Raw genomic sequence first — 72,089 nt, forward strand, 5'->3', positions numbered from 1 at the left:
TCTAAGTCCTATTCTTGAAGATCAAGGGGTATAACATTTATTGGAATGACTGGAATTCTGATAGACTTTAGTTTTTAATGTAAAGATATAATTTAGTCGTATTATTATATGTAGTAGAAAGCGATGGGTTAGAAGAAACCTACATAACCAACCCATAAAGTAAAATGTAACACCCATATAGGGCCGGCTATGTAAACTTAACATTGATTTATCCTGCAATAGATGTCGTTCTATTGGCAACATAAATTGTTGTCTTCTTCCAATGCCTCTAAAGGGAAAAGTAATCTGAATGTAATCAGATTATAAAACTGAGTTTGGGTAATCCAAAAGATACGTTACTGATTACAATTTTGGACAGGTAACTAGAAACTGTAACGGATTACATTTAGAAAGTAACCTACCAACTCTGGTTACATTATCATCACCTTTCCTAAATAAATACTGCCGTAAAGTGGAAAGCGCACTTGAGCATGCACTGTGCGAAAAAAGCATTGCGTCAACCTCTCCTTCAATATCACTTTTAATGGATGATGCACTGGAAGCTATCAAATCATTCTGAATTGACATCCCAGAGAATTGACATCCCAGAGAATTGACATCCCAGAGAAGACAGTAGAAACATCCATATGCTCAACAAGTAAAGCATCGTAATGTGCAATTACCTCTGCAAGCTCTATGTAACTAGTTGCCCTTGTTAGCCAAATGTTCCCTCTCATTGTGCCCTTAAACCAACTCTTGCATGCCCAAAAATGTGGTAGTATTGTTATGCTGCTTGAGAACATCCATTTCCATTTACTTTTTGTTGTGTTGCGCAGTTTGAATAGTCAGACTTTTGTCCATTACATGATCTATGCAGCTTTTTCCCAGAAGCGTGACTCTGATATGGGCAATGAAAGGGGTTCTTCAACAAATAATCCACTACATCGTTGTTAGTTTTAGCCATTCTGGCAGAGAAAACGGCACTCTGGTAATTAGCTATCTACTTGCTACTGAAGTTAGCAATGCAAATTGAAATAAATTACACTAACTCTACACATAAATGTAGTTCTGTAACCAAGAAAACAATATATTATCTAACATTCCATTTCCTGTAGTTTGAAGCAACTAACTGAAATGGAAAAATATCAAAAAAATGGCCAACTATCACTATTCACTATCCAAATCTCAATCTATCCAATAATGTTACCAACTCACCAAGCTTCTAAATCACACATGTGCACTACTTGGTTCATACTCTGATCCTTTGATTGGATGGACAACATGTTAGTTCCTAATGCAAAAGCTTTGATTGGTTGGAGGATGTCCTCCAGAAGTCGTCATAATTACCATGTAGGTCTATGGAAGGGGGTAAGGAGCATGAATCTCCTAGGTTTTGTATTGAAGCCAATGTAGCCAGAGGAGGACAGAAAATAGCTCTCTTCTGGCTACACCTTGGTGTTAGAGGATGCTGTAGAGAATACTGTAGATCTTCATCGCAAAACAGTGTGTTTTAATCAGGAATTTGGGGACTTGAATATATTTAGTATGGTTTTATCAACAAAAAAAATTGTTGACGTTTCATTATTTGTAATATTTCTGAAATTCACTGAGTATGGTGGTCCTTCCCTTCCCCCTCTGACTGAGGCTACAAGAGACAGCGACAGAAGGGGACACTGGCCCTTTAACAACAACCAAAGAAGTAGGCTATCACATACATGTTTGTTTGTTTGTGATAATGTGTGATGGAGGTTTTCTTTCGGGACGATGTTAAAGCAGCCAGCCCACCAATATCAGTGCTCGCTGTCCATTCATCCGTTTGTTAATTTAGCCTATGCTGTCTATTTATTTATCAAACTAGATTATCTATTTCATTACTATCACGCGCTCTGTCGTTGTCTAGAGAGATTACGTTATTTCATTGCCTATACATTACGTAATGCAACGGTGGCTGGGGAATCCCAATACTGATTGAAATTAAATAGGCTACAGAATGTTCATACATTCAAGCATAGAGTTTTTAACTTCTTCTGTTAATAGCCTAATCTGTTCATAATATAGTTTACGTCTGTCATATTATGTGGCTTTTTAAATACAGTTTGTGGTGTTACGTTAAATGAAGAAACGATAGAGTGAGAGACATTCAGAGAAAGAACAGGACACGACAGACCGACAGCCGTTTGGTCTCGCTCTGGGGGTCGACCGCTACACGTGCACGAGAAACGGCAGAGCAGCAGCAGAGAAAGAGTGACCGGAGAACGGATTACTCTTTGTGTACTCCATAATTATTATTAGTAGGCTAGTAATCCTACAATTGTCGTTTGGTGGGTTCGTCATTAATAACAGTTTAAACTATAGGGAGAGTAGAGGAGAACTGTGACACTGTAGTCGCTATGGCCGCTCTATCAGGAGGAGAAATGTGCGTCAAATACCTGATGTTCGCTTTCAACCTCATCTTCTGGGTGAGTCACTACTTATACTATTAAAGGGACTGTGTGTGTGTGTGTGTGTGTGTGTGTGTGTGTGTGTGTGTGTGTGTGGTTTTGGCTGGCAGACAACAGCAGGTTTTGATTAATATAAATCATAGCCTCTTTGTAAGGGTTTATTCCACACATGTAGGGTAGAGGCAGTGTAGAGCCAGAGGAGGAAGATTCCCCAGTGAATCTGTCTGGTTCCTCTCCAGGTTTCTTTCATCTTCAATTAAAGTTATATGTGCATTGTAAAGGGGTTAGCGATAATTTGACAGTAGGTTACAGGCAGTTCGTGGCAAGTATAATTCTGTATTTCATATTACAGTACAACCACTGTAATTATAAATACGGTTTCAAAGCAAGTACTGAAACCATTATACTGTAAAGGTAAATGCTACCATAATCGGAATGAATTAATATATGAATGGATGAATTAATGAAATTCATTGAGGGGAGGAGTTTGTATTTCACAGTATTTTACTGTAATTACAAGGGATTGGTGCAAGCAGGTTGGCTGCTAGGTAAAGTGTTTACAAAAAGTGTTAATAAGCCAGATACAACAATAGCATGCTCCAACTCATGGGAAAAGTTTTTGGGCAGTCCAAAAAATATGATACGGTACTGTATTATGTGGGGTGTAATTACAGTACCATTTGAAATAAGGCAATTCTTTCCTCCCCCACAAAATTTTCCCACAAAGCACCATCATTTACATTATGTAAACCATTTCAGAGTATTTTACTGTTGGTAATACAAAAAATGACATATAATTTACCGTTTTCAGTTAGTGTGTGTGTGCATGTGTGTATCTGTCTGAGGGTGGTTGTCAGTATCTGCTTGGGGAAAGTGGAACAGTGATTTAGCTGGCCATGACTGGACTAAGAAGTGGCCTCTTGTTGGTGAACGGTGAAATAATCTCACACACAAACACACACTGGCCAAATAATCCCTGGTGGCCGAGTGACCCAGTGTGCACAGCATTTCAATAACTCAGCGTTTATATGGGTGTGTGTGATATTGTGTGTTTGTGTGTTGTATTTTGTGTTGTGTCTTGGTGGGGTGTGCGACGGCGTGTGACGCGTATAGCCCCAATGCAGATGAAAGAACAGAGCTCCCCTTGTTGTATGATTCAGAACATGTGTCCATTATTGTAGGTAGCTATAGTATCTATGGGTGGGTGTGTGTGTGTTAGATTCTGCAGCTGGTGAGGGTGTATTAGCAGTAGTGTAGTTGTGTAGTGCGAGCAGCATGATTAGATTAAACAAATTAACTCAATCACTTACAGAATAGACCAATTCAATCATTCACAGAGTAGAACTCTGTCTGCGCTATCCTCCCTCCCCCAGCCCACCTCCTCTACCTTTCTGATCAGGTGACTCCAGGGCATGACAGTTACTCCCTACTGCTTTCTCTTTGTATCACTCTATGCTCTCTTTATCTCTCCTCTTGCTTTATCCCTGTCACGCTCTGCGATACTGTCTAGGGAAATAGAAGAGAAGTGTTAATGAGTTAGTTATTGCTCTGTTACACACAGAGATCACGTTAGCAACATGGAAGTGTTTGGAAGGATCAGGTGTGTGAAGTACATCATGTTTATCTTCAACTTCTTCTTCTGGGTAGGTCTACTTTACTTAGCTTGTGTGCGTGTGTGAGTGCGTTTGTGTGTGTGTGTGTTGAATGTTCCCTTCCTCTTTAACTAGGCCATTTTTCCCGAACTGAGAACAAGGCATGAGTAATCTACCCCGACTCACTGAGCTTATCTGGCCTCGTTAGGTTTGGTCTGATCAGACATGTTGTCCCCACTGCAGAACACGCACACACACACACCATGGAGCAGAACACCATTCTACATCAAGGTTCTTTGCTAAAGTGAATAATTAATTAGACTGAGGAGGCGGTTTGAGGAATGTGTGTCTGTGTCTGTGGTGGCGGCTCTGGTGGTAAGTCTGTAGCAGAATTTATACTGTATGAAGGAATCAGGCCAATGACCTCCTCTTCTTCTTTCCTCTGTGTTTTAGCTTACCCCCAAGTCACACACACATGTATAACCTGACATAACCCTGTTTCTCAACATGTCCCTACCTGCTCTCTCACCTGGCTTTCCATGCCCTGGGATAGGTGTGTGTGTATGATATCTAATATTTTGTGTCTGTATGTGGTAGCTTGCAGGTACAGGAGTGCTGGCTATAGGGTTGTGGTTGAGGTTCGACCCAAAGACCAGAGGACTGTTTGAAGGAACAGAATCTCCCTATGTCTTCTTCACAGGTAATGCAAACACTCACATGCAAGCATGCTTGCACTCACACATATACTGAACACAAATATAAACGCAACATGCAACATTTTAAAAGATTTTACTGAGTTACAGTTCATATAAGGAAATCAGTCAATTGAAATAAATAAATTAGGCCCGAATCTATGGATTTCACATGACTGGGCAGGGGTGCAGCCATGGGGGACCCAGGCCCAGCCAATCAGAATTCGTTTTTTTACCCACAAAGGGGCTTTATTACAGACATAAATACTCCTCCTCTTGATATGCCACACCTGTCAGGTGGATGGATTATCATGGCAAAGGAAAAATGCTCACTAACAGGGATGTAAACAAATTTGTACAAAAACATAGAGAGAATAAGCTTTTTGTGCATATGGAAAATGTCTGGGATTTGTTTTATTTCAGCTCAGGAAACATGGGACCAACACTTTACATGTTGTGTTTATATATTTTGTTCAGTGTACATAATCAAATATCACTGCAGGGTCTCTGATGATGTTGGAGGTTGTGTGTGTGTGTGTGTAGGTGTGTATATCCTGATAATAGCAGGGTTGTTGATGATGGTGGTGGGGTTCCTGGGATGCTGTGGTGCGATTCAGGAGTCTCCCTGTATGCTGGGGCTGGTGAGTTAATCTCTATACCTCCTCTCCTCTTTTTCTTGCCCTTTGGTATTCAGTTGGTCTGTTATGGGGCTGGTAGTCAGATACTATGTAACTCTTTGTTTCAGTATAAAACTGTTTACAGAACAGATTCAAGGCCAGAACTCAGTATCTGTCTCCCTGTTTCCCTATCTCTCTGTCTGTCTGTTTAGCCTGGTCTCATAGACTAGACGTAAAATAGTACATTTAAAAACAGGACACTAAAATTAGCATGATATGTTACGGTTGGTATGGTTACATAAGACAGATGGTTACTTAAGGCAAAAACGAAAGTAGGGTTTTTGGTTGGGGTGGATGGGCGGCAGTATAAAGCAAACGTCTAGCAACCCAAAGGTTGCGAGTTTGAATCTCCTCATGGACAACTTTAGCATTTTAGCTAATGAGCAACTTTTCAACTACTTACACATTTTTAGATACTTTGCAACTACTTAGCATGTTAGCTAACCCTATCCTTAATCATTTTAGCTAACTCTTACCCTAACCTCTAACCCCTAGCCTAGCTAATGATAGCCACTAGCTAACATTAGCCACCTAGCTAGAATTTGTAACATTTGATAAGTTTAGCAAATTCGTAACATATTGTACATTTTACAATTTCGTAACATATAATACAAATTGTAATTCGTAACATATCATACGAAATGGGTGATGGACATCCACAAATTATTACATACGAAACGCAACATATCATACTAAATGGAGTGTCTCTGATTTACATACAGGATAATATGAACTGCACTGAGACCAGGTTGGTCCCTCTCTCTCTGTATCTCTCTGTCTCTCTCGATTTCTCTCTCTCGTGTGTGTGTGTCCTAAGTCCCTTCTGACCGGGGAGTGCTTTGTGTCAAAGGGCACTTGTCAAATTAAATACACAGTGGTTCATGTGCATATTGGTCTCTTGCAGTTCTTCTTCTTCCTCCTCATCATATTTGCCATTGAGGTCGCCGCTGGAATCTGGTGTTTTTCCAACCAAAGCAAGGTCCCAAAACATATTACATACCCTTTTCTGTGTTACATTAAAGCCCTTCCCCTGCTATTATCTGTGTTACATTAAATGTCTTTCCTTTCTTTGTGTCACATTGCAACCCTTCCCCTACAGGTGGTTGATGACATCACTCAATTCTACATGGAGACATATCAGAACTACCAGAACACTCGACAGGACACACTGAGAGAGACACTCCGTCTCATACAGACTGGGGTAATCATGTGTTTAATTTGTGTGCAGCCATGTTTGGGGGGTTGGGAGCAGAGACGATACATATTTCCAGATAAAAACAGATGGACACCTAAATTACCATTCAACCTTATTTGTTACAGTTGGACTGCTGTGGTACAGGTTCCGTTGTGGACTCTGCCAAAGACACCTGTCCCCCAAGAGACGGGCTGGATAGCCTCATCACCAAGGTAACCCCCTGCTCTGTGATTGTGTTTGTGTTCAGGTGTTCCTTTTTCTGTATCTCTACAGTCCCTCCTGTATCTTTACAGCCCCTCCTGATTTGGCCTCGTTTTTGAGCTTGGTCATTAATAAATGCAGCGGCTATGACTGAAGCAAAACGAGAGTTGTCTTGAGGGGGTGGTTTAATGCAGGCATCTCTTGTGTATGTGATCACACGTGGCAAGTGTTTGTACATTCACTCTGCCAAAACAGTACACAGTTACAGTCACTCACCCTTCTAGATAACTTGAAGCATTCTAAACAGTTCTTGCATCTTGAAGTCGCCTAGGCTAGCTAGTGCTAGCCAAGTTCTTTCGCCAATTAGTTTCAGCCGGTTGGTGTGTGACCGTGATAAAGTTGGTTTGACATTGGGTAGCCTATCTCTGAGGCTAGTTAGGGACCGTCAATAAATTACACAATGTAAATTGGATAGTATTTTAGTTGTCTCAATAAATGCTTTCAATATTTGTAAATGTATGTTTTACATTTATAGTTGGTTTGAGGTTTTTAAAATATAGACATTTGGAGCTATTGACATTGTCCTATGTACATTGTGTATTTGACCGATGGTCCCAAACTAGCCCCATAGGGATAATGTCAAATCAAATTGACCATGGGCATTGGGCCAGCTGTTGGCAGGATTAAAATAAACTCAACCCAAGGAAATCTGTTACAGTACCCTTCATTCTGTGACAGACATTTTTTTCCTATCATCTTTCACATTTCAGTTTTGGACAAGAATGACCCAAAATATTACTTTTAAATTTTGTAGTAAATTTTGTCACTCACATCGATGCCACATTTTTTTGACTCACATCGATGCCACATTTTCAAAATGAGAAGTTGCTTTTTAGGGGCAGTCGCTCTTTAATATGTGTGTGTGTTGCAGAGCTGTCCTGATGCTATAGATGAATTGTTTGACTCCAAGCTGCACATCATAGGAGGAGTGGGCATCGCTACTGGAGTTATCATGGTGAGACACACACACACACAGTGCAACGGAAGACCATGTTATCCCACTACGCTCCATTACAGATAGATAGGCAGACAGGTTGACAGAGAGACTTCCCTACAGTAAAGAACTCTTCATTTACTCTGCATTTCCCATTCTATTCCACAGATGTTTGGGATGATCTTCAGCATGCTGCTCTGCTGTGCCATCAGGAAGTCACGGGAGATTGTCTGAGGATGTCATCGTTACCATGATGGCGGCCGTTAATGTTGCATGATGTCATTCCTAGTCACATGAATTTTGTCAACCAATAGAGAGGCTGTGTGTTGAGAACGGTCGGCCTGAGTGCTAGCAGCTGTTCAGGTCCACTGGACAACCAACTGCCATTTAGTTAGATCCGCCAACCTCTGTAACAAGGATCTGCTACAACTGGTTCACCTGGCATTAAGTGCGCAAGCATTGCAAAATAAATATAAACATGCATGTTATTCAGTAATTTCATCCAAACTGCTTGCACGTATCAACTGGCGTCTGTGTAGCCAGGCACTAAAATAGAACTTGGTTCTATTTTAGATGCTTGACGTACTGCAAGATCCGCCTCTCCCATCTATTCATTAGTTTTTACGAGCATACTAACCCACGTGGGGATTGAAAGATGAGGTCCACACTCCAGTCCAGTTGGTGGCAGTAATGCACATTGAAGTTAGTTGCCAACCGCCATATAAAATCCACAGAAGAAGGACTATGAATGAGGAGAGATTAATCAAAGAAAACGAACTAAAAACAAACTAGGTTTTCCTTTATATGAGTGGATTAATTGTGGAAGTAGAGAACACACGACTTTGTATGATTCAAAATGGGTAAAAATTCTACAAAGATCCAGCTAATAAAAATAACATATGCATTTCAGGTAAAATAACAACCTAGTGTTTATCTCCCAGGACAAATTAGCTAGAAACAGCAATCTAGCTAAATGTCTATGAATGTTTCATGTGTGTTTCGACATGTCCCATAATTACTATAGTTGGTCGACAGTTGGTTTTGGTATTTTAACGCGTCTGGTAGGGATAGACAAAATCAATGTTGAGCCGGTTTGGTCAGCATGTAATCACAGCGCTGCACAAATCACCTTGGCTGCTTTTGCACAATTCTGATCATTTTATCACTCATTTGTTTTTTGACCAATCAGATCAGCTCTGAAAAAGATCTAATGTTATGAAGTGATCTAGATTAGATAATCTGCGCAGTGCTTTTCTCAGGCTGATCCTCTCGAACACAGTGAATCTGCCCAGTGCACAGGTTGACCCTCCTAAACCATCATGATGATAACATCAACAACATGCATGCCAGTCTTTCCTGGTTGACTACAACTCATCCTCTCCGTCTCTCTCTACCCAATGTGAAAATGCCTTGAAGTCTGACTGTTTTTGTAAAGCAGTTTTCTATTTGTGACTGAATATCTAGGTGAGTTGTAGTCAGTTTTACAGCATATCTAGGTCTCTTCTAGATAAGAAACTTTTATAACACCCTTGCCATCTTACACTGGACAGGTTGGTTGTTGCACAAAACAAATTAGCCAAATAAACTGTAACATCTGATCTTCATTCTGGTTTCACATTGATGTGTGTGTGTATGTGTGTGTAATGAGTAAGAGAGGAAAACATGTCTGTCAGCCTTCACAGCTTCCTGCCACTGTGGAAAAGAACAACCTGATCCCATCAAACTCTCCTTCAGTTTTCTTTACTCTCTCTCTCTCTCTCTCTCTCTCTCTCTCTCTCTCTCTCTCTCTCTCTCTCTCTCTCTCTCTCTCTCTCTCTCTCTCTCTCTCTCTCTCTCTCTCTCTCTCTCTCTCTCTCTCTCTCTCTCTCTCTCTCTCTCTCTCTCTCTCTCTCTCTCTCTCTCTCTCTCTCAGTTTCAAAACAATAAAGACATTACAAATGTCATATTATATATATGCAGTGTTGTAACAATGTACAAATGGTTAAAGCACACAAGTTAAAATAAATAAACATAAATATGGGTTGTATTTACAGTGGTGTTTGTTCTTCACTGGTTGCCCTTTTCTTGTGGCAACAGGTCACAAATCTTGCTGCTGTGATGGCACACTGTGGAATTTCACCCAGTAGATATGGGAGTTTATCAAAATTGGATTTGTTTTCGAATTCTTTGTGGATCTGTGTAATCTGAGGGAAATATGTCTCTCTAATATGGTCATACATTGGGCAGGAGGTTAGGAAGTGCAGCTCAGTTTCCACCTCATTTTGTGGGCAGTGTGCACATAGCCTGTCTTCTCTTGAGAGCCATGTCTGCCTACGGCGGCCTTTCTCAATAGCAAGGCTATGCTCACTGAGTCTGTACATAGTCAAAGCTTTCCTTAAGTTTGGGTCAGTCACAGTGGTCAGGTATTCTGCCACTGTGTACTCTCTGTTTAGGGCCAAATAGCATTCTAGTTTGCTCTGTTTTTTTGTTAATTCTTTCCAATGTGTCAAGTAATTATCTTTTTGTTTTCTCATGATTTGGTTGGGTCTAATTGTGCTGTTGTCCTGGGGCTCTGTGGGGTGTGTTTCTGTTTCTCTCTCTCTCTCTCTCTCTCTCTCTCTCTCTCTCTCTCTCTCTCTCTCTCTCTCTCTCTCTCTCTCTCTCTCTCTCTCTCTCTCTCTCTCTCTCTCTCTCTCTCTCTCTCTCTCTCTCTCTCTCTCTCTCTCTCTCTCTCTCTCTCTCTCTCTCTCTCTCTCTCTCTCTCTCTCTCTCGACCTCTCTCTCGACCTCTCTCTCGACCTCTCTCTCTCTCTCTCTCGACACCGGTAGGATTGTCAAATGTTTGCCTGCCGACATTGTCGCAGAATAGTGTCGGCAGTCAATCTCCTGTGTTCACACAGCAAAGACCTTGAAGTCGTCAACCACTCTGCCTTGTTATAATTCTCCAAACCAGAAGGTGGCAGTAGCGTTATTTGTTAATGCATATCCATGTGGTTTGTTTTATGGTCCAGTCAATACTAGCGACAAGGAGGTGGACCGGAAGCAGGTGGCAGGTGCAGAGGTGAGCAAATGTAAGCTTTATTTTATTTTTGGGAATATTAACCGAATGCCTGTAAGGTCCGGACCAGTAGACCTGTTATTATTAGTGTCATTCTATGAAAATGGTGGCTTTTTGAACAGCCAACTTTTACACATTTTTGTGTAAAAAATGTAATTTCAGACTTTAATTTGCGTATATAATCAAAGACAAAAGGTTCATGATAATTCTAAGAAATTGTTTGGATTAGTAATAATTTACTTTAAACATGCATGTGTAAAGTTCTATTGTCTGACATTTTTCCATTTATACTATTGTTTTTTTGTTGTTGAATGATCATATCCTTAAAATGTTTACTAATGAATGTAGTAACAGTTAGGTAGATAAAAAAGCCATATTCAATTAAATTGGTTAACTCTGATGCCAGAACACCAATATGCCATACAGTAACACCAGTGACACAATGTAACACCAGTGGCACAATGTGAAACCAATGACAAAATTAAGATTATTTAAAAAAATATATATTTTTTATGAAAAATAATTTCAGATTTCATAAAATGGGTTGATTTAATATGAACAATAAAATAAGGGTTATTGGTCAAAAATTAAGACCAAAAGATGAAGCCTATTGACTAAACTATGTGTCTTTCATAACACAACATTGTGATACAAACATATAAAACATGTCCACTAGAACATAAGAAGCACTAATATTGAACATAAACTGAAACTGTTTTCCTATCCACACTGATACCAACATTTTGTATGCAGTAAAACATGTTCATGGAATTTTTCCTGTATTGTTCTTCACTTTTACTTCAGATATGTTTGTCTTTGCCATGTTATTGTGTCGCGTCCATCTCTTATCATCTCTGAGCCAATCTCTATTGCTTTCTAGCTACTGACGGCTTCTTCACTAGTAGCCAGTTCACATCTGCCACTTTCACATAGTCGGGTGCTCCTCCAAGTACTTCCAGATACTGTGGCAAATTTGAACTGATCTTTTGCTCACTGGCAGCGGCTCTGGCATCATACAAACAATCTGGTCATCCCCATACCAGTTGATATAATTTATTGGGCTTGGCCAGTAGAACTTGTTAACACCATTCCTGTGCATGCACTTTACTTTGACATGATGTTCTTCAACCTCCAGTATAATGCCTGGGTTGTTCGTTGTAGTTCACGATACACCACTGTCCACTGTGGTGAGACTCAACGACATCTGGACAAGGTGAAGCTGAAGTATCCAGGTCGATGACATCTGGTTGATGTGGAGGTGAGAGATCATGGCCATTAGCCGGCATTGTCGAGATGGTGACTTCTTGGAGTCCATAACATGGGCATTCTTACACGCCTTCCAGGGTTTGTTAGATCGGTTTCAAGTCTGGGCTCTGGCTGGGCCACTCAAGAACAGTCAGAGACTTGTCCCGAAGCCACTTCTGTGTTTTCTTGGCTGTGTGCTTAGAGTCGTTATCCTGTATAGAGTAAAATATACATAATTTTCTTTAGGAATGTAATGAAGTAAAAGTAAAAGTTGTGGAAAAAATATAAATAATCAAATAAAGTACAGATACCCCCAAAAACTACTTTTACTTAAGTACTTTCTATCAATGCATAATATTGGGGCTCGGTTGGACCTGTAAATTGTGTTGTTGGGGGATTTGAAGGACCACAGTCAGTCAACAGGAAAATATCATTGTGCTTTTCGGGGGGCAATTTCGGCAGAGATATTGCAGATGAGAAGGTTCAAGTTCCTAGTGAGACACCATGGTAAAATGGAGGGATGTATTGCAAGAGGAAATGGTAGAATGACGATTTCGGGGCGAGTGGGGGCGAGTGCACCCACTGATCATAGCACCGACTGATGGGAGAGGCCATTTGTATTTAGCGGCCATTTGTATTGTTTTTGTATTGTATTGTTGTTATTTATAAAAATTATTTTTTTCATTACAAATTGACCAAGTGTTAACTTTGTATGTTTAATTGCTCTCTGTCCACTGTTTATCACACAGACAACTGAACAACATAAATGTACTGAATCAAACTGTCCATCAAAAATAAATAAATAATAACAAATAAAAACTATTATATATATACAAAAGTATGTGGACATCCCTTCAAATTAGTGTATTTGGCTATTTCAGCCACACCCGTTGCTGACAGGTGTATAAGATCGAGTACACAGCCATGCAATCTCCATAGACAAACATTGGCAGTATAATGGCCTTAATGAAGAGCTCAGTTCCATGGCAGAGCAGCAGTACACAAGATCATAATGCGCAATGCCAAATGTTGGCTGGAGTGGTCGTAAGCTCGCCGCCATTGGACTCTGGTGCAGTGAAATGCGGTCTCTAGAGTGATGAATCACTTTTCACCATCTGGCAGTCCAACGAACAAATCTGGGTTTGGCGGATGACAGGCGAACGCTACCTGTCCGAATAGATAGTGCCAACTGTAAAGTTTGGTGGAGGAGGAATAATGGTCTGGGGCTGTTTGTCATGGTTTGGGCTAGGCCCCCTTAGTTCCAGTGAAGGGAAATCTTAACGCTACAGCATACAAGGACATTCTAGACAATTCTGTGCTTCCAACTTTGTGAAAACAGTTTTGGGTAGGCCCTTTCATGTTTCAGCATGACAATGCCCCCGTGCACAAAGCAAGGTCCATAAATAAATGGTTTGTCGAGATCTGTGTGGAAGAACTTGACTGGCCTGCACAGAGCCCAGACCTGAACCCCATCGAACACCTTTGGGATGGATTGGAACAGGGCCAATCGCCCAACCTCACTAATGCTAACATCTAGTGGAAAGCGTTCCCAGAAGAGTTGAGGCTGTTATAGCAGCAAAGGTGGGACCAACTGCATATTAATGCCCATGATTTTGGAATGAGATGTTCAAAGAGCATGTGTCCACATACTTTTGGTCGTGTAGTATGTCCCTTGCCCTTACCCTAATCCTAGAGTGGTTATACATTGTATTTAAAGTAGTTACTCTAAAAATGGTCCTAATAACACCTAAACATGTGTGATTTCAGCTCAGGGGTGCAACTTTGGTTTTAGAAGTGTTGGGGGTCCTCCATCAATTTTTGGTGGCATCTAAAGCTAATTTCCTGCATTTCTACTAGGGCTGTTCTTGACTAAAAAATTATCTTGGTCGACCAAGAGTAGTCTTTTCTTTCGACCAACCAATTGGTCAAAATTTTTACACGTGTATTTTTTCATATACAGGTGTATACCCCATGTGTTTTATTAAAATCAACTAGGCTGTTTGATTAAATAATTAACACACACAAATGTCTCAAGAGGGAGCCAGAGATCAAGATATCTTAACTAGAAGAAACAACCTGTTCCCGACCCTCCTCCTGGCCTTAACAGATTCTGCCTTTAAGGTCCTGAAGTTGCCAGTAATTGGCTACACCAGCAGTCGACAACCTTTTCCATTTGAAGCCAATTTATCTTACCATTTCTACCAATCTGCGTGCCAGTTATAATTTATATATGCACATTTTTGTGGAAAAGTTTCATTTAATTTACAATAGTCTTGTATTTCAAAAGCATTGTCTGTGGTTAATCAACAATCTGTCTAAATCTAAATGAAAATTATACAACTCTAAAAGTAACATTGCCATTGCCAACTATGTAAGAATAACCTACATAAAGCCAACACATAAAAACATTGCAGCCTGGTAGGAAATATCCTGATAAAATTAAATATCCATTGACTACGCATGGTCTGTCTGCAAATAACTTGAAACATTGTATCAGCTATCAACTGGCTTGCCCAAAACTCATGCTAGCAAACTTGAAACATTGTATAAAATATTCTGTGCTCCCAAGAGTTGCCCGGGCCAGTGAGCTTGGGACAGACAGCTGTAGACTATTTGTCCAAGGGATAAAAAGTCATCAGGTATTTTATGACGTTTCCACTGGATCAGGGAATTACATTTTTCCATTTCATGCTGTTTGAGGTGAAGAAAAATTACTTTGAGAAGCTCCACAGCTCACTGGTGGTGGTGAGTTAAGACAATCAGAAATACTATCAGACATCCCCAAATAGGAACATTTATAGGCCTACATTTGCACGCAGGCCAGGTAGACTAGTCCTACTTCTATATGCGTAATCATGTGCGCGTCCTTACTCAACGTTGACAGGAGCATTTCAAACAAAAGACTATCAAAACTCATAAAGGTCATGAAATAAACAAAAACTTGTTTCTCACAAGTGTAGTATAGGTTGTGAGTTCTGCAAAACACACGTCCAATCTGACAACAAGAACGGTAAATAACTGTAATAATGAATGCATTAACAGAAATTACCATAATCAAACAAACATTGCAGATTAGAAATTGATAGACACAGCAAAGAGTGCACACAATAAAGTTATAAAACAAGGAAATGGCAGGAGAGAACACATTCTGGAGAGAGACGTGCCTTGTGTATCTGAGCCACAATCCCAATATTCTTGGATCGTGAAATCCCTGCGGCCTCCTCAACGGATTAGTCCACTGAGACAGGCGGAAATCAGACAGGAGTCTCGTGTGCCATGAAAAAATATATATATTTGTGACCGAGAAGTGGTGTGATCATCATAACAACACACAGGAACTCAAGTCATTCTGTTCACCTGATCTAGAACTCCTCACAATCAAATGTCGACCGCATTATCTACCAAGGGAATTCTCTTCAATCATAATCACAGCCGTATATATTCCCCCCCAAGCAGACACATCGATGGCCCTGAACGAACTTTATCTGACTCTTTGTAAACTGGAAACCACACACCCTGAGGCTGCATTCATCGTAGCTGGGGATTTTAACAAGGCTAATCTAAAAACAAAACTCCCTAAATTCTATCAGCATATCGATTGTGCTACCAGGGCTGGAAAAACCCTAGATCATTGTTATACTAATTTCCGCGACGCATATAAGGCCCTCCCCCGCCCCCCTTTCGGAAAAGCTGACCACGACTCCATTTTGTTGATTCCAGCCTACAAACAGAAACTCAAACAACAAGCTCCCGCGCTCAGGTCTGTTCAACGCTGGTCCGACCAATCTGAATCCACGCTTCAAGACTGCTTCGATCACGCGGATTGGAATATGTTCCGCATCGCGTCCAACAACAATATTGACGAATATGCTGATTCGGTGAGCGAGTTCATTAGGAAGTGCATTGACGATGTCGTACCCACAGCAACGATAAAAACATTCCCAAACCAGAAACCGTGGATTGACGGCAGCATTCGCGTGAAACTGAAAGCGCGAACCACTGCTTTTAACCAGGGCAAGGTGACCGGAAGCATGACCGAATACAAACAGTGTAGCTATTCTCTCCGCAAGGCAATCAAACAGGCTAAGTCCCAGTACAGAGACAAAATCGAGTCGCAATTCAACAGCTCAGACACAAGAGGTATGTGGCAGGGTCTACAGTCAATCACGGATTACAAAAAGAAAACCAGCCCCGTCGCGGACCAGGATGTCTTGCTCCCAGACAGGCTAAACAACTTTTTTGCCCGCTTTGAGGACAATACAGTGCCACTGACACGGCCCCCTACCAAAACCTGCGGGCTCTCCTTCACTGCAGCCGAGGTGAGTAAAACATTTAAACGTGTTAACCCTCGCAAGGCTGCAGGCCCAGACGGCATTCCCAGCCGCGTCCTCAGAGCATGCGCAGACCAGCTGGCTGGTGTGTTTACGGACATATTCAATCAATCCTTATCCCAGTCTGCTGTTCCCACATGCTTCAAGAGGGCCACCATTGTTCCTGTTCCCAAGAAAGCTAAGGTAACTGAGCTAAACGACTACCGCCCCGTAGCACTCACTTCCGTCATCATGTAGTGCTTTGAGAGACTAGTCAAGGACCATATCACCTCCACCCTACCGGACACCCTAGACCCACTCCAATTTGCTTACCGACCCAATAGGTCCACAGACGACGCAATCGCAACCACACTGCACACTGCCCTAACCCATCTGGACAAGAGGAATACCCATGTGAGAATGCTGTTCATCGATTACAGCTCAGCATTTAACACCATAGTACCCTCCAAACTCGTCATCAAGCTCGAGACCCTGGGTCTCGACCCCGCCCTGTGCAACTGGGTCCTGGACTTCCTGACGGGCCGCCCCCAGGTGGTGAGGGTAGGTAACAACATCTCCACCCCGCTGATCCTCAACACTGGGGCCCCACAAGGGTGCGTTCTGAGCCCTCTCCTGTACTCCCTGTTCACCCACGACTGCGTGGCCATGCACGCCTCCAACTCAATCATCAAGTTTGCGGATGACACTACAGTGGTAGGCTTGATTACCAACAACGACGAGACGGCCTACAGGGAGGAGGTGAGGGCCCTCGGAGTGTGGTGTCAGGAAAATAACCTCACACTCAACGTCAACAAAACAAAGGAGATGATTGTGGACTTCAGGAAACAGCAGAGGGAGCACCCCCCTATCCACATCGACGGGTCAGTAGTGGAGAAGGTGGAAAGTTTTAAGTTCCTCGGTGTACACATCACGGACAAACTGAATTGGTCCACCCACACAGACAGCGTTGTGAAGAAGGCGCAGCAGCGCCTCTTCAACCTCAGGAGGCTGAAGAAATTCGGCTTGTCACCAAAAGCACTCACAAACTTCTACAGATGCACAATCGAGAGCATCCTGTCGGGCTGTATCACCGCCTGGTACGGCAACTGCTCCGCCCACAACCGTAAGGCTCTCCAGAGGGTAGTGAGGTCTGCAGAACGCATCACCAGGGGCAAACTACCTGCCCTCCAGGACACCTACACCACCCGATGTCACAGGAAGGCCATAAAGATCATCAAGGACAACAACCACCCAAGCCACTGCCTGTTCACCCCGCTATCATCCAGAAGGCGAGGTCAGTACAGGTGCATCAAAGCAGGGACCGAGAGACTGAAAAACAGCTTCTATCTCAAGGCCATCAGACTGTTAAACAGCCACCACTAACATTTAGCGGCCGCTGCCAACATACTGACTCAACTCCAGCCACTTTAAAAATGGGAATTGATGGAAATTATGTAAAAATGTACCACTAGCCACTTTAAACAATGCCACTTAATATAATGTTTACATACCCTACATTACCCATCTCATATGTATATACTGTACTCTATATCATCTACTGCATCTTGCCATCTTTATGTAATACATGTACCACTAGCCACTTTAAACTATGCCACTTTATGTTTACATACCCTACAGTACTCATCTCATATGTATATACCGTACTCTATACCATCTACTGCATCTGCCATGCCGTTCTGTACCACCACTCATTCATATATCTTTATGTACATATTCTTTATCCCTTTACACTTGAGTGTGTGTGTAAGGTAGTAGTTGTGGAATTGTTAGGTTAGATTACTTGTTGGTTATTACTGCATTGTCGGAACTAGAAGCACAAGCATTTCGCTACACTCGCATTAACATCTGCTAACCATGTGTATGTGACTAATAAAATTTGATTTGATTTGATTTGACTGCTGGACAAAAAACCCTGAATGTTTTCAATACAGACCCCTTTTGTCATACAGTATTCCATATAAGGCACACAGACCTTATAAAAGTTGCACAGTACAAACTTAACCTTGTAATAAATAAAATCTAGTGATACATAAATTCACATTTCGGCCATCAACTGTGACATTTTAGGAGGATAACCACCCTTCCAACTAATGGCAATGCCTTTCTTGCCGCTGTAATTGCTAGGTTACACAGTTTCTTCTGATAATATTCTCCAGTATCAACATTTCCAAGCTAACAAAAACAGGTAGAAGGGAGAATCTGTAGACATTCCGAGATAAAAGAACATACTCTTTGACAGAATACTCTCAGTTACTGAGAAACAAGATTCTCTGTTCTGATGAAACCAAGATTGAACTCTCTGGCCTGAATGCCAAGTGTCAAATCTGGAGGAAACCTGGCACCATCCTTACGGTGAAGCATGGTGCTGGCAGCATCATGCTGTGGGGATGTTTTTCACCGGCAGGGACTGGGAGACTCGTCAGGATCAAGGGAAAGATGAAAGGAGCAAAGTACACAGAGGTCCTTCCGGACTTGAACCCAATCAAACATCTCTGTAAAGACCTGGAAATAGCTATGCAGCAACGCTCCCCATCCAACCTGACAGAGCTTGAGAGGATCTGCGGGAGTGGGAAAAGCTTCTCAAATACAGTTGTGCCAAGCTTGTAGCATCATACCCAAGAAGAACCAAGGCTGTAATCGCTGACAAAGGTGCTTCAACAAAGTACTGAGTAAAGAGTCTGAATACTTATGTAAATGCAATATTTCAGTTTTTTATTTTTAATATATTTGCAATAATTTGTAAAAAACAGTTTTTGCCTTGTCATTATGGGGTATTGTGTGTATATTGATGAAGAAAAAAAACTATTTAATCAATTTTAGAATAAGGCTGTAACCTAACAACATGTGGAAAATTCCAAGGGGTCAGTATCCATTCCTCATCATCAATAGTGTCTCCCAGGTCTTCCTCAAATTTTTCTTGACATGTTTTGTGTCATCAGGAAAAGCCTCTCAAGCTTGGATACAGTTTGGAAATCAATTTGAGGTTTGTCAGACTGCCTTAAAATAGTTTCAATCTTTGAAGCTTCTGGCTTGTCAAGTGTTTGCTGCACAGAGAGAATAAAGTATCTACAAAAGTTCACCTCAGCACCGTCACAGACTGGACTTCCCTGGTTACCTTACCCTGCTGAAACCCCTGTCACCATCTGATCCTGCTCAGGTGAAGCATGACAAAGAATCACCTTGGTCCCCATACATTATATTATCCAATAATAGAATCAATGGTTCAGTAATTGAAATGACCATTATTCCCAGATTCCAGACTGTAGACTACCCATCAACTCAAGATGGAACTTTGTGTCCATTCACTGATTGTTATAATATACTGCAAAATTCACCTGAGCTCTGTAAACTGGTCTTCCCTGGCTGTCTGACCCTGCTGGGACAACTGTCACCATCTAATCCTGCTAAGACATGATGAGCATAGTGTTGTGTACTGACTGTGAACCATGACAGTGAAGCCTGTAGAGCTCTTTATACCATGTCAGTGTGAAAAGTAGGGAATTAGCTAGGGAAACTGACAGATCAATAATGTTAAATTGCTATACTGACTAATAAAAACTCACATTGCGCTATAAAAAAAACCATCTGAATATCGGTCTTCAAATCGTTTGACTGCTGGTTTCATCGTTTGATTCAGGTCTAGTGTGATGGAGGCAAAACTAATAGCTAAAGTCAGTGAGCTAGCTAGCTAACGTTAGCCATCTTTTGGCTAGCTCTAATTGTACAACAGCTGACGAAAACTATCCAAGTGAATTTACTTCCATTGAAATGGGACAAAAAAGCTACAAAACATTTCATACACACAACAGCTGTTAGAAACAGCTACGTGACAGATAGCTAGAGACTAGAGCTGAACTGGCTGTGGTAGCTACTAGCTCACTAGTTCATTCTCTTCAGACAGAACTTCAGTCAAGAGGGGATGAAACATTACTGTAGCTAACGTTACATGTCAGTTACACAACTAGCTCAGCGCTGGAATTAAATACTTTTTTCTGTTAAGTCAAAAAGCAGTTACATTGCCAGCTACACAAGTCAAATAAAGATTAGCCAGTTTCTGCGCAACACACACAGAGACAGCAGCTGCAGACAGCAACACTGTGCCTTTTCAGAAGCTTTGCATTCACGCAGACTGTCTGCACACTCTGTGGTGTCCCAACGGTCCTAAATTCAGCTGGCTGAAACTGCCAAACAGCCTACCTGACCGCTCTGAGGCATCCACATGGTCCTTAAGGACACCGTCCCCAGTAAAAGTTGCGCCCCTGGATTTCAGGCTGTTTTGAAAACCCTTTTCACAACAGATACATACTGACCTCTCATGGACACTGCCTCATGCTGCATGTGGTCTCAATAAAATGTTTCCACTCATCTTTATGTATGTCTCTATTGGGATAGAATTGACCTATGCAATTGTCTTGTATTTAGGAACAGAATAGTAATGCAATTTTAATTGAAAGATGCAGTAAATAATTTTTATTGTGCTAATGTCAAGTCAACAATAGTGAAATAATATCTTCTTTAGCTTTCCGATTGTGCACATACTGTATATTGCAATATCACAATCACAGCAACACTTAAAGACATAATCAAAACGTGTCCAGATGGCTGAGAAGGATAAGGTTCATGTAGGCAAGGCGTGGAAAGGAGTACAGTATAGGTCTTATATAACAGAGATTACTATGATTTGTGAATGTCTGTTCTAATGTTATTATGACAGCTAATAAGGCTTAGAGGTCCTGGGCCGGCACACAGCAGTGTGTGTGTGTGTGTGTGTGTGTGTGAAATGGAGCTCGCCTCTCTCTGAGATGTCACCACAAAGGTAAGACACGATACAGAGAAGGGTATTGTTTTAAATTAATGTACATAAAATGAATCAGAAAGAGATTATTATTATCAGTCAATTAATTATTATTATCAGTCAATTAATTAATGGCACTTTAATGCAAGTAAAGTTGTATGGTGTTGTGCCGAAAAAAAATATATTGTTATTATCATCCAATTAGATTTATTAAATAATTGCACCTTACTTTAACCCTATTCTCAACCAGCTGGTAGAGCATGTTTGACAATTACTTATTTTTTGGGGACAAAAACATCTTCACTTGAACTTGATTGGTCAACTACCCCAGTCCTCCTGCATCAATTTCCATAATTTGTATCCTTTTTGGTTGCTGCAGTTCAGTGTTTTGGCACTCTAACTTTGCCCACTAAGATGGCTGTAAGAAAACTCTAAATCAGTCACCAAAGGTATGGGATAAACGGCAGGATTTAATTTGTTGAGAGATTTATATTGCAATATTCCTGTTAGTAGAGACCTTGAAGAGTATGAATATGAAAATAAATAGTTCAAATGTAAAAAGGCTAAAACGCAATACTTTAAAAATAAATGTGCTCAACCAGGCGACTGATATGTCAGTAGAAACGTATGGTGGATTAAGAATAGGGTGCATTTATTTTGGTGAAAAATATGATTGATTTGGCAACATAAATAGGTTAAACCACATTGTATGACCCATTGGGTCAATTAATCAATATTCAGACTTAAAGGGGCACTCCACTAAAAAACTATATTTTTGATTAAAAAAAACAGTCCACCTGTTGATGCAGTCGCAAAATATTTTGAATGTCAGCAGTCAAGTTTTCAAGATATTGGATTTTCAAGAATCATAGTGTAAAAATAAATAAAAAATATCGGAAGTTCTTATTTGTTTTTAGTAATAGGAATTTAAGGTTAAATATGTTTTAAACAAGATACAGTTAAAGGGTTTTAAGCAATCAACTGTCTTGGTACGATGCCGGTCAATCTAGTCACTAGAATGTTTATAATACTGTGATAGAGAGACATATCTGCAACATTTATTGACTATATTTTCTTTACTTTTCCAATTGTACCAGCTACTGGACTCTTCATTTACCACACAGTCCCGTAGGTGAAGTTCACCAGTTCTGTAACCCTACAGAACTCTGTCAGTAACTTTAGACCTAGCCACCTGCATACTGTATGTACAGTAGGATACTTCCAAATTAACCAACTTATTGTTCTTGAGGGCATATTGACTTTACATCTCTGCATGAGGCTGAGCTAAGTCTGTGAACTACTCCTGGTACTTGCACTGCACCTGTTTCTCCCCTCCCACTGGACCAAGAGGCTATCTTGTCCCTCTAGAAGTCAACAAATGACTTCAGGTGTCTGCATAAGGCCAGCCACCACAGTACACTACACACTATAACCCTGCACTTCATCATATAATATTGTCCACTGGACCAAGGAGCTAGCTTGTCCTCCATAGGGTTCAACAATTGACTTCAGTTCTAAGGTTTAAACTGACTCTGTGAACAACCCCCACTACGGAACATACTATCCACTATGCCCACGGTGCCGGTGCCTCGTCCAGCCTACTCCCAGGCCAGAGAGAATCTGGTGAAGGCCATCCCACCCAAGATCATTTGCCTACTGGCCTGCGGAGGATGGGACTGCCGCTATGAAGGACCAGCCTGCTGGAGGCCCAGCCAACAAGCTGTACAGGGACTCTTCTCACACTGGTGAGGAGGGGGGAGAGAGAGGGAGGGAGGGAAGGAGGGAAAGAGATACAGAAGAGAAAGAGGTGGGGAGGGAGAGATCTGCATGGGAAGGGAGTGATGATTGGAAGTTCTATATTCACTTCTGTTCTGTTCGCAGGGTGACTGATGACATTGTGGCCATGGCACGACCCTCTTCTCACCTCATCAAGAAATACAACATCATAGAGCAGTTCCAACGGTAAATAGTCATGTATATGTGCATGCCTGCATGTCTGCCGAGGTGTGTTCGCGTGTCCACCCTCTTTCTCCTCTAACTGATCCTGTTCTCTCTGACCAGGCTGAACATCAAGTCCATCATCAACATGCAGTTGCCTGGGGAGCATGCTCACTGTGGCCCTCCACTGGAGCCAGACACTGGATTCACTTACTCCCCACAAACCTTTATGGAGAATAATAGTAAGACTATACTGTATTTATACCTAGAGTATATCTACAACACACACTTTACTTTAGGATTGTCTCTGTGGCCTTTCGTAAATTAAATATGTGTTCTTGTCTTTCCTTCTGTGTGTGTGTGTGTGCTTGTGGTGCAGTCTTCTTCTTCAACTTTGGCATGCCGGACTTCGGTGTGTCGTCTCTCGTGGGGATGATGGATGGAGTAAAGGTGTTAGCCTTCGCTGTGAAAGAAGGGAAGGTGGCGGTGCACTGTCACGCAGGCTTGGGGAGGACAGGTGTGTGTATATTTTTGGAGAATACGGTTCTCAGTACATCAATTGTCTTTATTGTTCACTTAATTTAGAATATACATTGACTGAAATCAGAAACATATTGTCCATAAACGATCCTGCAAAAATGGGCACACCTCCTGTCATTGTTGACAGGTGTCCTGATAGCCTGCTACCTGGTCTACACTCTGCGTGTCAGCCCCAGTGAGGCGGTCCACTACGTGCGTATCAAACGTCCCTGTTCCATCCAGACCAGGGACCAGATCAGCCTGGTGTTTGACTTTGCTCGTCTTCTGGGCCCTCAGCTGGCCCAGTACCCTGACTTCAGCCTGCACCACGGGGCCCAGTTCACCCTGCTGCAGTACCTGCACCGTCAGGCCCTCCTCCTCCATGGCCAGGAGGCCCGCACCCTCAGGCACACTCCCAAGGTGTCTGTTTTGTATAATTATTTTGGCAACACTATCTGTCTTTTAGGTAATAAGTAATGTAGGGTAGAGTGGGGTAAGTTGTCGAATAGGGGAGAGTGGGGTAAGTAGTCAAGTAGGGGAGAGTGGGTTAAGTTGAGCCAAACCTTGCTTTTGGGAAACCATATACAAAATGAATCATTTTACAAAATTGAGCAAGAAGTCCTTATTTCATGGAGTCTGTGAAGGAAGAAACCACATGGAAAAAGTGGAAAGCAAGTTGGGTAAAAAAAAGGATTTTCATCAAGTCAAATGAATTCATTGTGTTAGAGCAGTGGTTCCCAAACGTTTTATCGTCCTGTACCCCTTCAAACATTCAACCTCCAGCTGCATACCCCCTCTAGCACCAGGGTCAGCACACTCTCAAATGTTGTTTTTTACCATCATTGTAAGCCCGTCACACACACATTATACGATACATTTATTAAACATAAGAATGAGTGTGAGTTTTTGTCACAACCCGGCTCGTGGGAAGTGACAAAGAGCACAAATAATATAATAATAATCAATAATTTTGCTCTTTATTTAGCCATCTTAAAACCTTATTTGTTCATCAAAAATTGTGAATAACTCACCACAGATTAATGAGAAGGGTGTACTTGAAAGGATGCACATAACTCTGCAATGTTGGGTTGTATTGGAGAGAGTCTCAGTCTTAAATAATCTTCCACACAGTCTGTGCCTGTATTTAGTTTTCATGCTAGTGAGGGCTGAGAATCCACTCTCACATAGGTAAGTGGTTGCTAAGGGCATCAGTGTCTTAACAGCACGATTTGCCAAGGCAGGATACTCTGAGCTCAGCCCTATCCAGATTAAATTCTGATTAAATTCTATTCTCACAGAACCGCTTGTTGCAATTTCGATGAGGCTCTCTTGTTCAGATATCGGTAAGTGGACTGGAGGCAGGGCATGAAAGGGATAATGAATCCAGTTGTTTGTGTCGTCCATTTCGAGAAAGTACCTGTGTAATTGCTCACCCAGCTCACTCAGGTGCTTCGCTATATCACATTTGACATTGTCCATAAACTTGAGTTAATTTGCACACAAAAAATCATACAATGATGGAAAGACCCGTCTGTTGTCCTTGTTAATGCAGACAGAGAAGAGCTCCAACTTCTTAATCATAGCCTCAATTTTGTCCCGCACATTGAATATAGTTGCGGAGAGTCCCTGTAATCCTAGATTCAGATAATTCAGGAGAGAAAAAAACATCACCCAGATAAGCCAGTCGTGTGAGAAACTTATGCAAGCTTTCAGACAAGTGAAAATTATGGTCAGTAAAGAAAACTTTGTTTCTCAATTTAAAAAAACATGTCAATACTTTTCCCCTTGATAACCAGCGCACTTCTGTATGTTGTAGAAGCGTTACATGGTCGCTGCCCATATCATTGCAAAATGCAGAAAATACACGAAAGTTGCTTTAAAACTTCTTACGGCTGAGATCCCGTTAACGGGATCGATATGACAACAGCCAGTGAAAGTGCAGGGCGCCAAATTCAAAACAACAGAAATCTCATAATTAAAATTCCTCAGACATACAAGTATTTTACACCATTTTAAAGATACACTTCTTGTTAATCCCACCACAGTGTCTGATTTCAAATAGACTTTTCGGCGAAAGCACCACAAACGATTATGTTAGGTCAGCACCTATTCACAGAAAAACACAGCCATTTTTCCAGCCAAAGAGAGGAGTCACAAAAATCAGAAATAGAGATAGAATTAATCACTAACCTTTGATGATCTTCATCAGATGACACTCATAGAACTTCATGTTACACAATACATGTATGTTTTGTTCGGTAGAGTTCATATTTATATAAAAAAATCTCAGTTTACATTGGCGCGTTATGTTCAGTAATGTTTTGCCTCCAAAACATCCGGTGATTTTGTAGAGAGCCACATCAATTTACAGAAATACTCATAATAAACATTGATAAAAGATACAAGTATTAAACACGGAACTTTAGATAAACTTCTCCTTAATGCAACCGCTGTGCCAGATTTCAAAAAACACTTTACGGAAAAAGCACATATATAATCGGAGTACAGTGCCTAGAGCTCAAATAAGCCATAAAGTCAACAGAAGTCAGAAATAGTATTATAAATATTCACTTACCTTTGATGATCTTCATCAGAATACACTCCCAGGAATCCCAGTTCCACAATAAATGTTTGTTTTGTTCGATATAGTCCATCATTTATGTCCAAATATCTTCATTTTGTTTGCGCGTTCAGTCCAGTAATCCACATTCATCACGCGCAGTTCAGACGAAAAGTCAAACATTTCCATTACAGTTCGTAGAAACATGTCAAACGATGTATAGAATCAATCTTCAGGATGTTTTTAACATAAATCTTCAATAATGTTTCAACCGGAGAATTCCTTTGTCTTCAGAAATGCGATGGAAAGCAGGTCGCTCTCACGTGACCGCGCATGTTCAGCTCGTGCCAGACACCTGACTCAAAGAGCTCTCCTTCCCTCATTCTTCACAGTAGAAGCATCAAACAATGTTTTAAAGACTATTGACATCAAGTGGAAGCCTTAGGAAGTGCAAAATGACCAATATCCCACTGTATATTGGATATGCAAACCTACAAACCTCAGATTTCCCACTTCCTGGTTGGATTTTTTCTCAGGTTTTTGCCTGCCATATGAGTTCTGTTATACTCACAGACATCATTCAAACAGTTTTAGAAACTTCAGAGTGTCTTCTATCCAAATCTATATCTCAGCCTCTGAGCCTGAGTAGCAGGCAGTTTACTCTGGGCACCTTTTCATCCAAGCTACTCAATACTGCCATCCAGCCATAAGAAGTTATCAAAGTTAACCATTTTCACTGTAGTGTCCAAAACATCTTTCAAGATGTCAGGCATTCCCTTGGCAGCAAGAGGCTCTCGGTGGATGCTGCAGTGTACCCAAGTGGAGTCGGGAGCAACTGCTTGCATGTGCGTTACCACTCCACTATGTCTCCCTGTCATGGTTTTGCTCTATCAGTTCAGATACCAATACATCTTGACCACCAAAGTCCATTTGATGTCACAAAGCGGTCCAGTACTTTAAAAATATCCTCTCCTGTTGTCCTGGTTTCCAGTGGTTTGCAGAAGAGGATGTCTTCCTTAATTGACCCCCCATAAATATAACGGACATGATGCTTGTATCTAAACCAAAGTATATCATTTTAAGATTGTTCTGTACAACTTTATCATCCAAAGTAAGTCTGCTGCTCTTGTGTTTTAAAATTGCATGTTTCAATTCTCTCTTCCACAGCAGGTGTTTTGATATCAAATATCCCTGCACTCACATTTAAAGTGGAACATGGTTGATTCTCTGCTTTGACATCACCTTTCTCTCCATGATTCTTACAGACACTTTCAATGCCCTTCTCATCCACATGCATTTCCTTTCTTTTTCACTTTCGATGGTCACTGTCATTAGGCACTGGCTGATGGTGGGTGGGACATTACTGTTAGGAGCACTCCCACAGTCATCCAAACTAGTGAGGTTTGACATGTGGGGACCTGCTCCACTCCTAGGGTCTGGGTTCCATGTAGAGTTAGATATGAGGTCCTAAACCTAGCATGAAAGTTTATCATTGTAGCTGTGTGGGTTTAATATAGTCAAAATGCCTGCCTTGGGGTAAGATGAGCCAATGGCAAATGTAAGTGTTTTCTTCCCAGGCATAATGCAAGGCATTATAGCTGGGATATGAGTTAACAACAGGGCTGGGCCTAAAGTAGTGTTTGTTGGGTGTTACTCCTGTGTTAAAAGATGCTTAAAATTATTAAAAGACAAAAAGCGTTTGTGATTGTGTTGAATATAAAGATATTGTTAATATCTCATTCAGTACAGAAATTTGTAAGCGGCTTAATTTACCCTGTCCCGCAGCTCAACTTTTTTGGGGGGACAAGCTATATTTTCAAAACCTGTAATGTTTACATGAATTCGGATTTTTTTCCCCCAGGGATACACAACATCCTGAAATATTAGTAGACATCATTGTTAGAAAGAATACTAGAAAGAATGCTCTCTCTCTCCATCTTCCACTCTCTCCAGTATCCCATGGGATCCTGTATCTGTTTCTAAAAGCTATCTGTTTTCATGATGATCATCATCTAGGTGGTGTACCTGCTGTGTGGCCGTCTTACTGCCCTGGCCTTGGGCCTGCCTGCCCCTCCGGAGGTGCATGCTGAGCTGGAGAGAAGGGCCGAACTGCGGGCCCTTGGCAGGGCTGTGAGGGAGACCCTGGTGGCCAAGCAGTACCTGCCCCTGCACCGTGAGGTCCATAGGGGGTCCTGGGGAGGGTCAGGGTCTGTGTCCTCCTGGGACGAACCAGAGGGGTTTCTGGAGAGAAAGAGACAGGTACTGCTGGATAAACGCAGCTACAGTGACTCAGACCTCAGCAAGATCACTGTAAAACAGGTAAGGGTTAACATCAGGGTTAGACTGGGCATACACGTCTTCTAAAATCTGAACAACTTGGACGTGTTCACATTTTCCGATTTCCTTGTCCCAAATCTCTCATTCCGTCCATCCTCGACCCCTGGACGTGGGTGCTGACATTACAGGATGATTTCCTAGTTCACAGTGCCCCACGTTTCTCGGTTGTCGTAGGAAAAAAATACAGACATGCAAACAGCAAGCTACTTTATTAATGTGCACATTATTTTGTGAAGAAACATAAAAAAAAGAGATGGATGTGCAGAATATAGACCCGCAAATGGTTGGGCAGCTGTGGGCACTTTCTATTCTACAGAGGGAATTGGAAGTAATATAAACCATTTAATATTGAGAAGGCAGCTGTGTTCTCTCCACAGCTCCACAAACCTGTCCATCATCTCAGTCACATCAAATCAAATCAAATTGTATTTGTCACACATGCCGAACACAACAGGTATACAAGCCCTTAACCAACAATGCTGTTTTGAGAAAAATAAGTGTTAAGTAAAAAATAGATAAGTAAAAAAAATACAATTATAATAATAATAAATAAAGAGCAGCAGTAAAATAACAATAGCGAGGCGATATACAGGGGGTACAGGTACAGAGTCAATGTGCGGGGGCATCGGTTAGTCGAGGTAATTGAGGTAATATGTACAAATAGGTAGAGTTAAAGTGACTATGCATAGATAATAAACAGAGAGTAGCAGCAGAATAAAAGAGGGGGGGGGGGGGGTGGACAATGCAAATAGTCTGGGTAGCCATTCGATTAGCTGTTCAGGAGTCTTATGGCTTGGGGGTAGAAGCTGTTAAGAAGCCTTTTGGACCTAGACTAGGCGCTCCGGTACCGCTTGCCATGAGGTAGAAGAAAGCACAGTCTATGACTAGGATGATTGGAGTCTTCAGCTATTTTTAGGGCCTTCCTCTGATACCGCCTGTTATAGAGGTCCAGGATGGCAGGAAGCTGACCCCAGTGTGTACTGGGCCGTACGCACTACCCTCTGTAGTGCCTTGCGGTCAGAGGCTGAGCAGTTGCCATACCAGGCAGTGATGCAACCAGTCAGGATGCTCTCCATGGTGCCGCTGTATAACTTTTTTAGGATCTGAGGACCCATGCCAAATCTTTTCAGTCTCCTGTGGGGGAATAGGCTTTGTCTGTGCCCTCTTCACGACTGTCTTGGTGTGTTTGGACCATGATAGTTTGTTGGTGATGTGGACACCAAGGAACTTGAAGCTCTCAACCTGCTCCACTACAGCCCCATTAATTAGAATGGGGGCATGCTCGGTCCTCCTTTTCCTGTAGTCCACAATCATCTCCTTTGTCTTGATCACATTGAAGGAGAGGTTGTTATCCTGGCACCACATGGCCAGGTCTCCTCCCTATAGGCTGTCTCATCGTTGTCAGGCCCACCACTGTTGTGTCATCGGCAAACTTAATGATGGTGTTAGAATCGTGCCTGGCTATGCAGTCATGAGTGAACAGGGGCGATATGTTGAGGCGGTATGCAAATTAAAGTGGGTCTAGGGTTTCTGGGATAATGGTGTTGATGTGAGCCATGACCAGCCTTTCAAAGCACTTCATGGCTACAGACGTGAGTGCTATGGCCCGGTAGTCATATAGGCAGGTTACATTAGTGTTCTTGGGCACGCAGAATATGGTGGTCTGCTTGAAACATGTTGGTACTACAGACTCAGTCAGGGACAGGTTGAAAATGTCAGTGAAGACACTTGCCAGTTGGTCAGCGCATGTTTGAAGTACACATTCTGGTAATCCGTCTGGCCCTGTGGCCTTGTGAATGTTGACCTGTTTAAAGGTCTTATTCACATCAGCTATGGAGAGCGTGATCACACAGTCGTCCGGAACAGCTGATGCTCTCATGCATGGTTCAGTGTTGCAGTAATTTAGCTTGTCTGGTAGGCTCGTGTCACCCACTCAAACTATGTGAGTCCTGACGTACTGATCATAGCCCAAGTTCAAAGGATTTCAATACAATTTGTTTCGGCAAAAGCGAATTCATGGCGAAATTGAGTAGTGTATCCCCGGCATTACTGGTTACAGGTGGTACATCCTTGAACATTAGTTTAGAAAAATCTGCATTGGTACTGGCAACATTCAGAGCCTTGAAATTAACCACATTGCTTTATTTTCTTCCAGGATCTTGAGTTGGGCTCATACTGTACTGTACTAGATAGGAGTAAGAGAGACTGGCCTGGGTTAGAGCAGATTAGACCTGACTTGAGACCTATGAGTCCAGTCCTACCCACCCCTACAGCTGGCCTCTGTTCCAGTCCTGAGGACTCACAAAGACTCAACCTCCCAGCAGGCAGTGGGGCAACCAACAGTAACTGTTCTTCGAAGAGTTTAAAGTGCACTGCCAAGAGGGCGCCAGCGTTTCACAAATTCAACTCTTACATTGAGGTGAGTATCAGACTGTGTTACTGGGGGCATACTAGTAAAAGTGTCTCTTTTTAATATAAAGCACATTTCTTAATACACTATTTCCTGTGCTTTGAAGGTACGTAAAAACCAGCGTAAGTCCGGACAGGCCTCAGTGGCTCGGGCAGTTGCCAAGGAGATGGCAGATTTAAACCCCCCTGGAGAGTCTATTCTACAGAGGACAGCACTGCTACAGGTAATAAACTGTTACAGCAGGTTATCACAAGCTGAGGTGTAGTGTAGACTGTCTGGAAGTTACTAAGCTACTAAAGCCATTGAAGCTTATTCTGCGGATCTCAAGATTTGGGCCCTCCTGAATTGACTTAAATGAAATGGAATTTACCATAACTATGATTACAACATATTGGAATGGGATACCTTAATCTGTCATGGGCTGCCTACCAGTAACCGGAATCCTGACTGCACTCTGTTCTTTCTGTGTTGACTGACAGGAGGAGCTGAACAGCAGTGAGTGTGCCTGGGCTCTACTGGTCACAGAGTCTGATCCGCACGTACTCAGCTGTCTATTGTGGACCTGGCTGGAGAAACTCAAGGTCAGAGGGCTCAGATAAAGATCTCTCTCCCTTTATACTCTCACTCTCTTACACTCTCCTGCTTTTTATACTCTCTTTTTATCTCTCTCCAGGAGCCTGTTCTGAGTGCAGATGACATAGAGAGGTTGACCTCAGTATCTCAACACGTGAACCATCTCAGTGTGTTAACGAAGGTGAGAGACCCAGTCAGACCATTGATACACATTTAACCATGTCATGGCTTACTTCGGGGTCTTCAACCTCCTCAGCAACTATTGTGTATGTGTGTGTGTGCATGTTGTCCCAGCAGCCCCAGCGCCACACCATGTCCTGTTTGCTGGGTTGTGTGGGTCAGGTGACCAGTCTGTGTCCTCAGAGAGAGGAGGCTGTGCTACGACGCCTGATACAAGCACTCACCAGGGTGAGTCTGTGGGTGTGTGCGTGAGTGTGTGTGGCAGTCATAGTTCAAATTGATGTCTAACTATTGTTCTCTGTTTTCAATAGCACCCTCAGGAGGAGATGGAGAGCTATAAAGTCCTGATGAGAATCCTCAAGTCCAGCATCAGACAAACACTCCATAACCATAACTCCCTCACACAGACCTCAGACTACACAAACACCTGCTCAAGAAGAGGAAACAATTGATTGATTGGTTGATGGGTTAATTGGTTGTACAAACTTAACTTCATAACCCTTTCTATGAAGGGTCAAATATTTGTTCAATTTCTAGTGTTTTCTTTTCTATGACTAGGTGCAGTAAGCTCCTTACTGTTTTAGTGGTGCTTGGATGGGTGTAGATTCTATGAAGCATGGCCATGATCCTGATATTGGAATATATTCTCTCTGCACATTACACAATACAAATATTTGTACCATTGACCTCATCCCGGCGTGTATTATTGTTAAAATCTTACATACACACTGAACAAAAATATAAATGCAACATGTAAAGTGTTGGTCCCATATTTCATGAGCTGAAATAAAAGATCCCAGAAATGTTCCATATGCTTGTTTTTCTCAAATTTTGTGAACAAATTTGTTTACATTCCTGTTAGTGAGCATTTCTCATTTGCCAAGATAATCCATCCACATGACAGGTGGCATATCAAGAAGCTGATTAAACATCATAATCATTACACAGGTGCACCTTGTGCTGGGGACAACAAAAGGCCACCCTAAAATGTGCAGTTTTGTTACACAACACAATGCCACAGATGTCTAAGGGTTTTGAGGGAGCGTGCAATTGGCATGCTGACTGCAAGAATGTCCACCAGAGCTGTTTCCAGAGAGATGAATGTTCATTTCTCTACAATAAGCCACCTCCAACGTCGTTTTAGAGAATTTGGCAGTACGTCCAACCAGACCTCACAACTGCAGACCATGTGTAACCACGCCAGCCCAGGACTTCCACATCCGGCCTCTTCATCTGCAGGATCGTCTGAGACCAGCCACCCAGACAGCTGATAAAACTGTGGGTTTGTACAACTGAAGAATTTCTGCACAAACTGTCAGAAATGGTCTCAGGGAAGCTCATCTGCATGCTCGTTGTCCAGGGTCTTGACCTGACTGCAGTTTGGCATCATAATTGACTTCAGTGGGCAAATGCTCAGCTTCAATGGCCACTGGCACGCTAGAGAAGTGTGCTCTTCACGGAAGAATTTGTATGGCGTCGTTTGGGCGAGCGGTTTGCTGATGTCAACATTGTGAACAGAGTGCTCCATTGTGGCGTAGGGGTTATGGTATGGGCATGCATAAGCTACGGAAAATGAAAACAATTGCATTTTCCCAATGGCAATTTGAATCCAGAGATACTTTGACGAAATCCTGAGGCCCATTGTCATTCCATTCATCCACCGCCATCCTCTCATGTTTTAGCATGATTATGCATGTCGCAAGGATCTGTACACAATTCCTGGAAGCTGAAAATGTCCCAGTTCTCCCATGTCCTGCATACTCACCAGACATGTCACCCATTGAACATGTTTAGGATGCTCTGGATCGACGTGTATGACAGCGTGTTCCAGTTCCCGCCAATATCCAGCAACTTCGCACAGCCATTGGAGAAGAGTGGGACAACATCCCACAGGCCACAATCAACAGCCTGATCAACTCTATGCGAAGGAGATGTATCGCACTGCATGAGGCAAATGGTGGTCACACCAGATACTGTGGCTGGTTTTCTGATCCACGCCCCTACCTTCTTTTTTTAAAGGTATCTGTGACCAACAGATACATATCTGTATTCCTGTGAAATCCATCGATTAAGGCCTAATATATTTATTTAAATTGATTGATTTCCTTACATGAACAATAACTCAATAAAATCTTTGAAGTTACGTATTGTCACGATGGTATGAAGAGATTTGGGAGACAGGCGCAGGAATGCGTAATATTTTTTTTTACTAAGCCCCAAATTACGGCGTGCCTTGTGAAGGCACGGGGACAAGGACCAAACAAACACGTAACAAAAACACAGGGTTGAAACCCAAACAAAAGAGTGAGGTGTACCTCGAATAAATAACACTAGCGCACAATGATTATCACATGGGATGAGACCCATAACCATCTGCGCAATCCACAAGGGCACGAAAGCCCAAAACACACAGAACAGGTACTCACACGCACCAATGGACATTGTAACAATAATAGACAGCACCATGGTGAACAAAGGGCACATATATACAAACACAATCAGTGGGAATAAGGGCCAGATGAGTGCAATGAAAGATCCAAAGGGATCCGTGACAGTGGACTGGGAACAGCAAGGAGTCATCATGTCAGGTCGTCCTGAGGCATGGTCCTAGGGCTCAGGTCCTCCAAGAAAGAGAGAATTAGAGAGAGCATACTTAAATTCAAACAGGACACCGGATAAGACAGGACAAGTACTCCAGATATAACAAACTGACCCTAGCCCCCTGACACATAAACTAATGCAGCATAAATACTGGAGGCTGAGACAGGAGGGGTCAGGAGACACTGTGGCCCCATCCGATGATACCCCCGGACAGGGACAAACAGGAAAGATATAACCCCACCCACTTTGCCAAGGCACAGCCCCCACACCATTAGAGGGATATCTTCAACCACCAACTTACCATCCTGAGACAAGGCTGAGTATAGCCCACAAAGATCTCCGCCATGGCACAACCCAAGGGGGGGGCGCCAACCCAGACAGGAAGATCACGTCAGTGACTCAACCCACTCAAGTGACACACCCCTCCTAGGGACGGCATGGAAGAGCACCAGTAAGCCAGTGACTCAGCACCTGTAATAGGGTTAGAGGCAGAGAATCCCAGTGGAGAGAGGGGAACCGGCCAGGCAGAGACAGCAAGGGCGGTTCGTTGCTCCAGAGCCTTTCCGTTCACCTTCACACTCCTGGGCCAGACTACACTCAATCATAGGACCTACTGAAAAGATAAGTCTTCAATAAAGACTTAAAGGTTGAGACCGAGTCTGCGTCTCTCTCATGGGTAGGCAGACCATTCCATAAAAATTGAGATCTATAGGAGAAAGCCCTGCCTCCAGCTGTTTGCTTAGAAATTCTAGGGACAATTAGGAGGCCTGCGTCTTGTGACCGTAGCGTACGTGTAGGTATGTACGGCAGGACCAACTCGGAAAGATAGGTAGGAGCAAGCCCATGTAACGCTTTGTAGGTTAACAATAACACCTTGAGATCAGCCCTTGCTTTAACAGGAAGCCAGTGTAGGGAGGCTAGCACTGGAGTAATATGATCAAATTTTTTGGTTCTAGTCAGGATTCTAGCGGCCGTATTTAGCACTAACTGAAGTTTATTTAGTGCTTTATCCGGGTAGCCGGGAAGTAGAGCATTGCAATAGTCTAACCTAGAAGCAACAAAAGCATGGAGTAGAGATACTCTGAATGATCGGCTATGAAAAGCCAACTGACATTTACTCCTGAGGTGCTGACTTGCTGCATCCTCGACAACTACTGTGATTATTATTATTTGACCCTGCTGGTCATCTATGAACATTTGAACATCTTGGCCATGTTCTGTTATAATCTCCACCCGGCACAGCCAGAAGAGGACTGGCCACCCCTCATAGCCTGGTTCCTCTCTAGGTTTCTTCCTAGGTTCTGGCCTTTCTAAGGAGTTTTTCCTAGCTACCGTGCTTCTACACCTGCATTGCTTGCTGTTTGGGGTTTTAGGCTGGATTTCTGTACAGCACTTTGTGACATCAGCTGATGTAAGAAGGTCTTTATTAATACATTTGATTGATTGATTGATTGATTGCAGAGGATAAATTCATTAGAGTTACCAGCCTCAGAAATTGCAGCACAAATAAATGTTTCACAGAGTTCAAGTAACAGACACATCTCAACATCAACTATTCAGAGGAGACCGCGTGAATCAGGCCTTGGTTGTCGAATTGATGCAAAGAAACCACTACTAAAGGACACCAATAATAAGAAGAGACTTGCTTGTGCCAAGAAACACGAGAAATTAATAAGAGACAGGTGGAAATGTGTCCTTTGGTCTGGAGTCCAAATTTGAGATATTTGGTTCCAATCACCTTGTCTGTGTGAGACGTGGTGTGGATGAACGGATGATCTCCGCATGTGTATTTCCCACCGTAAAGCATGGAGGAGGAGGTGTTATGGTGTGGGGATGCTTTGCTGGTGACACTGGATGTGAGTTATTTAGATTTCACACTTAACCAGCATGGCTACCACAGCATTCTGCAGTGATAGGCCATTCTATCTGGTTTGGGCTTAGTGGGACTAGCGTTTGTTTTTCAACAGGACAATGACCCAACACACCTCCAGGCTGTGTAAGGGCTATTTTACCAAGAAGGAGAGTGATGGAGTGCATCAGATGACCTGGCATCCACAATCACCCGACCTCAACCCAATTGAGATGGTTTGGGATGAGTCTGACCGCAGAGTGAAGGAAAAGCAGCCAACAAGTGCTCAGCATATGTGGGAACTACTTTAAGACTGTTAGAAAAGCATTCCAGGTGAAGCTAGTTGAGAGAATGCCAAGAGTGTGCAAAGCTGTCAAGGCAAAGGGTGGCTTTTTGAAGAATCTCAAATATAAAATATATTTTGATTTGTTTCACACTTTTTTGTTTACTACATGATTCCATAATTTTGATGTCTTCACTATTATTCTACAATGTAGAAAAAAGTTAAAATAAAGAAAAACCCTTGAATGAGTAGGTGTTCTAAAACTTTTGACCGGTAGTGTACATAGTAAGAAGAAGATTCTGAAATAATTTGGGAGAGATACAGTACGTTATATTGTACTCTTATCAAATCAAATGTAATTTGTCACGTAACCAGCAATGCAGTTCAAGAAATAGAGTTAAGAATAAATTTACTAAATAAACGAACTAAAATTATAAAACAAGTAACACAAGACAATTACATAACAATAACGAGGCTATATACAGGGGGTACCGGTACAAAGTCAATGTGCAGGGGTACAGGTTAGTCGAGGTAATTTGTAAAGTGACTATGCATAGATAATAAACAGCGAGCAGCAGCAGTGTAAAAACAAAAGGGGGTGGGGATCAATGTAAATAGTCCGGGTGGCCATTTGATTAATTATTCAGCAGTCTTATGGCTTTGGGGTAGAAGCTGTTAAGAAGCCTTTTCATCTTAGACTTGGCGCTCCGGTACCGCTTGCCGTGCGGTAGCAGAGAGAACAGTCTATGACTAGGGTGACTGGAGTCTTTGACAATTTAGTATATATGTTCTGGATTTCAGGAAGCTTGGCCCCAGTGATGTACTGGGGCGTACGCACTACCCTCTGTAGCGCCTTATGGTCAGATGCCAAGCAGTTGCCATGCCAGGCAGTGATGCAACCAGTCAGGATGCTCTCGATGGTGCAGCTGTAGTACCTTTTGAGAATCCGAGGACCGATGACAAATCTTTTCAGTCTCCTGAGGGGGAATAGGCTTTATGTCCATTGCTCGTGTTTCTTGGCCCAAGCAAGTCTCTTCTTACAGGCTGCAATTTCTGAGGCTGGTAACTCTAATGAATTTATCCTCTGCAGCAGAAGTAACTCTGGGTCTTCCTTTCCTGTGGCGGTCCTCATGAGAGCCAGTTTCATCATAGCGCTTGATGGTTTTTGCGACTGCACTTGAAGAAACGTTCAAAGTTCTTGAAATGTTCCGTATTTACTGACCTTCATGACTTAAAATAATGATGTACTGTCATTTCTCTCTGCTTATTTGAGCTGTTCTTGCCATAATATGGACTTGGTCTTTTACCAAATAGGGCTATCTTCTGTATACCAACCCTACCTTGTCACAACACAATTGATTGGCTCAAACGCATTAAGGAGGAAAGAAATTCCACAAATACATTTTTAGTAAGGCACACCTGTTAATTGAAATGCATTCCAGATGACTACCTCATGAAGCTGGTTGAGAGAATGCCAAGAGTGTGCAAAGCTGTCATCAAGGCAAAGGGTGGCTACTTTTAAGAATCTCAAATATAAAATGTATTTGGATATGTTTAACAACTTTTTTGTTACTTCATGATTCCACATGTATTCTTTCATAGTTTTGATATCTTCACTATTATTCTACAATGTAGAAAATAGTAAAAATAAAGAAAAACCCTTGAATGAGTAGCTGTGTCCAAACTTTTAACTGGTACTGTATATATATATAGATGTAGCCTACCTCTTTCAGGTAATGATTCAGTGCAGTATTAGCCTTATATTTAGCTAATTTAGCTAATGAATGATAGGTTCTGCATAATAAACTTCTAACTAGCCTCTGTCTCTTGCGCAATATGCAAGCACCTGGCCTTTCTCCTAAAAAGAAACACTCCTTAGCTCTTGGAGTCCCATGTCAGAAAATCTAGGCTAGAAAAGCTAGCTGGAATTATATATATTTTTTTCATTTCTTATACCAACAGACAAATCGAAGAGGGATGCAAGCTCTTGGTTTTTTAATGTAAAGTGCAGCAGCCAATAGAACTCACAGGTAGTTTGAAAGAAAAGCAGCGAACGTGTGATGGTGGTAGGCTATAGCAGTTATTTATTCAGACCCATAACCATTCAATCTTCATGAAGAGAAGTGAAAGCAGTCTGCATTTAAGTCTAGTCCTATATTATTCAAGCATGTCATTAGAATGACGAAGATAAGGACAACGGAACTTATTTAATTTAACTGTTGAAAGTGAGGAAGGAATAAGGCAACAATAGAGAGTGAAAGAGGAGGTAGGCTAATAACATGGGGAATATTATGAAAGGTAGAAACGCGTCAGCCTACTAATTATACAAATAGCCCCTATTATATTATAAAATCAAATTCGCTAGCCTATGCTTGTAACTCTGTAGGCCGCATGTGCTGCACCATAATTGCATGCTCTCTCAGCTTTATCATGTCTGAACGAGGTGCGAAATTCCAGTCCATATAATACAGTAGGCTATTATACAATACGGTTGTAACGATCGTCCTGGAAAGAAGGTGACCAAAACGCAGCGTGGTAAGTGTTCATTGTAATTGAATAAATAACCTGAACACTGAAACAACAAAAACAACAAAGAGAGTGAGCGAAACGAAACAGTCCTGTCTGGTGCAGACACAAAACAGAAAACAACTACCCACAACACACAGGTGGAAAAAGGCTACCTAAGTATGGTTCTCAATCAGAGACAACGATAGACAGCTGCCTCTGATTGAGAACCACACCCGGCCAAACACACAGAAAAGAAAACATAGAACACCAGACATAGAATGCCCACCCCAACTCACGCCCTGACCAAACCAAAATAGAGACATAAAAAGGATCTCTAAGGTCAGGGCGTGACAACGGTACAGTAATACAGTTCACACTCAAAAAGATTAGCCTACTGGAGCTTTTTTCACTTATTTACCCAAGGGACCATATAGCCAACTACATCTATAGGCTTTTACGTTTTTCTGCCGTGCGTAATGTGCAGTACCCTATATATTATATCCTATGTATTAGATAATGGCACAATCATTTGGGCTTTTTTGCGCTTAAGCTCATGAAATGTCTGATGTAGGGCTCATCAGGCTCAGGTAGCATCAGGCCTGAATTTCCGATCACTCATAGGCAAATCCAGATATAGGCTATTTTAATGCATAGAAAGCATAGAAATAGCCTATGTCTGGATTTGCCTATGAACTTTGTTCGGAAATTCAGGCCTGATGCTACCTGAGCCCGATGAGCTTTAAATTAAATAGAATAGCTTGCTGGATGATACTTCCGGTTTTGGGTGGAAATATCGGGTTACCCAGGAGAAAAGTGATTTATTCTCGGAATGGAACATTTGTAAAATAGCAGGAAAATATTCAACCTTAGTACAGGTGTTGAAGTTGAGCCCTGCAACAAGTGCTGTCAGAAAATGTCTATGTAGCAATTTGAAGATGATGTCATGGCGTTTGCATGTACCTGTGTTGAAGTTGAGCCCTGTGACAAGTGCTGGAGAGAAAATGTCTATGTAGCAATTTGAAGATGATGCCAGGGTGTTTGTGTGTACCTGTGTCGAAGTTGAGCCCTGCGGCAAGTTCTGTCAGAAAATGTCTATGTAGCAATTTGAAGATAATGTCAGCGTGTACCTGTGTCGAAGTTGAGCACCCGTGCCGCTTCCACGGTGACAGACACATTGTCTCCCTCTATGTATGCGGCACTGACTCTCCGGTGAGATAGCTGGATCTCAAACAGACATCTGCTGCATTGCATGTGGTGCAGCATCAGGTCATTGAGACGGGGCTCGATGTCTGTCTTATATGCATTAAACGACTGGTGGAATATGTTCTTCATGATCTGGAGGGAGAGGAGACCAGAGATGAGTCATGAAACAGAATGTGTTTTATGGTCAAACAGAAACATCAAGCACCCACCCACCCAGACGACCGGAGCTGGATAATCTCGTCTACCCAGCCGGGAAGAATTTAAGCCTGGGGACGAGATTAAGGGCTGGATAAAGACATCTCATGTGGCCCAAATGACAAGATAAAGCAACTGAAGCTCCTCTTTGAGCAAATGAAGGACCTGAGTGATTGTAAATGACAGACCATGGGGGTGGGACAAACACAGATAGATGTGTTGGTCATACCAAGAGCATAGCCATACAAACACACTGCCCTACCTACCATAGTCATTGTACAGGAATATAATCAGAACATTCAATTACTATCCATGGATGTTCTGAAAAAAAACTGTGGAAAACACATCTAAGACAATCTCTAATCTCTGACGTCTGCTCTGTCATCACGTCGATGGTAAAAACATGACAGTTTTAATTTCCAACTCTCTCGCTCGTATTCCTCCTTTCTCTCTCTGTGACACTGCTGTGCTCTCCTCTCATCTCTCCTTCGGCCCACAGCAGGACAGTCATCCGTAACCAGGTAACAACATACCTGTGTGTGTGTGTGTGTGTGTGTGTGTGTGTGTGTGTGTGTGTGTGTGTGTGTGTGTGTGTGTGTGTGTGTGTGTGTGTGTGTGTGTGTGTGTGTGTGTGTGTGTGTGTGTGTGTGTGTGTGTGTGTGTGTGTGTGTGAGACAGAGAATCTGACCTCTGTTTCTTAGCGAAGACGGCCACGCAGAGATGAGACATTCAGGGACAATCCAACAATCGCTTCATACTGATTTCACCCACCATCTTATTAAACAAGATTTTGAAACACACACACAGTAGAACATTGCCGCCTTTATATCGCCTGGAGGCAGCTTCTGTCCCTTGGTGGGTTGATTCTGCCTAATTTACAGCCTATTGTGTAACATTAAGATACAGATGGCTCCTCCAGCCTCTGCGCGCGCGCAGACACACACACACACACACACACACACACACACACACACACACACACACACACACACACACACACACACACACACACACACACACACACACACACACACACACACACACTATTTATGGTATCCTCATGGGGACCTAAAATGTATTTCTATTCAAAATCCTATTTTCCCTAACCCTAACCCTAACCCTTACCATAACCATAACCCTAACCTTAACCCGTAACTCTAACCATAACCAAACCCTAAACCTAACCATAACCACTAACCACTAACCTCTAACGCTAACCCTAAACCTCACCCTTACCATAACCCTAAACCTAACCCCTAACCCTAATTCTAACCCTAACCGGTTGGATGTACAATATAGAAATAGGGCAGAATGTTGCAATATGCCCGTGCAACCCAAGGCTTGATACCACCATAAACAGAAACCCTCTTAAACCTAAACCTAACCCCTAAGCTTAAAAAGCCTTTTTCGTCATTGCGATGTGGGAAATGTCCCCACGAGGGGCAATTTTCTTTTGTTTTACTATCCTTGAACCACCCCCCCCCCCACACACACACACCCAAACAAACACACACTGAGCTTTGCTCAGTGTAATCAACCAACTAACACAGTGCTGTGGTAAGGGGTCATTTGCTGAATGAAAGGTGTGAGGTAAGTAGGTGTGAAATGCAGCTCTGCACTGTGGCCAGGGTTATTATTAAGCCTTTCCATTAAGATAGAAATACAGTACATTAGTCTGGCCAAGCAGGAGGCCAAGGCTCATACACATGCATGGAAGGGTATGGAAAACATCAGTTGACCACAGCATTCATTATGAGATGATTTATTAATTCATTTTCTGCCCAGTTGTTTTCTAAACCTCAGTTAATTTCTGTTGGTAATCAGACAGCGGCAAGCCTAAAGAATAGGTCTTGGCTCTAAGTGTTGGCCAGTGGTCCCAACCCAGGTCCTAGGGACATGTGCAAGGAATCGGTATGGAACGAATGCTCTACGTTTTCATCAGAAAGAGACAGTGCCTGCAGGGTCCTTACTGAGGAGTTTGCGGTGTGTCGTAGGAAGCGGACCATCTTGGTGTCTGAGGCGGGGCAAAATAGCGCCATGTAGCGGTTCCGGAAGGTTCCGTAGATCTTGAGGTGGAACCCTGGCTTGACGGCAGAGCTCATTGGCTCCCTGAGAGCCTCCACTCCATAAGCAGATAGGTCGAAGAACAGGCTGTGGGCTCGGATGTCTGGAGTGGGCACCTGGAGATGAGAAGGAGAGGAGTGTGTTTGTGTGTGTGTGTGTGTGTGTGTGTGTGTGTGTGTGTGTGTGTGTGTGTGTGTGTGTGTGTGTGTGTGTGTGTGTGTGTGTGTGTGTGTGTGTGTGTGTGTGTGTGTGTGTGTGTGTGTGTGTGTGTGTGTGTGTGTGTGTGTGTGTGTAAGAGAGAGACAGAGAGAGAGAGATACAGTTCATTTAGAGGTAATAGGATTTGCAGGCCAGAGAGAAGAGATTACTGTCATATTTAGCATCATCATTATAGCAATAACATAAAACTACTGAGTGAGCAATGTTAAAAAAACTTTAATAATATCAAATAGTATGATATTATCCTGTAATACTGTGTATCAACAATGAACTATTTATGACATAGTATTCGTAAATGTGCTTCACATACTGAATACAGTACCAGACAAAAGTACACACCTACTCATTAAAGGGTTTTTCTTAATTTTTACTATCTTCTACATTGTATAATAATAGCGAAGACATCAAAACTGTGACATAACACATATGGAATCATGGGGTAACCAAAAAAGTGTTAACTTCTCTAGGGTAGGGGGCAGCATTCGGGCGGAATTTTGGATGAAATGCATGCCCACATTAAACTGCCTGCTTCTCGGGCCCAGAAGATAGGATATGTATATAACTGGTAGATTTTTATAGAAAACACTATAAAGCTTCCAAAACTGTTAAAATAGTGTCTGTGAGTATAACAGAACTGATTTGGCAGGCAGAAACCTGAGAAACATTCATTCAGGAAGTAGTTTTTTTTGTGGTTTTGTAGTTTTCTATTCAATGCCATTACAGTATCCATTGACTTAGGACTCAAATTGCAGTTTCTATGCCTTCCACTAGATGTCAACAGTCTTTAGAAATTGTTTCAGGCTTGTATTCTGAAAAATGACGAAGTAAGAGCAGTCTGAATGAGTGGACCCTAAAGTGTCACAGAGCTTTTTCATGCGCGAGACCGAGAGAGTGCCTTTCTTGTGTACCTTTTAAATTGACGACGTTATTGTCCGGTTGAAATATGATCGATTATTTAGGCAAAAAAACCTGAGGATTGGATATAAACATCGTTTGACATGTTTCTATGAACTTTACGGATACAATTTGGATTTTTTTGTCTGCCTGTTTTGACTGCGTTTGAGCCTGTGGATTACTGAAGAAAACGCGCAAACAAAACAGAGGTTTTTGGATATAAAGAGACTTTATCGAACAAAAGGAACATTTATTGAGTAAATGAATGTCTGCTGAGTGCAACCATATGAAGATCATCAAAGGTAAGGGATTAATTATATCTCTACTTCTGACTTGTGTAACTGTTCTACTTGGCTGGTTACTGTTTGTAATGATTTGTCTAGTGGGCTATGTTCTCAAATAATCGTAAGGTATGCTTTCGCCGTAAAGCATTTTTTAAATCTGACACCGTGGTTGGATTCACAAGAAGTTAATCTTTAAACCTATGTAAAATATGTTTTGTTTTCTGAATTTTTATAATGAGTATTTCTGTATTTGAATTTGGCGCCCAGCAGTTTCACTGGCTTTTGAAGAGGTGGGACGCTAACGTCTCACGTACCCAAGAGAGGTTAAACAAATCAAAATATATTTTATAATTGAGATTCTTCTAGCTACCCTTTGCCTTGATGACAGCTTTGCACACGCTTAGCATTCTCTCAACCAGCTTCATGAGGAATGCTTTTCCAACAGTCTTGAATGAGTTTGCATATATGCAGAGCACTTGTTGGCTGCTTTTCCTTCACTCTGCGGTCCAACTCATCCCAAACCATCTCAATTGGGTTGAGGTCGGGTGATTGTGGAGGCCATGTCATCTGATGCAGCACTCCATCACCCTCCTTCTTGGTCAAATAGCCCTTACATAGCCTGGATGTGTGTTGGGTTATTGTCCTGTTGAAAATCAAATTATAGTCCCACTAAGCGTAAACTAGATGGGATGCCATTTCCCTTTGCTTATTTGAGCTGTTCTTGCCATAATATGGACTTTTACCAAATCGGGCTATCTTCTGTATACCTCGACCATGTCACGACACAATTGATTGGCTCAAATGCATTAATTAAGGAAAGAAATTCCACAAATTTACTTTTAACAAGGCACACCTGTTAATTAAAATGCATTCCAGGTGACTACCTCATGAAGCTGTTTGAGAGAATGCCAAGAGTGTGCAAAGCTGTCATCAAGGCAAAGGGTGGTTACTTTGAAGAATCTCAAATACAAAATATGTCATATGTGTTATTTGATAGTTTTGATGTCTTCACTATTACTCTACAATGTAGAAAATAGTCAAAATAAAGAAAACCCCTTGAATGAGTAGGTGTGTCCAAACGTTTGACTTCTACTGTATATCTCTCACTTCATATTGTCCTCCAAACCACCCTTTTTCTCCCTCCCTTTCACTCTCCCTTTTCCACCATTTGTGTGTATATGTGTATGTTGCTTCACCTGCTGCATGACGGAGGAACACCTGCTTTTCCCATCTCTATCACTCCACCTCTCTCTCTATCTACTCCCTTTCCATCTCTCTCTCCATTTCTCATCCCCTTTTCCACCCCATAGCCCATAGAGTGTTAATACCTATAACCCCCCCTGGCCAGGATTGATCTTGTTACACATCAATGACATGAACCAGACCAGTGTGATCGAACAGCATTTATGAGGAGAGTGTGGTGGGTAACCAGATTGTAACCTCTGAGCTAAATTAATTAACTAACTGAAACAGCCGGAGAGAGAGGGATTGAAAGAGATAGAGGGATGAGGGGGATAGGTAGTGATTAGAAGTCACAGCTGTGTGAATCTGTCCCTGTGGAGAGGATGTAGCCGGAGCACAATAAGAGAACAAAATAAAGTAATGACGAACACAGACAGGTCTCTGAGAAACAGAATCTGACACATCACTGCTACTGCTCAACCTTATGAAACACTGACCTGAGATAGCCTGACCTGAGATCTCTCTCTCTCTCTCTATGAGAAACAGCAGGTAACAGGTGTAACAACTTAACTACATAACTTCATATGTGTATTTGTGTTAACGCTTATGTAGATATTATCCAGCTGCCTATTGCTCCTTCTCAGAGGGCTGGCAGGGACCTGCAGGGCAGCGAGGAGTCTGTGAGTCTGTCTGTTAGTTAGGGGGGCATCTCAATAGTCTAGTATGTCTTCCTCACCTCATCTCCTAACCGTCATCTTCACTGATCAAACCTAGCCAATGTGTAAGCAATATGGTGGATGCCTATTATATCTACAATTTCCATTCACCAGACCAGTTATTTTATGTCAATGCAGTTGAAGGAAAGACGATAATGAGAGGAGGCTATTTCAGACTACAGAGAATAGTGATCTAGAACCTGTTAGAGCAAAACATCATGAATAAAAGTGAGCACAGGAGAAATCTCTGGTGCCAGAATTGTATCTATTACAAACCTAAGTTTGTCAAAGACTCCAGTCACCCAAGTCATAGACTGTTTTCTCTGCTACCGCACGGCACTGAGCGCCAAGTCTAGGTCCAAAAGGCTCCTTAACAGCTTCTACCCCCAAGCCATAAGACAGCTGAACAATTAATCCAATGGCCACCCGGACTATTTACATTGAACCCTCCCACTACCGCTATTCACTGTTTATTATCTATGCATAGTCACTTTACCCCTACCTACAGTTGAAGTCAGAAGTTTACATACACCTTAGCCAAATACATTTAAACTCAGTTTTTCACAATTCCTGACATTTAATCCTAGTAAGAATTCCCTCTCTTAGGTCAGTTAGGATAACCACTTTATTTTTAAAATGTGAAATGTCAGAATAATAGTAGAGAGAATGATTTATTTCAGCTTTTATTTCTTTCATCACATTCCCAGTGGGTCAGACGTTTACATACCCTCAATTAGTATTTGGTAGCATTGCCTTTAAATTGTTTAACTTGGGTCAAACATTTCGGTTAGCCTTCCACAAGCTTTCCACAATAAGTTGGGGGAATTTTGGCCCATTCCTCCTGACAGAGCTGGTGTAACTGAGTCAGGTTTTTAGGCCTCCTTGCTCGCACACACTTTTTCAGTTCTGCCCACACATTTTCTATAGGATTGAGGTCATGGCTTTGTGATGGCCACTCCACTACCTTGATTTTGTTGTCCTTAAGCCATTTTGCCACAACTTTGGAAGTATGCTTGGGGTCATTGTCCATTTGGAAGACTCATTTGAGACCAAGCTTTAACTTCCTGACTGATGTCTTGAGATGTTGCTTCAATATATCCACATAATTTCCTTCCTCATGACACCATCTATTTTGTGAAGTGCACCAATCCCTCCTGCAGCAAAGCACCCCCACAACATGATTCTGCCACCCCCGTGCTTCACAGTTGGGATGGTGTTCTTCGGCTTGCAAGCCTCCCCCTTTTTCCTCCAAACATAACGATGGTCATTATGGCCAAAGTTCTATTTTTGTTTCATCAGACCAGAGGACATTTCTCCAAAAAGTACGATCTTTGTCCCCATGTGCAGTTGCAAACCGTAGTCTGGCTTTTTCATGACGGTTTTGGAGCAGTGGCTTCTTCCTTGCTGAGTGGCCTTTCAGGTTATGTCGATACAGGACTTGTTTAACTGTGGATATAGATACTTTTGTACCTGTTTCCTCCAGCATCTTCACATGGTCCTTTGCTGTTGTTTTGGGATTGATTTGCGCCTTTCGCACCAAAGTACGTTCATCTCTAGGAGACAGAACACATCTCCTTTCTGAGCGGTATGACGGCTGCGTGGTCCCATGGTGTTTAAACTTGCGTTCTATTGTTTGTACCGATGAATGTGGTACCTTCAGGCGTTTGAAAATTGCTCCCAAGGATGAACCAGACTTGTGGAGGTCTACAATTTCTTTTCTGAGGTCTTGGCTGATTTCTTTAGATTTTCCCATGATGTCAAGCAAAGAGGCACTGAGTTTGAAGGTAGGTCTTGAAATACATCCACAGGTACACCTCCAATTGACTCAAATGATGTCAATTTGCCTATCAGAAGCTTCTAAAGCCATGATATAATTTTCTGGAATTTTCCAAGCTGATTAAAGGCACAGTCAACTTAGTGTATGTAAGCTTCTGACCCACTGGAATTGTGATACAGTCAATTATAAGTGAAATAATTTGTCTGTAAACAATTGCTGAAAAAATTACTTGTCATGCACAAAGTAGATGTCCTAACCGACTTGCCAAAACTATAGTTTGTTAACAAGAAATTTGTGGAGTGGTTGAAAAACAAGTTTTAATGACTCCAACCTAAGTGTATGTAAACTTCCGACTTCAACTGTATTCTATACTATCTACTGTATCTCAGTCTATGCCGCTCTGACATTGCTCGTCCATATATTTATATATTCTTAATTCCATTCCGTTACTTAGATTTGTGCGTATTAGATATTTCTTATGAAATTGTTAGATATTACTTGTTAGATATTGCTGCACTGTCGGAACTAGAAGCACAAGCACTTCGCTACACCCGCAATAACATCTGCTAAACACGTGTATGTGACAAATAAAATTAGATTTGAATGACTAAGGGAAATCCGTTTTTTAGGCAATTTTGCAAATTTATAAAATAAAAATAAAAGATATTTACATAAGTATTCAGATCCTTTGATCTCAGGTGCATCCTGTTTCTATTGATCATCCTTGAGATGTTTCAACTTGATTGGAGTCCAGCTGTCGTAAATTCAATTGATTGGACATGATTTGGAAAGGCATACACCTTTCCACAGTTGACAGTGCATGTCAGCGGAAAAATCAAGCCAGAACTGTCCGTAGAGCTCAGAGACAGGATTGTGTCGAGGCACAGATCTGGGGAAGGGTACCAAAATATTTCTGCAGCATTGAAGATCCGCAAGAACACAGTGGCCTCCATCATTCTCAAATGGAAAATGTTTGGAACTACCAAGTCTCTTCCTAGAGCTGGCCGCCTGGCCAAACTGAGCAATCGGGGGAAAGGGCCTTTGTCAGAGAGGTGACCAAGAACCCAATGCTCACTCTGACAGAGCTCAAGAGTTCCTCTGTGGAGATGGGAGAACCTTCCAGAAGGACAACTGTCTTGACTATCATTAAAAGTGAAGACTGTTATATTATTAAATCCATTCTCTAGGTTTAATTATTACGTGATTAAACAAATCATGTAAACATTAATTAACTAGGAATTTGGGGCACTACGGGAAAATGTCGTTACAGAGTTACTATTTCCCGAAAATAACTCTTCGGATATTTTTATATCTTTTCAAAACAGTCGCTTATTAATGAATTTGACCTCGATCAGTCTCATTCTTGAACGTCGTAATTCCTTGTAGTCTGAACGAACTCAGACTTTACTTGTTGAATCATCCATACACAAATTGGCTAAATTATTTATTTACTAGCTAATTAAACAATTACAGAATATATGAAACATCCTGACATTATACAGTCAATACCGGCCCTAGAGGACTTAACAACACATGACAGTTTGGTTATAACACAATAGATACAGAGAGAAAAGGGGGGATGGAAGGGAGACAAAGGAATGGGTCTCTAGGACAATGGGGAAGCTACGCTCCCAGAAATACAAATACCACTAATAAATCGCTCATTCGAAAAGTAATGCAATGTATTTACGTGAAGCTGCATTCGATAGTTGGTCGATGAGGTAAGACTCTGATTTGCCCAGTAGAGATCGCCATTGTCCTTTGTAGAGTCTTCCAGGTCGTAGTGGTGTGAGAGGTTAATTTCACTTTATAGATGCTTCCACGTTGTTGTCAGTGTTCTCAGACTAGACTTGCGCACATTTTCAGCTGCAGACTGATATAAGCTGTAGCCTAGGATTCACTTCTTCAGTGATCAATAGTTCAGTAACTCACGCTCCACGCAGTCTGGTCTTTTGGTAGAGTTGTAGTTTCAAACCATTTGTAACACCCGGCTTACACTGTGTGTAGACCGGCCTGATAGAAATTCAACAATTTCAAACGTGTGTAGCAAGCGCTCACGTTCTTTCTGGACATATAAATTCAACCATTTGCAACCTTAGCTTACACAGTGGTTTGGGTGGTCTGGTGTGAATTGCGTCACGGGGGCATTTATACTTGGGTAGAAAAGGGGCCGTCTCATCATGTTTGTTCCCACCTGGGAGTGGCTACTGACTGTGCATAAGTTATCATAAAACAACCAATTCTCATTGAGAACACTAAATCAAATTGTTATCTTTTCAAAAGTATTCTTATACTTAATCATTTATCTTATACAACATTCAGATGTAAACCTGACAGCTGGGAAATGAACACGTTAAGAGATACAGTTATGTTGTCCTACTGTCTTTCATGATGTCACCAAATTAAACAAAATCGACATGGTCGTTTTTGGACCCCCTCCCCCGACCGTTTGCCCCATCCTCTATGTTGGAAATATTGTTCAATCATTCATTCTAGGATGCTGGAGTTTTGGCAGGAAGGGTCTCTATCCAGGGGGAGAGTGAGTCTCAGCCAAGAATTTATGACCTGTCGTAAATTCATAAAACTGCCGTCGGTTGTTCACATCTCTGCCTAGCCGATCCACTGAAAGGGGCGAGCGTCATGACACAACCATCTCTGCAACACTCCACCAATCAGGCCCTTATGGTAGTGGGTAGACGGAAGCCACTCCTCAGTAAAAAGGCACATGACAGCCCAATTGGAGTTTGCAAAAAAGGCACCTAAAGACTCTCAGACCATGAGAAACAAGATTCTCTGGTCTGATGAAACCAAGATTGAACTATTTGGCCTGAATGCCAAGCGTCATATCTGGAGGAAACCTGGCACTATCCGTACATTGAAGCATGGTGCTGGCAGCATCATGCTGTGTGGTTGTTTTTCAGCGGCCTTGTCTGCGTTAGCATTGGACTTCTGTGTTGGGAAACAAAATGCAGCATCTCTAGCCACTCTCTTCCTATGAACCAGTTGCAATTAAATTACATTTTTTTGAGACAGAAAACCTGCGGCTAAGGTGGATTCTAGGCTAACCTGGGCTGGCCCCTCTGTTCCAAGTTCATCAGGAACAGCCGGAGGCAGCTGTGGAGCCATTTTTGCGGCACTTGTGGAAGTGTCGTAGGTTAAGCACACAGAGCTTGCTGGAGCTAGGGAGCATCATCGCTATTGGGCTTGGAGGCAGCCTCAGTGGTTTGATGCTGCTGCTCATCACTCTCCTACTTTGTATGATGTTTATTTTACTAGGTAAGTCAGTTAAGAACAAATTCTTATTTTCAATGAAGGCCCCTGAACAAGGCAGTGTTCCGGGGCAGACTGACAGATTTTTACCTTGTCAGCTCGGGGATTCGATCTTGCAACCTTTCGGTTACTAGTCCAACACTCTAACCACTAGGCTACCTGCCACCCATAAGATGGCAAAAGAGCCAGGTAGATGTAAGATGGCGCCGGAGAAGAAGGCAGACGTTTTACGTACCCCCATTGTGTTTTTTGTTCGTTTATTTGCGTTGCTTGTAACTTATTTTTTTACTTAATTTGTATATAATGTTGCTATCGTCTCTTATGACCGAAAATAACTTCTCGACATAAGGACTGCGATTATTCACCACGGACTAGCAGAATCCTTTTTTTTCTTTCATGACTCTAACGAGCCCGACGCAAAGGATATACTGCTTCCTCGGGAACAGGCCTCGGTCCACGTGATCTGCGTGAAGAGGAGGTGGAGAAAGAGGGGCTGAAGGGCGGGCTGCCTTCTGAGAATTTGTAGGTGATCAAATAAACCCCCAATGTCCCTCCATTCCGCTAGCAAGCGTGCAATCCTTGGAGAATAAAATTGACGAGTTATGCTGAGTATTAAACTACCAACGGGACATTAAAAACTGTAACATCTTATGCTTCACGGAGTCGTGGCTGAACAACGACAAAATCAACATACAGCTGGCTGGTTATATGATGTAGCGACAGGGTAGAAAAGCAGTGTCTGGTAAGGCAAGGGGCGCGGACTATGCATTTTTGTAAATAACAGCTGATGCACGATATCTAAGGAAGTCTCAAGCTATTGCTCACATGAGGTAGAGTATCTCATGATATGCTGTAGACCACACTACCTACCGAGAGAGTTTTCCTCTGTATTCTTCGTAGCTGTTTCCATACCACCACAGCCAGAGGCTGGCACTAAGACAGCATTGAATGAGCTCTATTCTGCCATAAGCAAACAAGAAAACGCTCACCTAGAGGCGGCACTCCTTGTAGCCGGGGACATTAATGCAGGGAAACTGAAATCCGTTTGACCAAATTTCTATCAATATGTTAAATGTGCAACCAAAGGAAAAAGAACTCTGGACCACCTATACTACACACACAGAGACACATACAAAGCTCTCCCTCACCCTCCATTTGGCAAATCTGACCATAATTATATCCTCCTGATTCCTGCTTACAAGCAAAAATTAAAGCAGGAAGCGCCAGTGACTAGAACAATAAAAAAGTGGTCAGATGAAGAAAATGCTAAGCTACAGGACTGTTTTGCTAGCACAGACTGGAATATGTTACGGGATTCCTCAGATGGCACTGAGGAGCACACCACATCAGTCATTGGCTTCATCAATAAGTGCATCGATGACGTCGTAACCACAGTGACCGTACGTTCATACCCCAACCAGAAGCCATGAATTACAGGCAGCATCCGCACTGAGCTAAAGCTGCCGCTTTCAAGGAGCGGGACTCTAACCTGGAATCTTATAAGAAATCCCTCTATGCCCTCCGACGAACCATCAAACAGGCAAAGCATCAATACAGGACTAAGATCGAATCATACTACACCGGGTCTGATGCTCGTCGGATGTGGCAGGGCTTGCAAAATATTACAGACTACAAAGGGAAGCACAGCCGAGAGCTGCCCAGTTACACGAGCCTACCAGACTAGCTAAACTACTTCTATGCTCGCTTTGAGGCAAACAACACTGAAACATGCATGAGAGCACCAGCTGTTCCGGAAGACTGTGTGATCACGCTCTCAGCAGCGTGATCACACAGTGAGTTTTTCTTACAGCAGAGTAAGACCTTTAAACAGGTCAATGTTCAAAAGGCCGCAGGGCCAGACGGATTACCAGGACGTGTACTGCGAGCATGCGCTGACCAACTGGCAAGTGTCTTCACTGACATTTTCAATCTCTCCCTGTCCGAGTCTGTAATACCAACATGTTTTAAGCAGACCACCATAGTGCCTGTGCCCAAGAACCCCAATGCTAACCTGCCTAAATGACTACCGACCGGTAGCACTCATGCCTGTAGTCATGAAGTGCTTTGAAAGGCTGGTCATGGCTCACATCAACACCATCATCCTAGAAACTCTAGACCCACTCCAATTTGCATACCGCCCCAACAGATCCACAGATGATGCAATCTCTATTACACTCCACACTGCCTTTTCCCACCTGGACAAAAGGAACACCTAGTATGTGAGAATGCTATTCATTGACTACAGCTCAGCGTTCAACACCATAGCGCCCTCAAAGCTCTTCAATAAGCTAATAACTGTGGGACTAAACACCTCCCTCTGCAACTGGATCCTGGACTTCTTGACGGGCTGCCCCCAGGTGGTAAGGGTAGTTAAAAACACATCTGCCACGCTGATCCTCAACACAGCGGCCCCTCAGGGGTGCGTGCTCAGTCCGTTCCTGTGCTCCCTGTTCACTCATGACTGCATGGCCAGGCACGACTCCAACACCATCATTAAATTTGCCGATGACACAGTGGTTGGCCTGATCACCGACAACGACGAGACAGCCTATAGGGAGGAGGTCAGAGACCTGGCCAACAACCTTTCCCTCAATGTGATCAAGACAAAGGAGATGATTGTGGACTACAGTAAAAAGAGGAGTGAGCACACCCCATTCTCATCGACGTGGCTGTAGAGGAGCAGGTTGAGAGCTTCAAGTTCCTTGGTGTCCACATCACCAACAAACTAACATGGTCCATGCACACCAAGACAGTTGTAAAGAGGGCATGACAAAACCTATTCCCCCTCAGGAGACTGAAAAGATTTGGCATGGGTCCTCAGATCCTCAAAAGGTTCAACAGCTGCACCATCGAGAGCATCCTGACTGGTTGCATCACTGCCTGGTCTGGCAACTGCTCGGCCTCCGACCGCAAGGCACTACAGAGGGTAGTGCAAACGGCCCAGTACATCGCTGGGGCCAAGCTTCCTGACATCCAGGACCTCTATACCAGGTGGTGTCAGACGAAGGCCCTAAAAATTGTCAAAGACTCCAGCCACCCTAGTCATAGACTGTCGTCTCTGCTACCGCACGGCAAGTGGTACCTGCACGCCAAGTTTAGGTCCAAGAGGCTTCTAAACAGCTTTTACCCCCAACCATAAGACTACTGAACATCTAGTCAAATGGCTACCCAGACTATTTGCATTGCCGCCCCCCCCTCCCATCGCCCACTTTACACCACAGCTACTCTCTGTTGTCATCTATGCATAGTCACTTTAATAACTCTACCTACATGTACATACTAATTCAACTAACTGGTACCCCCATCTATTTAGTCTCGCTATTGTTATTTTACTGCTGCTCTTTAATTAGTTGTTACTTTTATTTCTTATTCTTATCCGTATTTTTTTAAACTGCATTGTTTGTTAGGGACTCGTAAGTCAGCATTTCAATGTAAGGTCGACACCTGTTGTATTCGGCGCATGTGACTAATAACATTTTATTTTATTTAATTTCATTGATTGTTTGTGTACTTCGGCCAAGCCAATTTCTGATATCAATCATGGAAGACTAGCTGGTTCGAGCTAGCTAAATAGGCTAAGGCTAACATTAAAGCTTTTTACCGTTATAGCTAAGAGTGAAGAAGCTTCAATCGTACGCCCTTTTAAATCAAAATCAAATATTACAGGCGGAGGTGTATCACATTATTCACTACCACTGACATAAGAGATGAGAAGCATTTCCCCGCTTTTTACGGAAACCCAAAGGAGTCATACCTAGCCGCCCAGTGGCTATCCATAGCCCCCTGCTGCAACCTGGTCTCAGAGCATTTCCTTTTCTGTACGTAAATCCAAGACACTCCACGTAGTATTATACTCTACGTTACATTTTGTATTCATTTGAGAATGTCCATCATTTTCATTTTCGTATGGTATGTTACGAATCACAATTTGTATGATATGTCACGAATTTGCAAAATGTACAATATGTTAAGAATTTGCAAAGCATACAACACATTTTTGCCTTTACGCTGCAATATGTAACTTTTTGGGTGACCCGACCAAATTCACAGAGAAATGTTGAGTTATAGATCTGTCATTCAAATTGAAGCAAGTCTAAGAAGCAGTAGATCTGTACTAACCAGGCCCGAACCTTGATTTTTTTTTACCCCGTTCTCTCCCCGAATTAGGTCCCTTGGCTCATCTCTGCAACTCCTCAATGGGCTCAGGAGAGGGGAAGTTCGAGTCATGCGTCCTCTGAAACATGAACCGCCTGGCCACTTACTTCTTATCCTCTTAACATACTGCTCGCTTAAGCCGGATTTCAGCCGCGCCAATGTGTCGGAGGAAACACGGTTCGACTGACAACTGGGGTCAGCTTGCAGGCGCTTAGCCCTGTCACAAGGAGTCACTAGAGCACGATGAGCCAAGGAAAGACCCACCGGCCAAACCCTCCCCTACCCCGGACCAATTGTGCGCCGTCCTATGGGGTTCCCGGTCACGGCTCGAACCCCAGGCTGGGATCGAACCCCAGACTGTAGTGGGTAGTGGCACCTCAGCACTGCGGTGGAGGGCTTTTGACCACTGCATCACCCAGGACCCCCAAACAGCTGAAAATACAATATTTGGAGTTATGGAAAATTTATTTCACAGCGGTTTAGGTTGTACAATGATTCTCTATACAATTACTGCTCGTTTTGTCACATAAACTGAAATTAGGCGAACTATTAGAATTTTAGCAACCAGGAAATGGCGGAGTGATTCCTGTATATTGCACCTTGAAGTAACCTTCTGTCTTATGTAACCATACCAAACGTAACATATACTAATTTGTATCCCGGATTTACAGTTGACTATATTACATCTAGTCCAAGAGACCATTCTGTCTACACACACTGCAGGGGGCCCTGTCCATTGTGCTGACACAGTGGAGCGGAGCTAGATTTCTTTTAGTGCCAACCTGTCACTCAATCATTTTAACTTTTGTTGCTATTTTTACATATGGATGTAAAACTAAAACCGAGGTGGCTAAAGTTTGAACAGAGGGGGCTAAGCCCCCTTTAGCCCCCTCGTGGTGCCGGGTCTGTTTATATTCCACTTATCCTGGCTGATCAGTGAAATACAATCAGGGGCGCGGCACTGCTGCCAGACCCTAAGCACACCTGTGTGAATTGTTTGTTTGCTTATAGTCATATCGTTCAATTTTGTTTAATTTTGTCTAGATCTATGTGCGTCCGTAATCCTAATCGCTGTAATATGCGGAAAACATTATAATCACTAGCGGAGGTTGTATGGATTTACAGCTGTACATTTCGATGAAACATGGTGAAGCCCCAAAATTGACCTCCCTGGAATACTGTGTTTCAGACATAAGGAAGTAGATGGAGGCAAATGTTTTACTTTTAAACTCAGACAAAACAGATGCTAGTTCTAGGTCCCAAGAAACAAAGAGATCTTCTGTTAGATCTGACAATTAATATTAATGGTTGTACAGTCATCTCAAATAAAACTGTGAAGGACCTCCGCGTTACTCTGGACCCTCTCTTTTGACGAACATATCCGAAATATTTCATGGACAGCTTTTTTCCATCTTCGTAACAATGCAAAAATCAGAAACTTTCTGTCCAAAAATGATGCAGAAAAATGTATCCATGCTTTTGTCACTTCTAGATTAGACTACTGCAATGCTCTACTTTCCGGCTACCCGGATGAAGCACTAAATAAACTTCAGTGAGTGCTAAACATGGCTGCTAGAATCTTGACTATAACCCCAAAATGTTATCATATTACTCCAGTGCTAGCCTCTCTACACTGGCTTCCTGTTAAGGCTAGTGCTGATTTCAAGGTTTTATTGCTAACCTACAAAGCATTACATGAGCTTGCTCCTACCTATCTTTCCGATTTGGTCCTTCCATACATACCTACACGTACGCTACGGTCACAAGACACAGGCCTCCTTACTGTCCCTAGAATTTCTAAGCAAACAACTGGAGGCAGGGCTTTCTCCTATAGAGCTCAACTTTTATGGAATGGTCTGCCAATCCATGTGAGAGACATAGACTCGGTCTCGACCTTTAAGTCTTTATTGAAGACTCATCTCTTCAGTAGGTCATATGATTGAGTGTAGTCTAGCCCAGGGGTGTGAAGGTGAATGGAAAGGCACTGGAGCTGTCTCTGCCTGGCCGGTTCCCATCTCTCTACTGGGATACTCTGCCTCTAACCCTATTACGGGGGCTGACTCACTGGCTTACTGGTGCTCTTCCATGCCGTCCCTAGGAGGGGTGCGTCACTTCAGTGGGTTGAGTCACTGACGTGATCTTCCTGTCTGGGTTGGTGCCCCCCTTGGTTTGTGCTGTGGGGGAGATCTTCGTGGGATGTACTCGGCCTTGTCTCAGGGTAGTAGGTTGGTGGTTGAAGATATCCCTCTAGTGGTGTGTGGGCTGTGCTTTGACAAAGTGGGTGGGGTTATATCCTGCCTGTTTGAACATCTGGGGGTATCGTGGGACAGGGCCACAGTGTCTCCCGACCCCTCCTGTCTCAGCCTCCAGTATTTATGCTGCAATTGTTTTTATTTATTTTATTTTTATTTCACCTTTATTTAACCAGGTAGGCTAGTTGAGAACAAGTTCTCATTTAATACTGCGAACTGGCCAAGATAAAGCAAAGCAGTGCAACAAAAACAACAACACAGAGTTACACATGGAATAAACAAAACATACAGTCATTAACACATCATAAAAAAAGTCTATACACAGTGTGTGCAAATGAGGTAAGATAAGGGAGGTTAGGCAATAAATAGGCCATAGTCGTGAAAATAATTACAATTTAGCAATAAACGCTGGAGTGATAGAGACTGGAATGATAGATGTGCAGAAGCTGAATGTGCAAGTAGAGATACTAGGGTGCAAAGGAGAAAAAAACATTTTTTATATATAAATAAATAACAGTATGGGGATGAGGTAGTTGGATGGGCTATTTACAGATGGGCTATGTACAGGTGCAGTGATCTGTGAGCTGCTCTGACAACTGGTGCTTAAACGTTGGTGAGGGAGATATGCGTCTCCAGCTTCAGTGATTTTTGCAATTTGTTCCAGTCATTGGCAGCAGAGAACTGTAAGGAAAGGCGGCCAAAGGAGAAATTGGCTTTGGGGGTGACCAGTGAAATATACCTGCTGGAGCGCGTGCTACGGGTGGGTGCTGCTATGGTGACCATGGAGCTGAGATAAGGCGGGGCTTTACCTAGCAAAGACTTATAGATGACCTGGAGCCAGTGGGTTTGGCGACGAATATGAAGCGAGGGGCAGCCAACGAGAGCATACAGGTCGCAGTGGTAGTTAGTATATGAGGCTTTAGTGACAAAACAGATAGCACTGTGATAGACTGCATCCAATTTGCTGAGTAGAGTGTTGGAGGCTATTTTGTGAATGACATCGCCGAAGTCAAGGATCGGTAGGATCATTTTTACGAGGGTATGTTTGGCATGAGTGAAGGATGCTTTGTTGCGAAATAGGAAGCCGATTCTAGATTTAATTTTGAATTGGAGATGCTTAATGAATTATCATTGATTTAGCTCAGTCTTACCAATCACTTAAATATATTTAATAATGATCTCTTATCTAGCTTCATGACTGGGCATTTTGTTTACTTTATGTTGTTCTGAAAAGAGACGGCTAGAAGGACCATGAGTCATATTAGATTGTTTAGAAATGCAAGAAATTAGCTTTAGATGCTGCCAAAAATGGGAGGTCCCCAGACCTCCCACCAAGTTATGTCCCCCCCACTTCTAAAACCAAAGTTGCGTCCCTGCATACAATACAACAGTGATGTGTAATCTGACAGCCGGAGAACAGACTAATAAAAGAACAGAGGAAGACACCATGGTAATTCCATATACATGTAATTAGATTGTTGTATCGTATGAGTGCTGTATGGTTACACATACAGTACATAGCCAGTGTACATTTTTCACAAATCATTGCAAAGTATTGTTGGCCTATTGTCTTGCAATTGTGTAGTAACAGAAAGCAATTTCACACGTAATATAGACACATATCAGAATGTATGATACTTACGACACTGTGTTACAACAGGACTACTTTCTGTTGTTAAATAAAACAAATCCAACAAAACTGGTTGGCTCAACTACCTGAAACCAAAAGCTACTTGTATCAAATTATGATTAGACTGTGCTATAGTCTGCTAAACTCTTTTAACATACTGTAGGTAAACACTATCAACCAGATCTAAAGGAGATCTGAGAACTGAGGAGCTAATAATAGACACTTTCTGCTGTTCAGCTTCTGTTCCATATTACACATCTTCCTGCTCAGACCACATCTAGACAGGCTTGTCATATAATTTAAAGGATTAATAACCAGTGAGGATTATTTATAGAATAACATAAATCAGTCATATCACTGGTGTATTTTAAATACAACTGAAAAGGTCAACTGGACTACCTCAGATACTATTGAATGTGAGACACCATCACTGGCCTACTCAGGGCTGGCCCTAGCTTTTTGGGGGCCCTAAGTGAGATTTGCTTTTGCTTTTTGGTTTTAAAGCTAATTTCATGTAATTCTACTCATTGTGCTATGAGGTGGACAGAACAATTTGCAGTTTAAAATCACATTTCCTACAATTTTACACATTTTCTTATGGTCATATGGTATCTGAGTGAGAGTGACTAACAAAATCATTGGGGGCCCTCTGGAGGTCAGGACACCTGGGCACATGCCCTGTATGTCTGGTCAGTAATTGGGCTAGGATTACTACAAGGTGTAGATACTGTAACTGGCTAGACTAAACATTAGCTGACATGGGCACATTGAGTGACTGTCAGTAACTGACATTACAAGAGAAAAACTGCTGCACTACCAAATGTAGGAATGTCTTTTTTTATACTTTCTTTTGCTTTAGGGCACCCTAGCGGTTGGGGGCCATAAGGGGCATTGTCACTTATGCCCAGGGCCGGCAAATCTTTGGAACTGTTGTAGAATGTTAGAAACTCTGAATACACCCCAGATCTACTGGAATGAACTGACAGACTTGTGAGTAACTGCTGCCCTCTTCTGGTCTATTCACAGATGTCAAGTACCATAACAAACCTAGTTCCTCATACATCAAATCAAATTGTATTTGTCATATACACTGTTTAGCAGATGTTATTGCGGGTGTAGCGAAATGCTTGTATTTCTAGCTCCAACAGTACAGTAATATCTAACAAGTAATATCTAACAATTTCACAACAATACACACAATACACACAAATCTAAAGTAAAGAAATGGAATAATAAAGAATAAAGACTATATAAATATTTGGGCGAGCAATGTCAGAGCAGCATAGACTAAGATACAGTAGAATAGGATAGAATACAGTATATACATATGAGATGAGTATGTAAACATTATTAAAGTGACTAGTGTTCCATTATTAAAGTGGCCAGCGATGATTTCAAGTCTATATAGGGCAGCAGCCTCTAATGTGCTAGGGATGGCTATTTAACAGTCTGATGGCCTTGAGATAGAAGCTGTTTTTCAGTCTCTCGGTCCCAGCTTTGACAGGACAACGACCCTAAGCACACAGCCAAGACAACACATGAGTGGCTTCGGGACAAGTCTCTGAATGTCCTTGAGTGGCCCAGCCAGAGCCCGGACTTGAAAAAAATCAAACATCTCTGGAGAGACCTGAAAATAGCTGTGCAGCAACGCTCCCCATCCAACCTCACAGAGCTTGAGAGGATCTGCAGAGAAGAATGGTAAAAACTCTCCAAATACAGGTGTGACAAGCTTGTAACATCATACCCAAGAAGACTTGAGCCTGTAATCGCTGCCAAAGGTGCTTCAACAAAGTACTGAGGGTCTGAATACTAAAGGGTCTGAATACTAATGTAAATGTGATATAAGTTTTTTTATTTTTAATACATTTGCAAAAATTGTGGAAAAAGGGAAGGGGTCTGAATACTTTTCGAATGCACTGTACCTACTGTATAGACTTTGGGGAAGTAGATAAAAGGCCTCATTGCCAAAATCCGGAAGTATACCTTTAATGGCAGAGAAAACTGAGGATGGATCAACAACATTGTAGTTACTTCACAATACTAACCAAAATAACAGAGTGAAAAGAAGGAAGCCTGTAGAGAATACAAATATTCCAAAACATGCATCCTGTTTGCAATAAGGCACTAAAATAAAACTGGAAAAAATGTGGCAAAAAAATGTATACAAAGAGTTATGTTTGGGGCAAATCCAACACAACACATCACTGAGTACTACTCTTATATTATTGTATTTTCAATCATGGTGGTGGCTGCATCATGTTATGGGTATGCTTGTCATCAGAAAACAATCTAGGGAGTAAAAAGAAACAGAATAGGGCTAAGCACAGGCAAAATCCTAGAGGAAAACCTGCTTCAGTGACAGATCTTGAATAGTTTTTACAAGAATAATGTGCTAATATTGTATAATCCAGGTGTGAAAAGCCCTTAGAGGCTTACCCAGAAAGACTCACAGCTGTAATCGCTGCCGAATGTGATTCTAACATGTATTCACTCAGGGGTGTTAATAATGATCTAAATGAGATATTTCTGTATTTCATTTTCAATAAATTTGCTACAATTTCTAAAAACATGTTTTCACTTTGTTATTATGGGGTTACTGTGTGTAGATGGGTGAGACAAACATCAGTTTAATCCATTTAGAATTTAGGCTGTAACACAACAAAATATGGAATAAGTCAAGGGGTATGAATACTTTCTGAAGGCATTGTAAGTATCATGATAATATTGTATCGTGAGGTCCCTGGCAGTTCCCAGAGCTATACTGTACAGTACAGAACAGTAGAGTAAAGAATAGTATAGTACAGAATCCTAGTAGTAAAGAAGTAAAGAAAAGTACAGTACTTACTATACACAGTACATTCACCAGTGTTATATTCACTGTGACAAAAGTGATCGACTCCCATAGAGTTGTTTTAGCAGCTGGCAGTGCCAAATTACTCCTAGCGTCAGTACTGATAACTGGTGTTAATTGCTAAGGTATTGTAATGACCTGACTAGATCATAAAGGAATGGTCCAGACAGAGGATTGAGTTTACGAATTGACGGTTTATTAACCCAACTTTACACAAGCTACTGTTTGGCCGTAGCCCACGCCAAATATATGAAAGATACCCCACAAGCCAACCGTGACCTTCTCTTGTGAAGCCCAGACGTAAGAGAAAGAACAATGGCTAAACCTGGTCTTAACTTCCAATGCTCCATCCCCCTGCCAAACCCCCCTCCACGCCACTCCGCCAACCACCAGGATGCCCGGCATCAGAACATTCCAGGCATTCCCGTGATTGGCAGATAGCAGGTTGATTGGCATGTCGGACCCCGCGAACACTGGTAAGTACAACACAACCCACTAATAGCCTAACACATAACACACCGCTGTCTGTGCGGGTCGCTACATAGCCCCCCCACAACAAAGTCCCTCGTCACCGATGGAACAAACAAAGTCTCTGAAACGACCCGGAGGTCTCCTTTGCCTGCGTGGCCGTGATGGTCGCGGAGTGTCCAGATGTGAAACAGGGGGCTCCATCCGTGGCAGGGGGCTGCCCCTCTGGGACCCCAGTGGATGAAGGAAGGGATATGGGGGACAAGGAAGCGGGAACGGGGAATAGAGTCCGTGGCTCCGGGGAACCACGCAGTGACACAGGGAGGGAAACAGGGGGAGTGGGCTGTCTGGAGCCTTGTCTGCGGCACCTGGGGGTGGGTGCCTGGAGAATGTCATTGCCAGAGAGGGGAATTGTGGGGGTCACTGGGGTTTGGGGAGCAGAGGCCCCTCTGTATGGGGCTAACCTGTCCCGGTGCAGTGCCACCTTTCTCCCCCTGGGAGGAAGCTCCACCCGGTATACAACCTCCCCTACCCTCTCCAGGACGCTGCAGGGTCCCACCCAGTGACTGTCCAACTTGGGGCATCTGCCTTTTTTCCTTAGGGGGCTGTAGACCCAGACCAGCTCCCCAGCCACAAAGTGCCTTCTCCGGGTGTGCACGTCATAGTTCCTTTTCTGCCTAACACCTGCATTCACCAGCTGCTCTCTGGCGAAGGTGTGGGCTGTCTCCAGGTGGTCCTGGAGTCTCCGGGCATACTCCGGCCCCGGGGGAACATGAGGGCTATCCAGGGGCCGACCAAACGCCATCTCCGCAGGGGTGCGGATCTCTCTCCCCAGCATGAGGAGGGCAGGCGTGCAGGAGGTGGAGTCTTGGACAGCGGAGCGGCATACCATGAGGACCATAGGCAGGTGCTTGTCCCAGTCACGCTGGTGTTTGGCAGAGACGATGGCCAGCTGCTGTCCAAGCGTTTTGTTGAAGCGCTCCACAAGGCCATCACTTTGAGGATGGAGAGGAGTAGTGCGGGTCTTGTGCATACCCAGCCTCTCACACATGGTGGCGAACACACGGGACTCAAAGTTTCTGCCTTGGTCGCTGTGGATGGACTCCGCAGCTCCAAACCTGCTGAACATCCCCGCTGTCAGGGCGTCGACGATGGTCTCTGCCTCCTGGTCAGGCAGAGCATAGGCCTCGGCGTTGGAGTGGGGTGTTGAAGGCCTCCTCACACTCCACTGTCCAAGTGAAAGCCTTGTCCTTCGGCAGCAGGCGGTTCAGGGGAGCAGCGACGCTTGAGAAGCCCCGTACAAACCTCCTGTAGTACGAGGCCAGGTCCAGGAAGCTCTTCAGCCGACACTGGTCCGTGGGAGTGGGCCAGTCTTGGACAGCCCCCACCTTGTCCTCCATGGTGCTGATCCCCTCCTTCCCCACTCGGTGGCCCAAGAAGGACACCTCTCTCCTCATGAAGTGGCACTTCTCGGGGTGGAGCTTCAGACCTGCGGCAGCCACCCGCTCCAGCACACGCCATAGCGCCACCAGGGCTGACTGGAAGGAGCTGCCATGGGCCAGGATGTCATCGGGGGATGCCATCCAGCACCCTGTCCATCAAACGCTCAAAAGTAGCTGGAGCGTTGCACAGGCTGAAGCATAGGACCTTGAACTGCCAGTGTCCTCTGTTAGTGGAGAACGCAGTTTTGGCTCTGGCCTCTGGGGAGAGGGGCACCTGCCAGTAGCCACTGCGGAGGTCTAGTGAGGAGAACCAGGAGGACCCCCTAACCAGGTCCAGCGACTCATTGATACGTGGTATGGGGTATGAGTCCTTCCTGGTTACCTCATTCAGCCGCCTGTAGTCCGCACAGAACCTCAGCTTGTCCCCCTTCTTCGGAACCATGACGACTGGCGCCGCCCAGGGGCTGTCTGAGGCCTCGATGAAGTCTGCCCGCTGCATCTCCAACACAGCCTTGTCTGCCGCCTTCTTGCGTGCCAGCGGGATATGGCGGGACGCATCTTGATGGGTCGAGCATCACCTGTGTCGATCTCATGCTGCACCAGATGAGTCTGACCCCCCTCTTCCTCACTCAGCGCAAAGCTGTCTCTGAATTCAAACAGCAACTGCCACAACCGTTCCTGCTGCTCGGGGTCAAGACCAACACAGTTCCTCCCCCATATCTCCCTCACTGCAGACAGTGTCCTCTCCTCTCCCATCTGGGGTAGCTGGGCTGGGGGGGGGGGGGGGGGGGGGGGGCCCGGGCTCACAGAGGGCTGTGTCGTGGAGGTAGCTGGGGGAATGTAACACACAGCCGTAGGTGACAGGGGGGCTGGGGAAAAGTCACACACAGATGTGGGAGAGGGGGGGCAGCCATGAGTCTCTGCTGCTTTAACTGTTGGAGTAAAGGGTTTGTTGGGTTGAGTGAATGTGACATTAGGGAGGGTCATGGTGACTGCCGGCCCTCCCTGGAAGCTCAGTGTGCCCCCATTTAGGTCTAACAGGCAGCCTGTGCTCCTAAGAAAGTCCAACTTCAGTATACAAGGGTCCTGCACAGCCGCCACCCACACAGGATGACGCACAGACCTGCCCCCTACTGTCAGAGTCATTATTCCCTTCCCTTTCATGGGTGCCAGCTCACCTGTGACTGTGCGGAGCTGCACAGTTGTAGGCTCACACTGAGTCCAACCTGGCACAATATCTGGCCTCACCAGGGTTACTGTGGACCCAGTGTCCACCAGGGCAGAGCAGGGCACCCTCTCCACAGTGACAGGGACATGACAAAAGTCCCCAACACAGGTCCGGCCCACCACAACAACAGGCTCCATCCGCTTGCCCTCGTCTGCTTCTGGGGGAAGTGGAGCCTTGCTTCCCCGTCTGTGCCGGTGAGCTCCTCCTGAAGAAGATGGTAGTTGGGACAGAAAGCCAGGGGTCCGCACTACCCGGTCTATGCGGACCCGAGCCGTTTCCCTGAGCTCTGGGGGACATGGGGCAATCCCGGCGCAGATGGCCTGGCTGGCCACAACCCCAGCAGACCCCGGGACCAAAGCGTGTGTTTCGTGCCGCCTGTAGCGACACAGCACGAATGAGTTCTGTCATTTCAGCCACCCATGCAGGCTTTTCCGGCTCCGGGCTGCTCTGCCCCCCAGCTCGCACAGAGGGTCTGTCTCCCTGCACCCCCACCAAAGCCCCCAGCTGAAGCCCCAGCCAACACCAGCTCCCTCTCCAAAGCCATCTCCAAGGCTATCTGCAATGACTCAGGATGAGCCAGCTGGGTCTGTATGCGCAGCTCCGTAGGAGAGAGCGCCTGTATGAACTGGTCCCGTGCTATCTCGCTTTGCAAAGAGGGGGGCATGTGAGCATATGCCTGCCGAGAGAGGCTCTGAATGTCATTAGCTAGCACCCGTAGAGGCTCTACAGGCTGCCTGCGTCTATTACTCAGTTCGGAGCGCAGTAGCCCGGGCTGTACACACTGTCCATAGCGCCTCCTCAGTGCTCCCACTCAAGCACCATAATCACGTCTGTACTTGGGGCTAATCAATATCAAACAGGCCAGAGCTTCATCCGTGAGGCATAAAGCCAACTGCAGTGCCCTATCTTTATTCGACCACCCCCTAAAATGAGCTAACAGTTCAAACTGATCATGAAAAGCTTCCCAATCCGCCTTACTGGAATACTTCAGGGTCTTAACAGATACAGACGCAGCCGGGAACTGGGCGCCGCCATGTTTGTTTACATCCTGAGCCCCAGATTCCTCGTCCCGCCGCGACGTCACCCCTTCGGTACGCCCACCAGAATCCGTGCGAAGCACAGTCGACGAAGGACTCGTGCCCGCTTCAGCCGCCATCACTCTAACGTCCTCCCTCAAGCGGCCTCTGGGCTCCGACACTCTGGCGATCTCCTCAGCCAGCTCCTCCGACGTCCATGCACACGCACACACACGCACCTCCTTGGCCATAATCGTCCATAATGACCTCCACCTTCACTTTCGGATTCCCTCGAAGCATTTTCAACCCCGTTCTCACCTATGGTAGCTAGCCACAGAAGTCAGCTAGCTAGCTTGCTAACTTTTATCAACGTTTTTACTTCTGACACCAATGTAATGACCTGACTAGATCATAAAGGAACAATTGTCCAGACAGAGGATTGAGTTTACGAATTGACGGTTTATTAACCCAACTTTACACCAGGATGCCCGGCATCAGAACATTCCAGGCATTCCCATGATTGGCAGATAGCTGGTTGATTGGCATGTCGGACCCCGCGAACACTGGTAAGTACTACACAACCAACTAATAGCCTAACACACTGCGGGTCGCTACAGTATACAGTTTTACTCTATTAGTATAGACATTTACTCAGTAAGTGTAAACAGCATCACAACTACGCCCATAAGTTCAGTTTCTGCGTTCAAATTTCCTTTGTTGGATCAACAAAATCCTAATTTGTTCCACGACAAGTGAGTTTTAAACAATTATTTCACTGATATTATTTAGCTATTTTATTTTAAATACTTGATACTTGGTTGTCAGACTGCCGTGTAACATAAAAAGTAACAGTTTTGATTGTGTGTGTGCAGCTAATGTTAGAGTTACTTGCGTTTCACTTTTTGCACGTCTTCGCTAGATAGCTAGCATGCTAGCTAACGAGCTCGCCCCTGTCCTGTGCAGTTAGTCTGCTCCACATGGTGGTTCCATGGGCGCGTGTCTCATTTCAGCACCAGGCTTTTTTAGTCTCATGCTAGTTTGTTCTCTTTATTTCAGCTGCTTACTATATATTGAGGACTAATCTGATTTAAGGTGAGTTGTTTATTTAGCCAAATTATAATTGCATTTTCGACTTGTGGGTGATGTTTATAGATAAATATTGTGGCCATTGAATCGCCAAATAGCTAACTGCGTTTTCCACTCACTTTATCACCAGTTCATTTTGGCGGTCTTGTAAGACTGCTCCTAGAACTTGACAACATAATATAGTGACTAGCTGGAATTACGAGTGTATTTTACTGGACTAATTAGGCCGTGTCCACATTTCGGGACAGTGAATGTGAGTTGAATAGTCTTTTTGCTTTAGTTGGGACCTGCTTCAAGTAATATCAGACAAGTTCTGGTCATGATCCAATATTTTCAGAATATACTTTTAAATTAGCATTGCTAAGTAAAGGAGTATTGGTGAAAACGTTTGCAGTCATCCTGATATAATGTGTCATGATTGAAATACAAATGTAATGCTTTTTCATCCATTTTGGCCTTATCTCGTACCATTAACCGCTTTCAGACCCAGTCATGTTGATCAGGGTGAAATTCAATGGTGAACAAAAATATGTCAAGGTCATTGACCTGACACGTGAAAACCTTTTGATTGGAGGTAAACTTTTAATTTGTGAATGGAAATAAATGTATTGTGTTCATACATTTACAAGTTAGTCTGAGTACTCTTACCATTACGATTGCAATTCTAATTGGAGGTTGTTTTAATGTTTGTCACAGCTTTCCTGAAATTTGAGATCAGAGGCAAAGCTGTATGATGGGTCTGGAACTAAAGTTGATGGGGGGGTTTGAGGAGGTGGTGACACGGACAGATCTTGGTGTTTGATGCTAAAGGTATGTGCTGGTTTTCAAGTCTTGACTACTTGTGGCATCACTTTCAATATAACCATATATTTGACATGCCTGTTTTGTCATTGTGTATTTCAGAATCTTCCCTGATGAGTCCTGTCTCTGCCAGTTCTGTGATGGGTGGTTCAGACCATGAGTCGGATGATACAATCATTTTGATTGATGGAAGCTCCTCACGACTGCATCAAAGATCTGACGAGGAAGCAAAAAATGTACGTTTGTCACCGGCAACAACGTCGCCTATGGTCACAAACTCACCATCGCTGGACCAGACAGGACTGGCAAAAAGTGCTCTTCACTGACGAGTCGCGGTTACGTCTCACCAGGGGTGATGGTCGGATTCGCAATTATCGTCGAAGGAATGAGCATTACACCGAGGCCTGTACTCTGGAGCGGGATCGATTTGGAGGTGGAGGGTCCGTCATGGTCTGGGGCGGTGTGTCACAACATCATCGGACTGAGCTTGTTGTCATTGCAGGCAATCTCAACGCTGTGTGTTACAGGGAAGACATCCTCCTCCCTCATGTGGTACCCTTCCTGCAGGCTCATCCTGACATGACCCTCCAACATGACAATGCCACAAGCCATACTGCTCGTTCTGTGTGTAATTTCCTGCAAGACAGGAATGTCAGTGTTCTGCCATGGCCAGCAAAGAGTCTGGATCTCAATCCCATTGAGCACGTCTGGGACCTGTTGGTTCGGAGGGTGAGGGCTAGGGACATTCCCCCCAGAAATGTCCGGGAACTTGCAGGTGCCTTGGTGGAAGAGTGGGGTAACATCTCACAGCAAGAACTGCCAAATCTGAAAAAATAAACGCAGTTGACAGTGAGAGGATGTTTCTTTTTTTGCTGAGTTTACTTTGAGAAATTTTACCCCAAAGTTTAATTCAATTTTGGTAAATATTCCCTTATGTGCACTCTTCCATATCAGGACGCATCGATTTGATTCCATTCTTAAGCCAATAGTAAGTGATTTGAAAGTGCTTGAGACTGAGGGTATTGAAGTTCCCTTCTTCAGTGGTCGTATACATAGCAGTATTGTCCAAGTAACTGTAGATAATCTTGGTAAACATTGCCTGTTTGGTTTTGTGGAATCATTTAGTGCTTGTCATTGTTGCCGTTTTTGTGGAATCATTTAGTGCTTGTCATTGTTGCCGTTTTTGCCTCACTGAGAAAGTGGATTTTCAAACTGTGTTCTCTGAGGATGACCCAAGAGTGACTTTACGAACAAAACACATGTACTCAGACCATTGTCAAACTCAACACTACCTCATATGTATGGTGTGAAGCATGCTTGCTTATTTAACTCTGCAGTACTTCAATACTACAGACATTTTTTTCTATTGATAAAATGCATGACATTTTAGGAGTTGCACAATTTGAGGTAAAACTTGTGTTACAGTATATACAAGCGAACTTTGTGACTGCTAAAGATGTGTACGGTAGAGTTCATTCATTTAACTATAGCTACACAGAGAGGAGGAATCGTCCAGCTGCACTCAAATTGGATGATGGGAGCAATGATTTGGGTCTAAATGCTATTTAGTCTTGGTGTCTTCTCCATAATATCTGGTACAGAAAGATGATAAATACTGGCAGCTGCTTCTGTTACTAATACAAATTGTAAATATTGTGTTTTCTCCTATACTAACAGAGGGCATAACTATCTATCTGAAGCACTTATTTGTTGAACATCATATGCTTTAAGTATTTGTTTCCTGATAGAAATCTGTTACCGAAACACCACTTCATGATACATTATTGTTGTTCTTCACTTGTGGTGTATGCACTACGAGGCAAAACATAATTTAAAAAGCAACTGAAGAGTTTTAAGAATGTCACTGACCTTAGCCAAGAAACACAAATTACATGGCATATAATTGGGAAACGTTCAGCCAGGATAGACTAGCTATAGGTCCAGGATTTTTTTGACTACATTGTCCCCTACTGTCACTTGATAACAGTTTAAGCCAGGGCTGATACTTATGGTTAGGTTGTGAGAAACGTAATGTAAATGTCAGCATTTTCCAACAAACATATTGATTTGCTCATGTCATATGGAGCAAGGGGTTCTTTTGACTACATTCTACTGTCGCTTGTACTGTGATGTCCAACTTGTGAAACGTAGACGTCTATGATTGGTTCAGATTTGGTCTGGACCAACCAAATTTGGTCTTGTTTGGGGGCAGAGCTCATTAGAATAATAGCCAGTGTGTAGAATAATACCCAAATAGGCAAAATAAGGATATATCAGGATACATCACCATGAAGAGAATTATAATTTTTTATTTCAGTATAGTACAGATCAGGGACACATGATGTAATCTCAATAGCATATTTCGTTACCGGATATAAATCCACTTGACCTATTGTAGTTCAATAACCAATAGACATTTTTGTAAAAACTGTTCAAAAACAAATAGACATTTTTCTAAAAACTCACGAGTGATATCATAGCTGATGCCCCATTCTTTCTGCATACATCATTTCATCTTAATTCGGAGCAGATATTTAACATAGTTTTTGGAAAACGTGGTCGCATAAGAAACTGAGATTTTACTATAATTCTGTTACCAAACTTTGCATCTGCACAGTTCTTCCAGTTTTTGTGAAATGTTCTGTGTAAATTGTTCAAAGTAGTTATTGTGCATAGACTTTGAAATCAATATGTTTTGTTTGGCATACATTTTAAGTGAAAAATCTGAGTCAAATCGTCATTCCATTATCGTGGTATTACCATAGACCATCTTAATGGCCATGAAAAATGTCAGTGTTTACTGACATTAAACCTCTGCAAAGTAAAGCAGTTTCGTATTTGAAATATGCTGACTGGTCTTGATTTCAGAATCACATGAATCTGCACCCAGGTAGCCTAGTGGTTAGAGCATTGGGCCAGTAACTGAAAGGTTGCTGGATCAAATCCCTGAGCTGACAAGGTAAAAATCTGTTCTGCCCCTGAGCAAGGCAGTTAACCCACTGTTCCCTGGGTGCCAAAGACGTGGACGTCGATTAAGGCAGCCCCCCCGCACCTCTGATTCAGAGGAGTTGGGTTAAATGTGAAGACACATTTCAGTTGAAGGCATTCAGTTGTGTTTTGTGTTTCTATGAGGAGCACAATCAACAATAAAAATATAATACCATTTTTTTTCACATAGCCAAAGCCCCAAAAATGCACAAATGATCAATTTCAGATGGAGGTCTTGCATTTGTAAGCTAAAAACACGCTTTACAGGCATATTTAGAGCTGTATTACAGTCAGTTGGATTGCAATGCAGTTTCCCTCCCACACATGATCAATCTCAAAAGTAAGATAAAACCTGTAAACACAAAAACCAAGGGGAAGAATTGAAAGTTGTTTCTGCTGCAAAGGCCCATATCAAACTTGTTTGCAACATATGTAACAAAGCCTGATTAACCCCAAAACTTTAAATGTGTGAAGGGATAAACTGATAACAGAGCCTAAAATCATTCTCAACTCCACAACATGGCCATAACCCAACTCTCCATTCCTTGCCCCCTCTCCTTCCAGGTAACTGATCAGTGAATGGACTGAATACCCCCCACACATACACCATAAAGTACTGAGTAAAAGGTCTGAATACTTATGTAAATGTGATATTTCAGTTCTCTATTTTTTATAAATTTGCTAAAATAAACAGTTTTTGTTTTGTCATTATGGGGTATTGTGTGTCGATTGATGAGGGGGGGGAAACGATTTAATAAATTTTAGAATAAAGTTGTAACGTAAGAAAATGTCAAGGTGTCTGAAAACTTTCCAAATTCACTGTGCATCACTATGATTAATGACTTCACATTTAACTGGCTAGCTAGACACAATTGTTACCTTGTAGCCACACCTTTTAAAATACTCTTCTTTTCGTACAAGCTCGGCTTGTTTCAACTATTTCTTTGATTCCTGTAAATAGAAACATAAACTAACACCACATCTCAACAAGAAGATGCAATGATTACAACATTTTAATCTGACAAATTATAGCTAGCTAAGCCAGTTGAGCTCTGAAACTACTGTAAACTAAGGTAGCTAGCTGGCATGAGCTTGCCGCTAACCTCAGACCCATAGTGTGCAGGGCAAACCCGTTTTGGTTATTTCTGCAGAGGCGGCTACGGAGGGGAGGACAGCTCATAATAATGGCTGGAACGGAGCGAATGGAATTGTATCAAACACATGGAAACTATTTGTTTGATGTATTTGATACCATTCCAGTGATTCCGCTCCAGCCATTACCACGAGCCCGTCCTCCCCAATTCAGGTGCCACCACCCTCCTGTGATTTTCTGGTATATCATCAAAATAAATAAATCACAGCACATGTTTACTCATTCTGCAGTTTTTACCTGATTAAGTACAATCCCATTGGAAATGAATTTTGAAAGTT

The 72,089-nt window shown here is 43.0% G+C and overlaps 2 protein-coding genes and 1 long non-coding RNA gene across 6 annotated transcripts; all 3 read left to right on the top strand.

Annotated features, from left to right (window-relative positions):
- The first annotated feature begins 2,112 nt into the window (after nt 1-2,112).
- Nucleotides 2,113-9,375, top strand: LOC139539987 (CD9 antigen-like). 2 transcript variants are annotated; one of them, XM_071343452.1, is made up of 8 exons: nt 2,113-2,438; nt 4,610-4,712; nt 5,248-5,345; nt 6,286-6,360; nt 6,481-6,582; nt 6,702-6,788; nt 7,709-7,792; nt 7,940-9,375. In XM_071343452.1, the coding sequence occupies exons 1-8, from the start codon at nt 2,370-2,372 to the stop codon at nt 8,003-8,005; spliced, it is 684 nt and encodes a 227-aa protein (XP_071199553.1). In that variant the 5' UTR covers nt 2,113-2,369; the 3' UTR covers nt 8,006-9,375. The 2 variants fall into 2 exon arrangements, with proteins under 2 accessions (XP_071199553.1, XP_071199555.1); XM_071343454.1 differs by lacking the exon at nt 2,113-2,438 and adding an exon at nt 3,859-4,063.
- Nucleotides 9,376-22,748: 13,373 nt separating this feature from the next.
- On the top strand, nt 22,749-32,422 carry LOC139539320 (protein tyrosine phosphatase domain-containing protein 1). Its single transcript, XM_071342146.1, has 11 exons — nt 22,749-22,924; nt 23,061-23,141; nt 23,241-23,359; nt 23,497-23,634; nt 23,785-24,056; nt 28,213-28,515; nt 31,050-31,166; nt 31,423-31,524; nt 31,617-31,697; nt 31,814-31,924; nt 32,008-32,422. Exons 1-11 carry the CDS (start codon nt 22,749-22,751, stop codon nt 32,146-32,148), a joined length of 1,641 nt encoding a protein of 546 aa, XP_071198247.1. The 3' UTR covers nt 32,149-32,422.
- Nucleotides 32,423-65,864: 33,442 nt separating this feature from the next.
- LOC139539988 (uncharacterized) lies at nt 65,865-71,452 on the top strand. Of its 3 annotated transcripts, XR_011668046.1 has the most exons (5): nt 65,865-66,349; nt 66,840-66,875; nt 67,354-67,443; nt 67,566-67,679; nt 67,773-71,452. It is a non-coding gene; the product is annotated as an uncharacterized lncRNA (long non-coding RNA). The 3 variants fall into 3 exon arrangements; XR_011668044.1 differs by lacking the exon at nt 67,354-67,443 and having other exon boundaries at nt 65,867-66,349; XR_011668045.1 differs by lacking the exons at nt 65,865-66,349; nt 67,354-67,443 and adding an exon at nt 66,360-66,535.
- Nucleotides 71,453-72,089: the final 637 nt, after the last annotated feature.

The sequence above is a fragment of the Salvelinus alpinus genome, chromosome 15 (assembly GCF_045679555.1).
Source record: "Salvelinus alpinus chromosome 15, SLU_Salpinus.1, whole genome shotgun sequence".
NCBI lineage: Eukaryota > Metazoa > Chordata > Actinopteri > Salmoniformes > Salmonidae > Salvelinus > Salvelinus alpinus.

What these genes read in the sequence shown, in the direction of transcription:
- LOC139539987 (XM_071343452.1), top strand. Translation starts at nt 2,370, where the DNA reads ATGGCCGCTCTATCAGGAGGAGAAATGTGCGTCAAATACCTGATGTTC. An exon ending in CTCCCTGTATGCTGGGGCTG is followed by an intron (nt 5,346 to 6,285) that starts GTGAGTTAATCT and finishes GGTCTCTTGCAG; the next exon opens with TTCTTCTTCTTCCTCCTCAT. An exon ending in TCGCTACTGGAGTTATCATG is followed by an intron (nt 7,793 to 7,939) that starts GTGAGACACACA and finishes TCTATTCCACAG; the next exon opens with ATGTTTGGGATGATCTTCAG.
- LOC139539320 (XM_071342146.1), top strand. Translation starts at nt 22,749, where the DNA reads ATGCCCACGGTGCCGGTGCCTCGTCCAGCCTACTCCCAGGCCAGAGAG. An exon ending in AACCTTTATGGAGAATAATA is followed by an intron (nt 23,360 to 23,496) that starts GTAAGACTATAC and finishes CTTGTGGTGCAG; the next exon opens with TCTTCTTCTTCAACTTTGGC. An exon ending in CGCAGGCTTGGGGAGGACAG is followed by an intron (nt 23,635 to 23,784) that starts GTGTGTGTATAT and finishes CATTGTTGACAG; the next exon opens with GTGTCCTGATAGCCTGCTAC.